We start from the raw sequence: 72,089 nt of genomic DNA, 5'->3' as shown, positions 1-72,089 counted from the left end.
GAGCGATGGAGAAGTCAAATAACGTGTCTAAATATCATCTAGTTCTATCCCAGGGAAGAGGGCTGTTGCCTTCACAGACGACAAGACAAGATGACTTAGACATTAAGAGGAAGGACACATTCACCCTTGGTAGAGATTCAGTTGTTCTATGAGATGTCAAGGTGAGAATTAACCACTTCAGGCATAATTCAATTCACATGACTGAAAAAGGGGCAATGAACAGGATATGGGGATTTTTCTAGTTATAAACTACAATAATCATCATTAAATGATCTAAGACTACTGAAGTATAAGCTGTGTCCCTGACTGATTAATTAGCAAATTCATCTTTGTAGAGTGCAGCTACTATCTATTCAGTGGCATTTCCTTAAAACAACTGTATTCCCACATTCTGAATATGGAGTGAGATCATGTAGAGAATGTTGGACTTGTAATAACTAATTGAAGGATAATAATAATCAACGAAAGTGCTTAAAAGTATCAACAAATGCCTTCAAAGTACTTGACACGTACTTTGCTTTCAAAAGTGAAACATAATTAATGCTTATGTAAGATTTCTCTTGACTTCTCAGGAGTATACTCCAAGGACAAGTAACATCACAAACCATTATTTAAGTGCTGATGTTGGAGCTGCAATACTATTACCAAGACAAAAAATGATACAGGTAACACTGCTTTCAGATTTCTAAGAATTGCTAAAATAGTATATTTACAGAGCATTCAGAGTCTCATAGAGAAAATAAGTTGAGAAAACGACAAGTTCCTACCATCTCAAACACTGCCAATCTAGAACAAAAAGAAAGCACTTGAACGCCTGCAGTAATCGAACACAAACCAGAACATATCAGTGCATGACAATGAAATGTAGTCACAAAATGATTCTACCCTTTCAAGTCCCAAAAAGGACCGAGGAACTTACCGGAGGCGAAACCTGGATTTCAAACAGAGTACAGTAGCCACTGTAGGGGAGAAGATCACAGCGAGCTCTTCTCAGATTGCTCAGAGTCAGCCCCAGCACCCTGTCCTGACTGAAGCAGACAAAGTGGTCAAACAGGTAGGTAGAAATGAGTAAGGAACAGAGAGTATGGTTATTCTTGCATTGTTTTGTTCGTCTGTCAAAGAAAAGAGTGCTTCTGACTTTTGTCAATGTTCATCTTTAATTTAGGAGAAGAACAAACGGTGGTATCACACTTTGCTCAAGTGTATGATACCATGTGTGTACAGTAGACATCACCAAAGGAACAGGAGACACCTGAGTAGAGAACAAGAATATGAAAAGATCATGATCTCGTACAGTATTTCAATGAAAAGTTTCATTGTTGTTTTTAGTGTCATCGTATTGCATACATTTAAAACAATGTGTCTTGTTTAATGAACAATTTCATTTACTTTAGTAAAACGTGTTGTTTACTGTAGTCCTAGCATGGATGCAATTGTTAGAAAAAACTTGAATGAAAAACTGAATGTTTCATACAATATGGGTTTGTGTTAACCCACACACCTAAGTGAAATGTTTGATTACGTTTACAAGACATAACACATAGTTCAGTTGAGTGTGAAAGGGAACAACAGAGAAAGTCACAAACAAAACATTTGTGAAGGACTTGATGAATGTTTTTTCTTTAGAAATTACAAAAAATAAAGAATTTTTCAACAAGATGTCTTTCTATACCGAGTTTCATTTGAGATAGTCTTTTCTTAGAAGTGCAAGAGTGGTATTCCCTACACCTTATTCCCCAATTTGATCATTCTCAGAAATTAGGAGACGGAAACCACATCTACTGTAATATTAGACCTTGTAACAAGGCAACTAGGTTTCAATGGCTTAAAAAGTGCAGAAAGAGGCTCATGTATAATGACCTCCAGTGTCCCACAGGTTTCCCAAATCATTTCTTAGAGTATGGAAAAAGAGGAAATAAAGTGTCTACAGAAAGCGTATACCCCCTTGAACTTTGTTCAGTTTGTTGCGCCAGTGCCAGAGTTTCATGCAATTAAATGAGGACCTCTTTCTCACACCACATATGTTATACTTTCAATGGGAAAAAAGGAAATATTACAATTGTATACATTTTCACCCACATGTTAATATTTGGTAGAAGCCCTTTTCACAGCAATTTCAGCTGTGAGTCTGTTGGTATAGGGCTCCACCACCTCTGCACCAACAAGATTTGATAATATTTGAGAATTTGAGAAGTCTGTCTGGTTTAGCCTAAGAATCAGCTAAGGTAAGTTTCAGGAAGAGCACTTGTTAATATTTGGTAGAAGCCCTAACAACACCTAAAAAACACCTAACAACGGGTGCAGGACTGAATTAGGCCACTACCCACTATTGATAAACATACATAAAACAATATTAAAGTACTGGCTTTAATATTAGCCAGACACAGCTGGATGAGCTCTACCAGCCATGACAGGAGGCTCTACTGTACACAGAGAGGGGTGGGAGGGGAGAACAAGCTGCCCAGCCCTGTGGAATGCTACAGAACCCTAAACACAGTACACACTAGCTGAATATTTAACCAAGATATCCAGACACAGCTGGATGAGCTCCACCAGTCAGGACAGGCTAATAAGATACACTCCACAGACATTCACAACAGTGACATATCATAAACACTTGAATAACTTATCTAGTCTCTCGAAACAAAATTTCGAGAAAAAACACATTGCCCAATGTTAGAAAGTATTTTACATTATATTGCTTGAAAAATAATTTTATTTCGAAGGGATTATAGATCGTGAATTCTTCGAGGAAGTCGTGGTCACACAGCATGCCGCCCCATATATCAGGGAGCACATTGGATCAATGCACCGACTCTTTCAAGACAACGATCCGAAACACAAAGCAGCAAGGGTGAGGCTTATAGAAGAACGAGTGAACTGGATGAAAACTCCAGCCGAATCTCCAGATTTAAATCCAATAGAGATGGTATGGCATTCGCTGAAAGACAATGTTTGGAAAACTGCTAAACCCAGCACAAAGTAAGAACTGATACTGATACAATCTCTGTTCATACTGACACTGTATGTGTAGGGCTGTTTCACCACTCCTCCTTTTTTGTTGCATACAGCAGTACTTCTTATGGTAGTACTTAAGTACAGTACAGTAGGTACTTACATTAGTACTTCTCGCGTTAAGAAAGTTAGGTTTTAGCATAAACTATTAGTAATAAATAATATTAAACTTAGCACTGTAATAAATTATGCTAATATTAAATTCGATTCTGTTCTGAGAATGTAGGGGGAAGGAAAAATGCCAGTGGTCTTTTCACTGATGAACTTGTGCCTGATGAACACCACTGCGTCACACCACACAGCTGGCAGCGCACCTAACCGTTCCAGGCCACCAATGCGTCACCCAGCTACCGGCGAAACTCACCCTGCCCGGCCATAACTGCATCACACCACACAGCTACCAGCGCACCTCACCGTGCTAGGCCACCACTGCGTCACACAGATGCCAGCACACCTCACCGTGCCAGGCCACCACTGCGTCACACAACTCCCAGCGCACCTCACCGTGCCAGGCCACCACTGCGTCACACAGCTGCCATCGCACCTCACCGTGCCAGACAACCACTGCGTCACACAGCTGCCAGCGCTCCTCACCGTGCCCGGCCACAGCTGCGTCACACCACACAGCTGCCAGCGCACCTCACCGTGCCGGGCCACCACTGCGTCACACCACACAGCTGCCAGCGCACCTCACCGTGCTGGGCCACCACTGCGTCACACAGCTCCCAGCGCACCTCACCGTGTCAGGCCACCACTGCGTCACACAACTCCCAGCGCACCTCAACGTGCCAGGCCACCACTGCGTCATACCACACACCTGCCAGCTCACCTCACTGTGCCAGGCCACCACTGCGTCACACAGCTGCCAGTGCACCTCACTGCGCCAAGCCACCACTGCGTCACACAGCTGAAAACGCACCTCACTGTGCCCGGCCACAGCAGCGTCACACACCTGCCGGCGCACCTCACCGTGCCCGGCCACCACTGCGTCAAACAGCTGCCAGCGCACCTCACCGTGCAAGGACAACACTGCGTCACACCACACAGCTTCCAGCACACCTCACCGTACCAGGCCACCACTGCGTCACTCCACACAGCTGCCAGTGCACCTCACCGTGCTAGGCCACCACAGAGTCACACCAGCGCACCTCACCGTGCCACGCAACCACTGCGTCACACAGCTGCCAGCGCACCTCACTGTGCCAGGCCTACACTCCATCACACAGCTGCCAGCGCACCTCACAGTGCCGGGCCACCACTGCGATATACCACACACCTGCCATCCAACCTCACTGTGACAGGCCACCACTGCGTCACACATCTGCCAACGCACCTCACCATGCCAGGCCACCACTGCATCACACAACTCCCAGCGCACCTCACCGTGCCCAGCCACAGCTGCGTCACACAGCTACCAGCGCACCTCACTGTGCTAGACCAACACTGCATCACACAGCTGCCAGTGCACCTCAGCATGCCAGGCCACCACTATGTCATACCACAGCTGCCAGCTCACCTCACTGTGCCAGGCCACCACTGCGTCACACAACTCCCAGCGCATCTCACTGTGCCAGGCCTCCACTACGTCATACCACACACCTGCCAGCGCACCTCACTGTGCCAGGCCACCACTGCATCATACAGCTGCCAGCGCACCTAACCGTGTCAGGCCACCACTGCGTCACACAACTCCCAGCGCACCTCACCGTGCCCGGCCACCACTGCGTCACACCACACAGTTCCCAGCGCACCTCACCGTGCTAGGCCACCACTGCGTCACACAGCTGCCATCGCACCTCACCGTGCCAGACAACCACTGCGTCACACAGCTGCCAGCGCACCTCACCGTGTCAGGCCACCACTGCGTCACACAACTCCCAGCGCACCTCAACGTGCCAGGCCACCACTGCGTCATACCACACACCTGCCAGCTCACCTCACTGTGCCAGGCCACCACTGCGTCACACAGCTGCCAGTGCACCTCACTGCGCCAAGCCACCACTGCGTCACACAGCTGAAAGCGCACCTCACTGTGCCCGGCCACAGCAGCGTCACACACCTGCCGGCGCACCTCACCGTGCCCGGCCACCACTGCGTCACACCACACAGATCCCAGCGCACCTCACCATGCTAGGCCACCACTGCGTCAAACAGCTGCCAGCGCACCTCACCGTGCAAGGACAACACTGCGTCACACCACACAGCTTCCAGCACACCTCACCGTACCAGGCCACCACTGCGTCATACCACACACCTGCCAGCTCACCTCACTGTGCCAGGCCACCACTGCGTCACACAGCTGCCAGCACACCTCACCGTGCCCGGCCACAACTACGTCACACAGCTGCCAGCGCACCTCACCGTGCTGGGCCACCACTGCGTCACACAGCTGCCAGTGCACCTCAATGCGCCAAGCCACCACTGCGTCACACAGCTGAAAGCGCACCTCACTGTGCCCGGCCACAGCAGCGTCACACACCTGCCAGCGCACCTCACCATGCTAGGCCACCACTGCGTCAAACAGCTGCCAGCGCACCTCACCGTGCCAGACCACCACTGCATCACACCACACAGCTGCCAGCGTACTTCACCTTGCCAGACCACCACTGCATCATACAGCTGCCAGCGCACCTTACCGTGCAAGGACAACACTGCGTCACACCACACAGCTTCCAGCACACCTCACCGTACCAGGCCACCACTGCGTCACTTCACACAGCTGCCGGCGCACCTCACCGTGCTAGGTCACCACAGAGTCACACCACACAGCTACCAGCGCACCTCACCGTGCTAGGCAACCACTGCGTCACACAGCTGCCAGCGCACCTCACTGTGCCAGGCCTACACTCCATCACACAGCTGCCAGCGCACCTCACAGTGCCAGGCCACCACTGCGATATACCACACCCCTGCCATCCAACCTCACTGTGACAGGCCACCACTGCGTCACACAACTCCCAGCGCACCTCACCATGCCAGGCCACCACTGCATCACATAGATACCAGCACACCTCACCGTACCAGGCCACCACTACATCACACAGCTGCCAGCGCACCTCACCGTGCCCAGCCACAGCTGCGTCACACAGCTACCAGCGCACCTCACTGTGCTAGACCAACACTACATCACACAGCTGCCAGTGCACCTCAGCATGCCAGGCCACCACTATGTCATACCACAGCTGCCAGCTCACCTCACTGTGCCAGGCCACCACTGCGTCACACAACTCCCAGCGCATCTCACTGTGCCAGGCCACCACTACGTCATACCACACACCTGCCAGCGCACCTCACTGTGCCAGGCCACCAGTGCGTCACACAGATACCAGCACACCTCACCGTGCCAGGCCACCACTGCGTCACACAACTCCCAGCGCACCTCGCCGTGCCCGGCCACCACTGCATCACACCGCACAGTTCCCAGCGCACCTCACCGTGCTAGGCCACCACTGCGTCACACAGCTGCCATCGCACCTCACCGTGCCAGACAACCACTGCGTCACACAGCTGCCAGCGCTCCTCACCGTGCCCGGCCACAGCTGCGTCACACCACACAGCTGCCAGCACACCTCACCGTGCCAGCCCACCACTGAGTCACACAGCTGCCAGCGTACCTCAACGTGCCAGGCCAGCACTATCTCACACCACACAGTTGCCAGTGCACCTCACTGTGATCGTTCTACCACTGAATCACACAGCTGCCAGCGCATCTCACCGTGCCAGGCCACCACTGCGTCACACCACACAATTGCCAGTGCACCTCACTGTGCCAAGCCACCAATCCATTACACAACTGCCAGTGCACCACGCAGTGCCAGGCCACCACTGCATCACATATCACACATCTACGAGTGCACCTCACCATACCAGGCCACCACTGGGTCACACCGCACAGCTGCCAGCGCACCTCACCATGCCAGCCCACACTGCGTCAAACCACACAGCTGCAAGCGCACCTTACCGTACCAAGCCACCAATGCATCACACAGCTGCAAGCGCACCTCACTCTGTCAGGCCACCACTGCGTCGCACTACACAACTGCCAGCACACCTCACCGTGCCAGGCCACCACTGCGTTACACTTCACAACTGCCAGCGCACCTCACCTTGCCAGCCCACCACTGCGTCACACTACACAACTGCCAATGCACCTCACCATGAAAGGCCACCACTGCGTCACACACACAATTGCCAGTGCACCTCACTGTGCCCAGCCACCAATGCATCACACAGCTGCAAGCGCACCTCACTGTGTCAGGCCACCACTGAGTTACACTACACAACTGCCAGCGCACCTTACCGTGCCAGGCTACCAATGCGTCACACTACACAACTGCCAACACACCCACCGTGCCAGGCCACCACTACGTCACACACACAATTGCCAGTGCACCTCACTGTGCCCAGCCACCACCGCGTCACACAGCTGCCAGCGCACCTCAACGTGCCAGGCCACCACTGCATCACACAGCTGCCAGCGCATCTCACCATACCAGGCCACCACTGCATCACACCACACAATTGCCAGTGCAACTCACAGTGCCAGGCCACCACTGCATCACACAACACAGCTGCCAGTGCACCTCACTGTACCCGGCCACCACTGCATCACACCACACAGCTGCCAGCGCACCTCAACGTGCCAGGCCACCACTGCATCACATATCACACATCTGCCAGTGCATCTCACCATACCAGGCCACCACTGCGTCTCACAAGTGCCAGCGCACCTTACCTTGCCAGCACTACGTCACACCACACAGCTGCCAGCGCACCTCACAGTGCCAGGCCACCACTGCATAACATATCACACAGCTGCCAGTGCACCTTACCGTACCCGGCCACAACTGCATCACACACCCGCCATCGCACCTCACCGTACCAGACCACCACTGCGTCACACCACACAGCCGCCAGAGCACCTCACCGTGCCAGGCCACCACTGCGTCCCACAGCTGCCAGCACACATCACCGTACCAGACCACCACTGCGTTATACAGTTCCCAGCGCACCTCACCATGCCAGCCCACCACTGTGACACACTACACAGCTGCCCAGCCAACACTGAATCACACAGCTGCCAGCGCACCTCACCGTGTCAGGCCACCACTGCGTCACAGAGCTGCAAGCGCTCCTCACCGTGCCAGGCCACCTCTGCTTCACAGCACACAGCTGCCAGTGCACCTCACTGTGCCAGGCCACCACTGAATCACACTACACAACTGCCAGCGCACCTCACCGTGCCCGGCCACCACTGCGTCACACCACACAGCTGGCAGTGCAGCTCACCGTGCCCGGCCACCACTGCGTCATACAGTTCCCAGCGCAGCTCACCATGCCAGCCCACCACTGCGTCACACTACACAACTGCCAACGCACCTCACCGTGCAAAGCCACCACAGCGTCATACCACACAGCTGCCAGCACACCACACTGTGCCAGGCCACCACTGCGTCACACAGCTGCCAGCATACCTCACCGTACCAGGCACCACAGCGTCACACACCTGCCAGCGTACCTCACCATGCCAGCCCACCACTGTGACACACTACACAGCTGCCAGTGCACTTCACCGTGCCAGGCCACCACTGCGTCACACTACACAACTGCCAACGCACCTGACCATGAAAGGCCACCAGTGTGTCATACCACACATCTGCCAGCACACCACACTGTGCCAGGCCACCACTGCGTCACACAGCTGCCAGCGTACCTCACCGTGCCAGCCCACCACTGCGTCACACAGCTGCCAGCGCACCTCAACGTGCCAGGCCAGCACTACGTCACACCACACAGCTACCAGTGCACCTCACTGTGCCCTGCTACCACTGCATCACACAGCTGCCAGCGCACCTCACTGTGCCAGGCCACCACTGCGTCACAGAGGTGCAAGCGCACCTCACCGTGCCAGGCCACCACTGTGTCACACCACACAGCTGCCAGCACACCTCACCGTGCCAGGCCACCACTCCATCACAAAGCTGCCAGCGCACCTCACCGTACCAGGCCACCACTGCGTCACACTAAACCACTGCCAGAGCACCTCACCGTGCCAGCCCACCACTGCGTCAAACCACACAGCTGCCAGCGCACCTCACCGTGCCAGGCCACCACTGCGTCACACTACACAACTGCCAGCGCACCTCACTGTGCCAGGCCACCACTGCGTCACGCATCTGCCAGTGCACCTCACCGTACCAGGCCACCACTGCGTCACACCACACAGCTGCCAGCGCACCTCACCATGCCAGCCCACCACTGCGTCACACAGCTGCCAGCGCACCTTACCGTGCCAGGACACCACTGCATCACACCACACAGCTGCCAGTGCACCTCACCGTGCCAGGCCACCACTGCATCACACAGCTGCCAGCGCACCTCACTGTGCCAGGCCACCACTGCATCACACCACACAGCTGCCAGTGCACCTCACTGTGCCAGGCCACCACTGCATCACACCACACAGCTGCCAGTGCACCTCACTGTGCCAGGCCACCACTGCATCATACCACACAGCTGCCAGTGCACCTCACTGTGCCAGGCCAGAACTGCGTCACACCACACAGCTACCAGTGCACCTCACTGTGCCCTGCTACCACTGCATCACACAGCTGCCAGCGCACCTCACCGTGCCCGGCCACCACTGCGTCACACAGCTGCCAGCGCACCATACCGTGCCAGGCCACCACTGCGTCACAACACACAGCTGCCAGCACACTGCACCGTGTTGTGCACACTAGTCAGGCCTATTGACCTTTCACAGTCTTGCCTTGTTGTGTGAAACTTTTGTGGCACATTGTGTGACACATTTTTAGATATTCAGATCCTAATTAATATCATTATTCATGTCTTTAGATACGTGATTCCATACTATATTCCCTATTACAAAACCAATAATTCCGGTCCTAAAATCTGATTGGCTGAAACACATTCGAAGGAGTGCTATATTCTCTAATATACGCACACACCGGAATTTTGACTTCACTGTTTGATAAAGAAATCTTTAAGACTACGTCTTAGCGTAGATAAAAAACCTTGGATTCTCATGTATCTTTTGCTGCTGTCTGTTGCATTCTTGAGGATACTTGTGATATTTTGAGCTCTCGTTGAATGATAAGTGTCGCAGTGTAAATCATTTGCGTTGTTAGAAATTATGAAATGCTCTGTTAAAAGCAAGGAAGTTTTTATGTCTGTTATGGTAAAAGAAAATTCCTCACGAACTAGGGATTGGACAGTTTTTCAGTGCTTGTAGAATTGATGGAAATGTTCAAATAAATGTGCTGAAGAAATAAAAAAAGTAGTTTATTCCTTTATCATATTGGCTAGCTAGTGTCCTCTCTTTGCTAGTTACTCGTGGCTGTGTTTCTGCGTTGCGCAGCAACAAGGGACTATATTCTCAGGCGGAGGAACGTAAAAAGCTTAATTTTCGAGTTAAATAATTTTTTTAAATTAAAATTCATTCTATACAGCAATCGCATATTTGGGGACCGTTTTTGAAAATTTTGATGCTTAAAATGTTTAGGGAGAAATGGAAGACTGCTGTGTATTTTTTCTTTAATGTACCGAGACCAGCCATATACAGTGTAATAATATAATAATATATTATTACATAATATGTTTATGTTCCAAAATTAATATTGTTTATGGCCTTCACATGCGTTATGCTCCTATTCTTTTTATGCTCAGCTACTAAAATTTCCCTACAGTGGTACAATTCCATATAAATACTCAATACTAAGCGGATAAAAAAATTAACAGTAAAGACATTATATGATTAGATCCTTCCACGACCGACCAACGCACCACAAGTGCCCGTCGGTCATTTTGGCCAGCCAATCACGTACCGCGGTAGGGCGTAGATGCCAGCGGTACGGGTTTGTACCGCAAACTCTGAATGGCTGCATCTGTATAAACAAACTCTACATGCATCTGACATTTCTACGTTTAATCTACTGGAGTATATATTTTCTGGCAAGATGAATGGTATTATACCTTAAAATGTTTTGAAACAGTTAAAATTGTAAAAAAGTTTTTAAATTCCCCACCAAAAATTCAGACTTCAGGAAGAGCATCTGATTTCTTTCAATAAAGCAGAACAGTGCAAAAGCACACAATACAAAATCTCCATACTTACAAACATGGAGAATGAAGACATGTAGACACATATACCTCTGACCAGCCTACCATCGAAGAGGTGAAAGATGAAACTTTTCCTTTATCGTCAACTCAGTGAATGTCTTTAAACTTTCGAAAACTGTAACAAAGAATAAGTTAAAAAACTTATTTTCATTGGACCCACAGAAAAGTCAAAGTTGTCCATAGAAATGCCCGTCTAAATCAGAAATCTACAGCACAAAGGCAGTGGCCTTTCGGGACATAAAAATGAAATCAGACTTTACTCAGACGAATTGCCCTTGGTCACGGACATCTTGCTATCAGTCACTACAAAGATGTTTTCTCTAGTGCCATGGCTTGCCTGACTTGCTTCTCCAGCTGGATGGCTTCTGGTCGCTGGTCAGGATCGACAGCCAGCATGTCCTGGAGCAGTGTCCTTAGCTCCGTGCTTATGGCTCTATTTACTTTCAGGGGGATGTGGAACTGCAGCCAGGGGTTCTCACGCAGGGCCTCTCCAACAGGCCCTGACAGACATATGCTCCTGTATCGGAAACACACTTTAGTTCAATTCTAAAATATTTCTCATAGGACTGAAGGAACCTTTGCCTGTTAAGAGTTAACAATTAGGTCCTCAAGTACTGTTTTACGGTTTTCTACACTCCTGGCTGGCCAAGGTCTCTTTAAGGTCTCTTAAGTGGAGGTGTAACTCATGTATCCTACATGTGATTTAGCAACATGAAAGGGAATAGCTTCTTATCGGATTATGGTCTTGGTTAACTGCCTAAGGCTGACCTAAGTGCCTAACTTTCTGACTTTGTTTATACCTTATATGTTAAGAAGCTTCTTCTGACCAATCAGAAATGTATGCTTTATGTATGAACATTTTGCTCATCAAAGTGAGTGAGAGACAAGGTTAACAGAAATTAGCCACGGCAGTAAATGACAGCATATTTTTTGGTTCTTAAATGGTCTCTACTTGGCACACCTGCAGTGCAAACTGACACACACTGTTTAGAGAAACATCTACTCTATTACTAATATTAATGAAACATTTCTTATTCTATGGAACAAAAACAAACAGTAAAACTAAAACACAGATCTCTTTGCTTCCTATTTCATGAACCAGATGACTGAATGACCAAGCCTAACTAGTAGCCAGAACCCCAGTTAACCCTCCGTAACACAAAGTTTAACCACACGACAGGAACTCTTTCAAACTGAGTGAAAATCATGAATGGATCCATAACTTTACATCAATTTACTATGTTGTGCCAATACCTGCATTTACATTTAGAACGAATGATGTCATAGAACCAGCATCACACCAGTTCCAGGTGTCTCCAAGGAGACAACAGAACTTCAGTTGTGTTTGCTAAAATACACACTTTGAAACATACTGTAACACTTAGTTAACATGTCTGGTTTAGTTGAAGAATCGGCTAAGGTAAGTTTCAGGGTTTAATGGTGGGATGGCACCTGTGCTTTTTTCCCCCAACCGCTAGAATATGATTCGCACCAAACCCAAAAGAAATACTGCACAGTTCAGGAACTTCATCAACCTAGCAACTGTAAAATAAGCTTACAAACAACTGAATTGAAATGCCAAAAAGTTCAGAGAAAGGCACAAACTATGTTTACTTGGGGTTTACAAAATTAAAGCTAACTAAAACTGTAATGATAAACAATCATGCTGCCAATGGACAGAGAAATATCATGTTTTTTGAATAATGTATTATTTGTTATATAGGAACCCAGTATAAGGGAATCCCTTGCAATCCTGTCTGCAGAGATAAAGGTAAGTATTTTTTTCTCTTTAGCTCTGTCACTCCAAGAAATATAATGAACATAAATATATTTGCCAATCTTTTCATAGTAATCCAAACAACTCTGCGTGTATCTGACATTTGTAATATTTATCTACCGCAGTATAACTCTTCTGGCAAGGCGATTGCTATTGTACCTTGAAAGAAAACTGATTGGAAATGTCATGTACTCTATGGTTTCTATTGATGTCAAGTGGCAAATGTTGACTGGTGATGTTATGTGAATCTTAGGAAATGGTCATTTTTCAATCGAGTCTATGTTTCTCAGAATTTGAGACAGAGAGGTCAATCTCTGCAATCCGAGCTGAGGGCATTTCTTGGAATGGAAAGGTAAGAGCAACGTGTTCTTTGATATTCTCTTAAGACTCTTCGCCAGATTTTACTATGAAAAATGTAAATAATAATAACAAACATTATTTTATATAGTGCCTTGAAAGGTGGCTTCTTTACAGAATGACAAAACCATCAACAATAAATAATACACAAGATATGCATGATGACAATACACAGTTAGAGGAGACAGTAGATGGTCATTGTCAGTGTATTCTGAAGGTAGTTTTCCAATTTTTTGGAACGGGGTAAAAGAGGCCACCTCTACTAGAATCTTTGTCCTAACCAAAAATGTAACAAAGTATAATAATAATATTAAAAATAATAATAATAAACTTTATTTATAGAGCACCTATCATACAAATAGTGCTTTGGTGCTTTATAAACCAAGCGTAAAATAAAATATTAAAATTGAGAGATATACTTTCAGTTGTAAAGGAAAATACAGCAATACAGTAAAGCAACATACATGTCAATTAAATAAATAAAAATTAGGAAAGTCGTAATAAAATAAGAACAATTAAAGAGAACTAAAAAAAGAAACAGAAATAGAAAGAACAAAGAACCACTTTAACTAAAAGCAACATTTTCAAATGTTTTTTAAAACAATGTACCGAGCTTGACTGCCTAATAAAAAGTGGAAGTGAGTTTCATAATTTAGAAGCATAAAAACAAAAAGCAGCCTCTCCACTCTTTCTGCATTTCACATGTGGTATTTGCAGTAGGCCAGTATGTGCAGATCTCAGGTCACGTATAGGAACATATGAAGACAGACATTCAGTAAGGTACAGACGTGCTAGGTCGCTTAAAGCTTTAAAAACAAGTAAAAAAAACTTTCAAATGTATCCTAGATAATACAGGTGACCAGTGAAGTTTTTTCAAAACAGGAATGATATTCTCTTTCTTGTATTTGTTAGGATCTGTGCTACTGCATTTCGAACAAGTAGTAAGGGATTTATTGTTTTCTTGGGAAGCCCACAAAACAGAGCATTATAATCATATCCACATCAATGTGAGCAATGGAGAAGTCAAATTAACGTGTCTAAATATCATCTAGTTCTATCCCAGGGAAGAGGGCTGTTGCCTACACAGACGACAAGACACAAAACGCTCAACTGTGCAAAACACGCATAAGGACATCAGTCAGGAGGAACAAGGTAAAGTGTTTTTACTTCTTCACCATGGTCATGTAGTTTCACTCCAAGCACTGTCATATGAAATAACTGTGGAAACGACCTCCCCAACATTTTGGGTTGTTGCATTTTGCTTCAATGAATTTTAACCTTTTCTTTTAGACATTAAGAGGAAGGACACATTCACCCTTGGTAGAGATTCAGTTGTTCTACGAGATGTCAAGGTGAGAATTAACCACTTCAGGCATAAGTCAATCCACATGACTGAAAAAGGGGCAATGAACAGGATATGGGGATTTTTCTAGTTATAAAGTACAATAATCATCATTACATGATCTAAGACTACTGAAGTATAAGCTGTGTCCCTGACTGATTAATTAGCAAATTCATCTTTGTAGAGTGCAGCTACTATCTATTCAGTGGCATTTCCTTAAAACAACTGTATTCCCACATTCTGAATATGGAGTGAGATCATGTAGAGAATGTTGGACTTGTATTAACTAATTGAAGGATAATAATAATCAACGAAAGTGCTTACAAGTATCAACAAATGCCTTCAAAGTACTTGACACGTACTTTGCTTTCAAAAGTGAAACATAATTAATGCTTATGTAAGATTTCTCTTGACTTCTCAGGAGTATACTAACTCCAAGGACAAGTAACATCAAAAACCATTATTTAAGTGCTGATGTTGGAGCTGCAATACTACTACCAAGACAAAAAATGATACAGGTAATACTGCTTTCAGAATTCTAAGAATTGCTAAAATAGTATGTTTACAGAGCATTCAGAGTCTCATAGAGAAAATAAGTTGAGAATATGACAAGTTCCTACCATCTCAAACACTGCCAATCTAGAACAAAAAGAAAATACTTGAACGCCTACAGTAATCGAACACAAACCAGAACATATCAGTGCATGACAATGAAATGTAGTCACAAAATGATTCTACCCTTTCAAGTCCCAAAAAGGACCGAGGAACTTACCGGAGGCGATACCTGGATTTCAAACAGAGTACAATGTAGCCACTGTAGGGGAGAAGATCACAGAGAGCTCTTCTCAGATTGCTCAGAGTCAGCCCCAGCACCCTGTCCTGACTGAAGCAGACAAAGTGGTCAAACAGGTAGGTAGAAATGAGTAAGGAACAGAGAGTATGGTTATTCTTGCATTGTTTTGTTCGTCTGTCAAAGAAAAGAGTGCTTCTGACTTTTGTCAATGTTCATCTTTATTTTAGGAGAAAAACAAACGGTGGTATCACACTTTGCTCAAGTGTATGATGCCATGTGTGTACAGCAGACATCACCAAAGGAACAGGAGACACCTGAGTAGAGAACAAGAATATGAAAAGGCTGATGAAAAAAAGCACCAGGAGAAATCCATTGAATATGCACAATCTCGTCCAGTATTTCAATGAAAAGTTTCAGTGTTGTTTTTAGTGTCGTCGTATTGCATACATTTAAAACAATGTGTCTTGTTTAATGAACAATTTCATTTACTTTAGTAAAAAGTGTTGTTTACTGTAGTCCTAGCACGGATGCAATTTTTAGAAAAAACGTGAATGAAAAACTGAATGTTTCATACAATATGGGTTTGTGTTAACCCACACACCTAAGTGAAATGTTTGATTACGTTTACAAGACATAACACATAGTTCAGTTGAGTGTGAAAGGGAACGACAGAGAAAGTCACAAACAAAACATTTGTGAAGGACTTGATGAATGTTTTTTCTTTAGCAATTACAAAAAATAAAGAATTTTTCAACAAGATGTCTTTCTATAGCGAGTTTCATTTGAGATAGTCTTTTCTTAGAAGTGCAAGAGTGGTATTCCCTACAACGTATTCCCCAATTTGATCATTCTCAGAAATTAGGAGACAGAAACCACACCTACTGTAATATTAGACCTTTTAACAAGGCAACTAGGTTTCAATGGCTTAAAAGGTGCATAAAGAGGCTCATGTATAATGACCTCCAGTGTCCCACAGGTTTCCCAAATCATTTCTTAAAGTATGGAAAAAGAGGAAATAAAGTGTCTACAGAAAGCGTATACCCCCTTGAACTTTGTTCAGTTTGTTGCGCCAGTGCCTGAGTTTTATGCACTTAAATGAGGACCTCTTTCTCACACCACATATGTTATACTTTCAATGGGAAAAAAGGAAATATTAGAATTGTATACATTTTAAAGCCATGTGTTCATATTTGGTAGAAGCCCTAACAACACCTAAAAAACACCTAACAACGGGTGCAGGACCGAATTAGGGCAGTACCCACTATTGATAAACATATATAAAACAATATTAAAGTACTGGCTTTAATATTAGCCAGACACAGCCGGATGAGCTCTACCAGCCAGGACAGGAGGCTCTACTGTACACAGAGAGGGGAGGGAGGGGGGAACAAGCTGCCCAGCCGTGTGGAATGCTACAGAACCCTAAACAGACAAAACATACTACCCGAATATTTGACCAAGATATCCAGACACAGCTGGATGAGCTCCACCAGTCAGGACAGGCTAATAAGATACACTCCACAGACATTCACAACAGCGACATATCATAAACACTTGAATTACTTATCTAGTCTCTCGAAACAAAATTTCGAGAAAAAACACATTGCCCAACGTTAGAAAGCACCTTGCATTACATTGCTTGAAAAACAATTTTATTTCGAAGGAATTATGGATCGGGAATTCTTCGAGGAAGTCGTGGTCACACAGCATGCCGCCCCATATATCAGGGAGCACATTGGATCAAGGCACCGTCTCTTTCAAGACAACGATCTGAAACACAAAGCAGCAAGGGCGAGGCTTACAGAAGAACGAGTGAACTGGGTGAAAACTCCAGCCGAATCTCCAGATTTAAATCCAATAGAGATGGTATGGCATTCGCTGAAAGACTATGTTTGGAAAACTGCTAAACCCAGCACAAAGCAAGAACTGATACTGATACAATGTCTTTTGATACTGATACTGTATGAGTAGGGCTGTTTCACCACTCCTTTTTTTTTGTTGCATGCAGCAGTACTTCTTATGGTAGTACTTAAGTACAGTACAGTAGGTACTTACATTAGTACTTCTCGCGTTAAAAAAGTTAGGTGTTAGCATAAACTATTAGTAATAAATAATATTAAACTTAGCACTGTAATAAATTATGCTAATATTAAATTCGATTCTGCTCTGAGAATGTAGGGGGAAGAAAAATGCCAGTGGTCTTTTCACTGATGAACTTGTGCCTGATGAACACCACTGCGTCACACCACACAGCTGCGAGTGCACCTCACTATGCCCGGCCACCACTGCATCACACAACTGCCAGCGCACCTCACCGTACCAGGCCACCACTGCGTCACACAGCTGCAAGCACACCTCACCGTGCCAGGCCACCACTGCGTCACACCACACAGCTGGCAGCGCACCTCACCGTTCCAGGCCACCAATGCGTCACCCAGCTACCAGCGAAACTCACCCTGCCCGGCCACAACTGCATCACACAACACAGCTGCAAGCGTACTTCACCGTGCCAGGCCACCACTGCGTCACACAGCTGCCAGCGCACCTCACCATACCAGGCCACCACTGCGTCACACCACACAGCTGCCAGCGCACCTCAAAGTACCCGGCCACCAATGCGTCACACCACACAGCTGCCAGCGCACCTCACTGTGCCAGGCCAGCACTGAGTCACACCACACAGCCGCCAGTGCACCTCAGCGTGTCAGGCCACCACTGCGTCACACAGCTGCCAGCACACCTCACCGTACCAGACCACAGCTGCGTCACACATCTACCAGCGCACCTCACCATGCCCAGCCACCACTGCATCACACAGCTGCCACCACTGCGTCAGACCACACACGAAGTAGGTCATCGGGCCAACAGTATACAAACATTACAGCTCAAGTGCTTTTGTATCTGAACGCTTTTAGGTAAGTAATTTAGCAGCTGCGGTATTAATAATGATTTTAATGGCAAATTCAATTGCAGGTAAAATAAAAATGGCGGATAACTTTCTTTCTAGCTTCGTGAAGCGGTCGTGCCATATTATACATATATACCATAATAAGAAACATAATATGTACAGTAGAATTTTTCACTTTAAGCTGGCATTATCCAGAACCGGGTCAGGGCCCGGACCCGGACCGTGCAGTGTGGTCCGTCGGCCTTCTAAAGATGTTTAGGAGATCGAGGCGCCCTTGGATTTGATTAGAAACTTGCATAATTTCTTAACTTGACCCCATTATCTTAAAAAAAACGGCCAGGCCCAGACCAATGCATGAAGGCTGAGAGGATCGGGGGACTCTCATTTTTGGTCACAGCGTACAGTAGTAGATCAGTAACCTCTGTTTATCGTGATAACCTTTAATTATTTTCCAGTACTTTTTCAATGATAAAACACATTGTTTCGCCAGTTTTGCTAAAGATACGGTTTTAGTGTTTACGCGTAAATTTGTAAGCCGTAGGTTTAAATCTCGTGGTCTTATTTTCTGCATTTTCATCGTAAGGGAAGGCGCTAGTTTGCGATTTACGCGCTGAACATTGTAAGCAGAGGAGCCTTAAGGCACAGCCTCGCCTTAACACCATTGTTTGCATTGTCATTGTCATCCAGAAAAGCAGTCGTAAGAAAATGAATCTGTGGCGGCTCCGAACATTAAAAAAACTATATCTAGACTGCAAATACATCCCAATCTTACTATCAACACGTTTTAAGAGCCCTCTCCTTTCCACCGGTATACAAGCTAAGAGAGAAATATTGGAAATCCCATCTGAAGTAGCCCTCGTCTCACCTTCGGAGCTGTGAGCGATGGGGATCATAATTAAAAGGGGTACAGTTACTTTGAAAATGTGTATGTGATACTTAAATTTAAATAAAATAAAAAGATAAATTATATAACACATACTGTGCTATCTACGTCCATGTGTTTAAGACGTATGAATCGGTTTTAAAACAGGCACACCCCTTCTCACAAATCCGACTGGAGTCTCAGTCCGTCATCGCGATGAAATAGGAGCTCAGATGTAGGCTAAGTGATTGCAATTTACTTATTTAAAAGAACCACTTCAAATCAAAAGGGAGACATTTTGTAATGGTAGTTATCGTATTATACAGTATACGTAATTGTAGATATACAGTACATAAAGGGTATGAATAGGTGTGAGCTTTTACTGTATATTTAATATTTTATCTGACCCATTTGTAGAAACCGCCTACTCAGATTTAGTTAAGTGGTCTGCCACCATAAAGACAGAAAAATATAATGACACCCTGTTACATTAACTGTAAAATAAACGCCGTAACTGCGGCCACATGAAAATTTGGATAAAGATTATACAAACATCCTAAGGAGCTCTATGACATATGAGCGTCGAAATAATGGTTGGTGACCTGACGTAACATTGCTCCCTGAATTACGTGATCTGTATATACCCAAATTCAGATATATCACATAGGGAGATGCAGTCAAACATTGCATTGCTATCGTCGTGGTGAACTATTTCTCCGCTGTTTAAAACTTGTTTGGTAAGTGTCATCAAATATGCTTGTCAATTTGTAGCGAAATCGATATACTGTATCATAATCCTTCAGCTATCTATAATGTAGTGAAACGGCTAATTAATATTGATAAATTCCCTTATTCACAGTGACTTTTGCTCAAACCCCTGTTGCATAATGGGTTAATTTTATATAAAAAACATTTATATCATAGATATAATACAAGCTTTGAAATGAAATAGTACATTTCCAGGTTTCAGTTAAACATTTTTAAAAAAGCTCATGACTTTAAGCATTCTGAACATTGAGAATGTTATTTGGGAAACAAATGTTTATTATAATGTTTATTTTTAGGTTCTGTCTCCTACTGAGTCAGCATGCAGCATTCAACACCATTAGGTTTAATATTAAAACGTTGTGTATTTCCTGAATTGTTTTTTTTATTCTTTTCTATTAGACCATACTAGACTGTGCAGGATATCATTTATTTGCCATTTTTGCCTTTTCCAGATACCTGGGAAACAAAGCTCATATCTCATTTGCCAATGGAGCCCAGTCCTAAGCCTGGTGCTCTGTCCCCCTCCCCGAAGGACACAGACTCGAATCGACCCGCGCCCTTAAGGCGACAGGATCTGATCTCCACGTACTGCCCGCCTCCCAAGATACAGCTTCTGAAGGACACCTTCCAAGAGAAACTGATGCAGGAAAAGGAGAAAAAAATGATCGCCATATACAATCGACGGCAGGAGGCGGCTCTACAGAAGATGAGAAAATCTTTCCAATATGTCAAATACGCTGCGGAGAAGAAGACGGGGAACAGCTATCGCTTCCAAACCCAACAGGGCCCCGAGAAGAACATTGTGGGGTATGATCGGTCTTACCCCCTGAAGCCTATGGGTAACAGGAAAGTCTCCGGCCCTGGTGAGGTTCCGGCTGTGGACCGCCCTGAAGCACAGAGTGATTCCTTGTTTGCCCCCACCCCGCCTCAGGATGGTCATGAGAGGCCCTGCGAGAGGCCGGGCAGGAGGGACTCAAGAGTATGCAAACCTAAGGACAGGACTGTCCTCCCCATGGTGGCGACCCCTCCAGGGCAATGCCCTTCTCATGCCAATGGGAAGGAGCACTTTCAGTTGCAAGAGGAGCTACGAAAAGTGGCCGAGGCAGAGGCCGCGCTGAAGGAGGAGCTTTGCCGGATGGAGGCCAGTCTGCAGGATGTGTTGCGCCGGAAGGAGGCCATGATGAAGGACGAGATTCGCCAGAAGGAGGCCATGATGCAGGCGAAGCTCTTTAGAGCTCAGGAGGAGCTGAGGATGGTTCAGAGAGAGATGGAAGACTCCAGAGAGGTGGCCGGAAGGGAAAATAGAGGACTCCTGACCCGAAGGAAGACACTCCAGGCGAGGCAGAGCGAGCTTCGCCCCAGAGGACCATGGGCCAACCACTGCTCTAAGGCCGTGCCTCTTCTGACCTGCAGAATGGAGAAGCAAAAAGCCTTCACTCCAAGGAAAGCCCTTCCTTTCAAAGGAGACAACCTTGATTATGGTTCTCCAATGGAAGACGGCGGATGCACAGAATCGCACTTTCCCTCTGCGCTTTCCCATCAGGAGAGACGTCAAGTGAGCCCTTGCAGCCGTGGGCTAGAAGACGTCCCCTGTGGAAGGAGAAAGTACCTCATGAAAGCAAGGCTCCCTGAAAGTGACGTGTCAGCGGCACAGGCCGCGCAGGCCCACTTCAGAAATAACACCGCATGTCTGGATGAACAAACTCTGTCAGTGGAAAACAGATATTTGTCCCCTACAAGTCTGATGTGCCCTACCGCTGAGCAATTTCCATATGAGAATAGCCAGAGTGGAAACCCTCAGCTGGTGCCCTGTGAACTGTGTCACAGGAAGTTTGCTGTAGAGAGGTTGGAGAAACACAGCAAGATCTGCAAGAAGCTTCAGAATTCAAAGAGGAAGGTTTTTGACTCTTTCAAGCACAGGGCCAAGGGAACAGAACTGGAGACATACATCCATAAGAAGAAGGTTAGACCGCCAATCGTGGTAAGGGCTATCCTTAAACTCTTTCCAAGCTTCCCTTGTTTTCTCCTAGAGTCAGACTCAGCTTATAAATCAATGTAAACAATAAATAAGTGTTTTATGGAGTACTCTTCTGAAAAACTGCCGCAAAGGCACATTTGCCAGACAGAATAAATGGGTCTTAGTGACTTCTGAATTCTGTTGTAAAAATCTACATGAGATATCAAGCAAATAGCACTCACGGGAAACAAAACCATAACTAAATTGTACTCTCTACCCAATGACATGAAAGGTAGGCCCAGAAAGCTACGTTATTACTGTATTGATATTTTCTTGCCTTGTGAATGGTTTGCGACCAGACTGTGTACGCAGTGCTAGTCTGGACTTTTTCTGGAAGCTGTTTCATTGGTTTCATTTCCTGTTCCCAGCTGAGAAAGAACAACTGGAGGCAGAAGCACGAGGATTTCATTCGGAGCATCAAATAGGCCAGGGAGGTGCAGCAGGTGATCACGCAAGGAGGGAAGGTTGTGAACCTGCCCCAGCCCCCCGCGAATCCAAACCCCGACTACGGGCCCTGCCCTCACTGCGGCCGGCGCTTTGCCCCCAGGCCGGCACAGAGGCACATCCCCAAGTGTCAGCACATCAGGAGCCGCCCTCCTCCTCCTCCTCACAGATGAAAACTGATGTGAAGAAGAGTAAAAGAGTCATGATCTTGGCTCACGACTCACGTCCTGCTTTTTCTTTTTAGAAATATATTTAGCACAGTTCATCCGTATGATGATAAAAAAATGTTACCTTGTTTTAATAAAATGATTTTTTTTTGGTGGACTGGTGTTTGCGTAACTGTGGTTATTTCAGTTTTTTTCCCTTGCGAAAATGTGTGTCGACCGTGAAAATAAATTTCAAGCTGTTCTTATCATTCATACACCTTGACCTCCTAAAAATAATTGTTCAACCTGGAACGTACAATTAGCAGGCAATAGAACAGGTCACATTGGCCTTGGAACCATCAAAAAGTAGTATTCACACATTCTCTGCATCAATTTTCCTTTAAAACAACTGAAAAAGCAAGGTAAAGTGTGATTGATTTTTTTAATTAAAGTTATTTGATTTAATTTATTTAATTTTCATAATATTTGAAATATGTTGGGATTAATGTGACTCAATATTATCTGCAGCTCTTACACTCCAGGCACCTGATAAAGTGGAACGCAGTGTCTTTGCCTTACATGGCGCTCAGCTCTTCCTCAATCCCAGCAGAAGCAGCAGCCTCCAGGTCCTGCCTCATGCACAGCTTAAAATGCAACACCGAGTAATACAACAAACAACAGGGAAAACCATTCACGATCAGACACATCCGTTGATTGCTGGCTCTCAGTAAAGGGACATTGCTGTGGTCCACGCATGAATCTGTTTTCTAAGTGCCTTATCCAATACAGTGTTGAGGCCAGTTTTCCCAGAAGCCATCTAAAGGGGAACACACAATAACTTGTAAAACCTCCAATTTACATCACAAAATAGACTACATTTCAAGGTTAAAGAATTACCATGTTCTGCGATTCAGAACGAGGCAGCAAAACTTCCTGTAATCTGATGTGGCCCTGTGACATTGTAAAGGAGCAGGCTTGTGAATACATCTCGTTTAATCCAATGGAAATATTGCTCTCAAGTTTTTAACGTTTTTGCCAATAAATAATATTACATTGTTAACTCTGCATAAAGAACCTTGGAATGGAACGTTTTTTGCAGTGAAATGTTTGCTGCATAACCTATACCTTTTCTCTCCTACATCACATTGCATTAGTCATTACAGTGATTAGTGAGCAGGAAGGGCTGCATCACATCGCAATTTGTGTGGAACTTGAATGCGAATTTGTTACAACATGGCGTAACTTACAGTACTTTCACTAATTCATGATTTTGTGCTCAATTTTGAGTTTGTAAAGTTTTTCTATAATGTCAATGATTTTATTTTGTGACTGAAATTAAATACTTTTGTGTCTGCAAAATTGGGACTGTAGTTCCACCTTAACCTACTAGTACTGTATGTCTTTGGACTGTGGGAAGAAACTGGAGCACCTGGAAGAAATCCACACAAATGAAGGGAGAACATACAATTCCATCCAGACTGCACCCCAGGAATTGAACCCAGGACCCCAGCTCTGTGAACCACAGTGCCACCTCATTGCTATAGTCACTATAATTAATGTCAAAACTCATTTGCAAATGAGCAGCCTGGGATCCAAAAGGATCAAGACAAGGATCCAAACAAAGCACTATCCCAAAGCTTGGCTTTGTACAGTATATCATAAAGGGCTTGATGCAGAAGGCAGATAATCTAAGTCCATGCAATAATTGCTAAGGGAAAGTGACTTTGTGTTTTTGGAGGGAAGTCACTCATGGAGCTGTGTTAGTGAAATGATTGTTCTGATGTACGGCTGATGTCCAAACACTGAAAACATGATTGTGTATGCAATCGCACTCCTGAGCTCCATTGGGTATGGTTAAAATAACTTTTTATAGTTCATCACATTCAAAGTGTGTGTACCTGATGAAAGTGTAACACGCATTTGGAGGAGTAATTCAGGATTTTCTTTCATTCAACTATTTCAAGACCCATTATTTTCAGATGTTGTAGTATACGTGAATAATGAAAGGCCTTCATATTACACAATGAAGGAATGACTTCGCAGGTGTGAAGAATAAAAGATTAATTCAGCTCACTTTGGGGAGTTTCACAATGGCCCTCCTTAAAGAAATGTGGGTTTGATTAAAGGAGTGAAGAAAAAGCACTGAATAATATTTGCTTCTGTAAACGTAATCATCTCAAACTATGGTTGAAGAAATTGAAGAAGGTTAAACATAATCCAAAACGTATAAGGTCAATTTAAGTACAACCAGAATTCTAGTGTTTATGCAATGCATCTGTGGGTTGATATGAAATACGGCCGTTCTTAAACTAAACGAGGTTATCGAGAGCATATTCCGAGTACGGCTGTGGCCAGTTGTACTGTGAACTGCGAGGACCGTATCTTATCCTGAACTGGCTGTGCGAATACCGTCCTCTGCTGGCAGAAGGAATAGATTACAACGGCACTGTATTGGCGATTAGTCCTATTGCTAGAATATTGAAACAACAAGGAGTCCGCGGAGTCAAGCAATGCTGAATAAACAAGTACCTGAAATTCAATAGGATTTTGTGTATTGATTACAAATAGGTGTGAAATTCTCATGTACAGTGGTATTCATGGATTCCTTACACAAGCAGCCGTTGTTATGATACTTTCGTAATCTGAATATAAATCTGTTATCTACTTGAAACTGTAATTACTGAATAGATTAATGTCTTTGAAATGCTTCATTAACTGGGCAGTTTCCATGTTTGGAAATGTTTTTATTTTGATTGCTGATTGCTAGATACTGTATGTTTAATAGGCATGCTGTTAATATTTTCTACAAATAAGACAGTTATGCTGTAGTAAGTTCTATATAAGTTATATAACATAAGTTATATTTTGTTCTGAGGTCAATTTGAATCTCATACTAAATTACTGGTGTCCTTTTATCTGAGAAACACTACCTGATTGATCACCTGATGCCTAGAAATTAGCATGCACAGTAGCCCAGCGTTTAGCATTGCTAGCTCACAGTGCTGAGGCCCTGGGTACACTTCTGGACCTGGGGTGCTATCTGTATGGAGCTTGTATGTTCTCCCCATGTTTGCATGAGTTTGCTTTGGGTGCTCCGGCTTCCTCCCACAGTTCAAAGAACTACTGGTAGGTTAATTGGCTTCTGGGATAATTGGTGAGTGTCTGTGTCTTCCCTGCATTGGACTACCATCCAGTCCCAGGTATCTCCTGCTTATTACTTTCTGAGGCTCTGGCTCCCCCGTGCCCCGCGACCCCCTGACCCCCTGACCCTGAATTGGATGAAGCGGTTAGAAAATGGGTGGTTTCTGTTATGCTCTGGTCATGCTCTGCCATAGCAACAACTTGTAAAAAATGCAGATGCTAGGATTTAACTCAAAGAAGGAGCTCAGATCACTGTGTTGGCATCACTGTACAGGTGTCCGGTGTGTTTTAGAACATGTGCTAAAATCTTATTTACTAACTTCTAGACTTTTTACCCCCCATATCAGTCTGCAGGTGCACAGTGGTCTGTGGACACCCTCCTTGCTCTGTCGTAAAAGAGGAAATAAAAAGCAACTGGTTTTGACTTTAATGCACTGAGACTGTGGAACTCACAGAACTCTCTTGTCAGAAAGGCAGCTTCTAACAGCTTTTAAGTGAAGACTAAGAACACTTTTCTATTTTATTAAAATAGATTATATATGTTTTGTTTAAATATATGTTATAAATGTTAAAACGACAGCTCGTATAAGCTTGTATTTTTACCTTTCGATCATTTTTATAATTGCTTTGAGTTGCTTTTACCATGATAAACAGTACAAAATATGAGGTGTTGAACTTGTCAAAAGTTTTAAAGCGCTTTATGACGTAAAGTGTGATGACAGTCCTTGGCGGTCTATGTAACAATTCTTCTTGAAGTAGGTCATCGGGCCAACAGTATACAAACATTACAGCTCAAGTGCTTTTGTATCTGAACGCTTTTAGGTAAGTTATTTAGCAGCTGCGGTATTAATAATGATTTTAATGGCAAATTCAATTGCAGGTAAAATAAAAATGGCGGATAACTTTCTTTCTAGCTTCGTGAAGCGGTCGCGCTATATTATACATATATACCATAATAAGAAACATAATATGTACAGTAGAATTTTTCACTTTAAGCTGGCATTATCCAGAACCGGGTCAGGGCCCGGACCCGGACCGTGCAGTGTGGTCCGTCGGCCTTCTAAAGATGTTTAGGAGATCGAGGCGCCCTTGGATTTGATTAGAAACTTGCATAATTTCTTAACTTGACCCCATTATCTTAAAAAAAACGGCCAGGCCAAGACCAAAGCATGAAGGCTGCGAGGATCGGGGGACTCTCATTTTTGGTCACAGCGTACAGTAGTAGATCAGTAATCTCTGTTTATCGTGATAACCTTTAATTAATTTCCAGTACTTTTTTAAATGATAAAACACATTGTCTCGCCAGTTTTGCTAAAGATACGGTTTTAGTGTTTACGCATAAATTTGTAAGCCGTAGGTTTAAATCTCGTGGTCTTATTTTCTGCATTTTCATCGTAAGGGAAGGCGCTCGTTTGCGATTTACGCGCTGAATATTGTAAGCAGAGGAGCCTTAAGGCACAGCCTCGCCTTAACACCATCGTTTGCATTGTCATTGTCATCCAGAAAAGCAGTCGTAAGAAAATGAATCTGTGGCGGCTCCGAACATTAAAAAAAACTATATCTAGACTGCAAATACATCCCAATCTTACTATCAACACGTTTTAAGACCCCTCTCCTTTCCACCGGTATACAAGCTAAGAGAGAAATATTGGAAATCCCATCTGAAGTAGCCCTCGTCTCACCTTCGGAGCTATGAGCGATGGGGATCATAATTAAAAGGGGTACAGTTACTTTGAAAATGTGTATGTGATACTTAAATTTAAATAAAATAAAAAGATAAATTATATAACACAGACTGCTATCTATGTCCATGTGTTTAAGACGTATGAATCGGTTTTAAAACAGGCACACCCCTTCTCACAAATCCGACTGGAGTCTCAGTCCGTCGTCGCGATGAATTAGGAGCTCAGATGTAGGCTAAGTGATTGCAATTTACTTATTTAAAAGAACCACTTCAAATCAAAAGGGAGACATTTTGTAATGGTAGTTATCGTATTATAGTATACGATAACTGTATACGTAGTATACGTAATTGTAGATATACAGTACATAAAGGGTATGAATAGGTGTGAGCTTTTACTGTATATTTAATATTTTATCTGACCCACTTGTAGAAACCGCCTACTCAGATTTATTTAAGTGGTCTGCCACCATAAAGACAGAAAAATATAATGACACCCTGTTACATTAACTGTAAAATAAACGCCGTAACTGCGGCCATATGAAAATTTGGATAAAGATTATACAAACATCCTAAGGAGCTCTATGACATATGAGCGTCGTAATAATGGTTGGTGACCTGACGTAACAGTGCTCCCTGAATTACGTGATCTGTATATACCCAAATACAGATATATCACATAGGGAGATGCAGTCAAACATTGCATTGCTATCGTCGTGGTGAACTATTTCTCCGCTGTTTAAAACTTGTTTGGTAAGTGTCATCAAATATGCTTGTCAATTTGTAGCGAAATCGATATACTGTATCATAATCCTTCAGCTATCTATAATGTAGTGAAACGGCTAATTAATATTGATAAATTCCCTTATTCACAGTGACTTTTGCTCAAACCCCTGTTGCATAATGGGTTAATTTTATATAAAAAAACATTTATATCATAGATATAATACAAGCTTTGAAATGAAATAGCACATTTCCAGGTTTCAGTTAAACATTTTTAAAAAAGCTCATGACTTTAAGCATTCTGAACATTGAGAATGTTATTTGGGAAACAAATGTTTATTATAATGTTTATGTTTAGGATCTGTCTCCTACTGAGTCAGCATGCAACATTCAACACCATTAGGTTTAATATTAAAAAGTTGTGTATTTCCTGAATTGTTTTTTTTTATTCTTTTCTATTAGACCATACTAGACTGTGCAGGATATCATTTATTTGCCATTTTTGCCTTTTCCAGATACCTGGGAAACAAAGCTCATATCTCATTTGCCAATGGAGCCCAGTCCTAAGCCTGGTGCTCTGTCCCCCTCCCCGAAGGACACAGACTCGAATCGACCCGCGCCCTTAAGGCAACAGGATCTGATCTCCACGTACTGCCCGCCTCCCAAGATACAGCTTCTGAAGGACACCTTCCAAGAGAAACTGATGCAGGAAAAGGAGAAAAAAATGATCGCCATGTACAATCGGCGGCAGGAGGCAGCTCTACAGAAGATGAGAAAATGTTTCCAATATGTCAAATACGCTGCGGAGAAGAAGATGGGGAACAGCTATCGCTTCCAAGCCCAACAGGGCCCCGAGAAGAACATTGTGGGGTATGATCGGTCTTACCCCCTGAAGCCTATGGGTAACAGGAAAGTCTCCAGCCCTGGTGAGGTTCGGGCTGTGGACCGCCCGGACGCACAGAGTGATTCCTTGTTTGCCCCCACCCCGCCTCAGGATGGTCATGAGAGGCCCTGCGAGAGGCCGGGCAGGAGGGGCTCAAGAGTACGCAAACCTAAGGACAGGACTGTCCTCCCCATGGTGGCGACCCCTCCAGGGCAATGCCCTTCTCATGCCAATGGGAAGGAGCACTTTCAGTTGCAAGAGGAGCTACGAAAAGTGGCCGAGGCAGAGGCCGCGCTGAAGGAGGAGCATCGCCGGAGGGAGGCCAGCCTGCAGGATGAGATGCGCCGGAAGGAGGCCATGATGAAGGACGAGATTCGCCAGAAGGAGGCCATGATGCAGGCGAAGCTCTTCAGAGCTCAGGAGGAGCTGAGGATGGTTCCGAGAGAGATGGAAGACTCCAGAGAGGTGGCCGGAAGGGAAAATAGAGGCGAGGCAGAGCGAGCTTTGCCCCAGAGGACCATGGGCCAACCACCGCTCTAAGGCCGTGCCTCTTCTGACCTGCAGAATGGAGAAGCAAAAAGCCTTCACTCCAAGGAAAGCCCTTCCTATCAGAGGAGACAACCTTGATTATGGTTCTCCAATGGAAGATGGCGGATGCGCAGAATCGCACTTTCCCTCTGCGCTTTCCCATCAGGAGAGACGTCAAGTGAGCCCTTGCAGCCGTGGGCTAGAAGACGTCCCCTGTGGAAGGAGAAAGTATCTCAAGAAAGCAAGGCTCCCTGAAAGCGACGTGTCAGCGGCACAGGCCGCGTAGGGCCACTTCAGAAATAACACCACATGTCTGGATGAACAAACTCTGTCAGTGGAAAACAGATATTTGTCCCCTACAAGTCTGATGTGCCCTACCGCTGAGCAATTTCCATATGAGAATAGCCAGAGTGGAAACCCTCAGCTGGTGCCCTGTGAACAGTGTCACGGGAAGTTTGCTGTAGAGAGGCTGGAGAAACACAGCAAGATCTGTAAGAAGCTTCAGAATTCAAAGAGGAAGGTTTTTGACTCTTTCAAGCACAGGGCCAAGGGAACAGAACTGGAGACATACATCCATAAGAAGAAGGTTAAACCACCAATCGTGGTAAGGGCTATCCTTAAACTCTTTCCAAGCTTCCCTTTTTTTCTCCTAGAGTCAGACTCAGCTTATAACTCAATGTAGACAATAAATAAGTGTTTTATGGAGTACTCTTCTGAAAAACTGCCGCAAAGGCACATTTGCCAGACAGAATAAATGTGTTTTAGTGACTTCTGAATTCTGTTGTAAAAATCTACATATCAAGCAAATAGCACTCACAGGAAACAAAACCATAACTACGTAAATTGTACTCTCTACCCAATGACCTGAAAGGTGGCCCCAGAAAGCTACGTTATTACTGTATTGATATTTTCTTGCCTTGTGAATGGTTTGCGACCAGACTGTGTACGCAGTGCTAGTCTGGACTTTTTCTGGAAGCTGTTTTATTGGTTTCATTTCCTGTTCCCAGCTGAGAAAGAACAACTGGAGGCAGAAGCACGAGGATTTCATTCGGAGCATCAAACAGGCCAGGGAGGTGCAGCAGGTGATCACGCAAGGAGGGAAAGTTGTGAACCTGCCCCAGCCCCCCGCGAATCCAAACCCCGACTACGTGCCCTGCCCTCACTGCGGCCGGCGCTTTGCCCCCAGGCCGGCACAGAGGCACTTCCCCAAGTGTCAGCACATCAGGAGCCGCCCACCTCCTCCTCCTCGCAGATGAAAACTGATGTGAAGAAGAGCAAAAGAGTCATGATCTTGGCTCACGACTCACGTCCTGCTTTTTCTTTTTAGAAACACATTTAGCACAGTTCATCCGTATGATGATGAAAAAAAAATGTTACCTTATTTTAATTAAATGATTTTTTTTTGGTGGACTGGTGTTTGCGTAGCTGTGGTTATTTCAGTTTTTCTCTTATCATTCATACACCTTGACCTCCTAAAAATAATTTTTCAACCTGGAACGTACAATTAGCAGGCAATAGAACAGGTCACATTGGTCTTGGAACCATCAAAAAGCAGTATTCACACATTCTCGGCATCAATTTTCCTTAAAAACAACTGAAAAAGCAAGGTAAAGAGTGATTGTTTTTTTTAATGAAAGTTATTTGATTTAATTTATTTAATTTTCATAATATTTGAAATATGTTGGGATTAATGTGACTCAATATTATCTGCAGCTCTTACACTCCAGGCACCTGATAAAGTGGAACGCAGTGTCTTTGCCTTACATGGCGCTCAGCTCTTCCTCAATCCCAGCAGAAGCACCAGCAGAAGCAGCAGCCTCCGGGTCCTGCCTCATGCACAGCTTAAAATGCAACACCAAGTAATACAACAAACAACAGGGAAAACCATTCACGATCAGACACATCCGTTGATTGCTGGCTCTCAGTAAAGGGACATTGCATCATTACATCACAAAATAGACTACATTTCAAGGTTAAAGAATTACCATGTTCTGCGATTCAGAACGAGGCAGCAAAACTTCCAATAATCTGTTGTGGCCCTGTGACATTGTAAAGGAGCAGGCTTGTGAATACATCTCGTTTAATCCAATGGAAATATAACTCTCAACTTTTTTACGTTTTTGCCAATAAATAATACTACATTGTTAACTCTGCATAAAGAACCTTGGAATGGAACGTTTTTTGCAGTGAAATGTTTGCTGCATAACCTATACCCTTTCTCTCCTACATCACATTGCATTAGTCATTACAGTGATTAGTGAGCAGGAAGGGCTGCATCACATCGCAATTTGTGTGGAACTTGAATGCGAATTTGTTACAACATGGCGTAACTTACAGTCCTTTCACAAAATTCATGATTTTGTGCTCAATTTAGAGTTTGTAAAGTTTTTCTATAATGTCAATGATTTTATTTTGTGACTGAAATTAAATAATTTTGTGTCTGCAAAATTGGGACTGTAGTTCCACCTTAACCTACTAGTACTGTATGTCTTTGGACTGTGGGAAGAAACTGGAGCACCTGGAAGAAATCCACACAAATGAAGGGAGAACATACAATTCCATCCAGACTGCACCCCAGGAATTGAACCCAGGACCCCAGCTCTGTGAACCACAGTGCCACCTCATTGGTATAGTCACTATAATTAATGTCAAAACTCATTTGCAAATGAGCAGCCTGGGATCCAAAAGGATCAAGACAAGGATCCAAACAAAGCACTATCCCAAAGCTTGGCTTTGTACCGTATATAATACAGGGCTTGATGCAGAAGGCAGATAATCAAAGTCCATGCAATAATTGCTAAGGGAAAGTGACTTTGTGTTCTTGGAGGGAAGTCCCTCAACACGGAGCTGTGTTAGTGAAATGATTGTTCTGATGTACGGCTGATGTCCAAACACTGAAAACATGATTGTGTATGCAATCGCACTCCTGAGCTCCATTGGGTATGGTTAAAATAACTTTTTATAGTTCATCACATTCAAAGTGTGTGTACTTGATGAAAGTGTAACACGCATTTGGAGGAGTTATTCAGGATTTTCTTTCATTCAACTATTTCAAGACCCATTATTTTCAGATGTTGTAGTATACGTGAATAATGAAAGGCCTTCATATTACACAATGAAGGAATGACTTCGCAGGTGTGAAGAATAAAAGATTAATTCAGCTCACTTTGGGGAGTTTCACAATGGCCCTCCTTATAGAAATGTGGGTTTGATTAAAGGAGTGAAGAAAAAGCACTGAATAATATTTGCTTCTGTAAACGTAATCATCTCAAAATATGGTTGAAGAAATTGAAGAAGGTTAAACATAATCCAAAACGTATAAGGTCAATTTAAGTACAACCAGAATTCTAGTGTTTATGCAATGCATCTGTGGGTTGATATGAAATATGGCCGTACTTAAACTAAACGAGGTTATCGAGAGCATATTCCGAATACGGCTTTGGCCAGTTGTACTGTGAACTGCGAGGACCGTATCTTATCCTGAACTGGCTGTGCGAATACCGTCCTCTGCTGGCAGAAGGAATAGATTACAACGGCACTGTATTGGCGATTAGTCCTATTGCTAGAATATTGAAACAACAAGGAGTCCGCGGAGTCAAGCAATGCTGAATAAACAAGTACCTGAAATTCAATAGGATTTTGTGTATTGATTACAAATAGGTGTGGAATTCTCATGTACAGTGGTATTCATGGATTCCTTACACAAGCAGCAGTTGTTATGATGCTTTCGTAATCTGAATATAAATCTGTTATCTACTTAAAACTGTAATTATTGAATAGATTAATGTCTTTGAAATGCTTCATTAACTGGGCAGTTTCCATGTTTGGAAATGTTTTTATTTTGATTGCTGATTGCTAGATACTGTATGTTTAATAGGCATGCTGTTAATATTTTCTACAAGAGCCAAATAAGACAGTTATGCTGTAGTAAGTTCTATATAAGTTATATAACATAAGTTATATTTTGTTCTGAGGTCAATTTGAATCTCATACTAAATAACTAAATAACTCCTTTTATCTGAGAAACACTACCTGATTGATCACCTGATGCCTAGAAATTAGCATGCACAGTAGCCCAGCGTTTAGCATTGCTAGCTCACAGTGCTGAGGCCCTGGGTACACTTCTGGACCTGGGGTGCTATCTGTATGGAGCTTGTATGTTCTCCCCATGTTTGCATGAGTTTGCTTTGGGTGCTCCGGCTTCCTCCCACAGTTCAAAGAACTACTGGTAGGTTAATTGGCTTCTGGGATAATTGGTGAGTGTCTGTGTCTTCCCTGCATTGGACTACCATCCAGTCCCAGGTATCTCCTGCTTATTACTTTCTGAGGCTCTGGCTCCCCCGTGCCCCGCGACCCCCTGACCCCCTGACCCTGAATTGGATGAAGCGGTTAGAAAATGGGTGGTTTCTGTTATGCTCTGGTCATGCTCTGCCATAGCAACAACTTGTAAAAAATGCAGATGCTAGGATTTAACTCAAAGAAGGAGCTCAGATCACTGTGTTGGCATCACTGTACAGGTGTCCGGTTTGTTTTAGAACATGTGCTAAAATCTTATTTACTAACTTCTAGACTTTTTACCCCCCATATCAGTCTGCAGGTGCACAGTGGTCTGTGGACACCCTCCTTGCTCTGTCGTAAAACAGGAAATAAAAAGCAACTGGTTTTGACTTTAATGCACTGAGACTGTGGAACTCACAGAACTCTCTTGTCAGAAAGGCAGCTTCTAACAGCTTTTAAGTGAAGACTAAGAACACTTTTCTATTTTATTAAAATAGATTATATATGTTTTGTTTAAATATATGTTATAAATGTTAAAACGACAGCTCGTATAAGCTTGTATTTTTACCTTTCGATCATTTTTATAATTGCTTTGAGTTGCTTTTACCATGATAAACAGTACAAAATATGAGGTGTTGAACTTGTCTAAAGTTTTAAAGCGCTTTATGACGTAAAGTGTGATGACAGTCCTTGGCGGTCTATGTAACAATTCTTCTTGAAGTAGGTCATCGGGCCAACAGTATACAAACATTACAGCTCAAGTGCTTTTGTATCTGAACGCTTTTAGGTAAGTTATTTAGCAGCTGCGGTATTAATAATGATTTTAATGGCAAATTCAATTGCAGGTAAAATAAAAATGGCGGATAACTTTCTTTCTAGCTTCGTGAAGCGGTCGCGCCACATTATACATATATACCATAATAAGAAACATAATATGTACAGTAGAATTTTTCACTTTAAGCTGGCATTATCCAGAACCGGGTCAGGGCCCGGACCCGGACCGTGCAGTGTGGTCCGTCGGCCTTCTAAAGATGTTTAGGAGATCGAGGCGCCCTTGGATTTGATTAGAAACTTGCATAATTTCTTAACTTGACCCCATTATCTTAAAAAAAACGGCCAGGCCAAGACCAAAGCATGAAGGCTGCGAGGATCGGGGGACTCTCATTTTTGGTCACAGCGTACAGTAGTAGATCAGTAACCTCTGTTTATCGTGATAACCTTTAATTATTTTCCAGTACTTTTTTAAATGATAAAACACATTGTCTCGCCAGTTTTGCTAAAGATACGGTTTTAGTGTTTACGCATAAATTTGTAAGCCGTAGGTTTAAATCTCGTGGTCTTATTTTCTGCATTTTCATCGTAAGGGAAGGCGCTCGTTTGCGATTTACGCGCTGAATATTGTAAGCAGAGGAGCCTTAAGGCACAGCCTCGCCTTAACACCATCGTTTGCATTGTCATTGTCATCCAGAAAAGCAGTCGTAAGAAAATGAATCTGTGGCGGCTCCGAACATTAAAAAAACTATATCTAGACTGCAAATACATCCCAATCTTACTATCAACACGTTTTAAGACCCCTCTCCTTTCCACCGGTATACAAGCTAAGAGAGAAATATTGGAAATCCCATCTGAAGTAGCCCTCGTCTCACCTTCGGAGCTGTGAGCGATGGGGATCATAATTAAAAGGGGTACAGTTACTTTGAAAATGTGTATGTGATACTTAAATTTAAATAAAATAAAAAGATAAATTATATAACACAGACTGCTATCTATGTCCATGTGTTTAAGACGTATGAATCGGTTTTAAAACAGGCACACCCCTTTACTTCTCACAAATCCAACTGGAGTCTCAGTCCGTCGTCGCGATGAATTAGGAGCTCAGATGTAGGCTAAGTGATTGCAATTTACTTATTTAAAAGAACCACTTCAAATCAAAAGGGAGACATTTTGTAATGGTAGTTATCGTATTATACAGTATACGTAATTGTAGATATACAGTACATAAAGGGTATGAATAGGTGTGAGCTTTTACTGTATATTTAATATTTTATCTGACCCACTTGTAGAAACCGCCTACTCAGATTTAGTTAAGTGGTCTGCCACCATAAAGACAGAAAAATATAATGACACCCTGTTACATTAACTGTAAAATAAACGCCGTAACTGCGGCCATATGAAAATTTGGATAAAGATTATACAAACATCCTAAGGAGCTCTATGACATATGAGCGTCGTAATAATGGTTGGTGACCTGACGTAACAGTGCTCCCTGAATTACATGATCTGTATATACCCAAATACAGATATATCACTCAACACGGAGCTGTGTTAGTGAAATGATTGTTCTGATGTACGGCTGATGTCCAAACACTGAAAACATGATTGTGTATGCAATCGCACTCCCGAGCTCCATTGGGTATGGTTAAAATAACTTTTTATAGTTCATCACATTCAAAGTGTGTGTACTTGATGAAAGTGTAACACGCATTTGGAGGAGTTATTCAGGATTTTCTTTCATTCAACTATTTCAAGACCCATTATTTTCAGATGTTGTAGTATACGTGAATAATGAAAGGCCTTCATATTACACAATGAAGGAATGACTTCGCAGGTGTGAAGAATAAAAGATTAATTCAGCTCACTTTGGGGAGTTTCACAATGGCCCTCCTTATAGAAATGTGGGTTTGATTAAAGGAGTGAAGAAAAAGCACTGAATAATATTTGCTTCTGTAAACGTAATCATCTCAAAATATGGTTGAAGAAATTGAAGAAGGTTAAACATAATCCAAAACGTATAAGGTCAATTTAAGTACAACCAGAATTCTAGTGTTTATGCAATGCATCTGTGGGTTGATATGAAATACGGCCGTACTTAAACTAAACGAGGTTATCGAGAGCATATTCCGAGTACGGCTGTGGCCAGTTGTACTGTGAACTGCGAGGACCGTATCTTATCCTGAACGGGCTGTGCGAATACCGTCCTCTGCTGGCAGAAGGAATAGATTACAACGGCACTGTATTGGCGATTAGTCCTATTGCTAGAATATTGAAACAACAAGGAGTCCGCGGAGTCAAGCAATGCTGAATAAACAAGTACCTGAAATTCAATAGGATTTTGTGTATTGATTACAAATAGGTGTGGAATTCTCATGTACAGTGGTATTCATGGATTCCTTACACAAGCAGACGTTGTTATGATACTTTCGTAATCTGAATATAAATCTGTTATCTACTTAAAACTGTAATTATTGAATAGATTAATGTCTTTGAAATGCTTCATTAACTGGGCAGTTTCCATGTTTGGAAATGTTTTTATTTTGATTGCTGATTGCTAGATACTGTATGTTTAATAGGCATGCTGTTAATATTTTCTACAAGAGCCAAATAAGACAGTTATGCTGTAGTAAGTTATACATAAGTTATATAACATAAGTTATACAGTTTTTTGTTCTGAGGTCAATTTGAATCTCATACTAAATTACTGGTGTCCTTTTATCTGAGAAACACTACCTGATTGATCACCTGATGCCTAGAAATTAGCATGCACAGTAGCCCAGCGTTTAGCATTGCTAGCTCACAGTGCTGAGGCCCTGGGTACACTTCTGGACCTGGGGTGCTATCTGTATGGAGCTTGTATGTTCTCCCCATGTTTGCATGAGTTTGCTTTGGGTGCTCCGGCTTCCTCCCACACTTCAAAGAACTACTGGTAGGTTAATTGGCTTCTGGGATAATTGGTGAGTGTCTGTGTCTTCCCTGCATTGGACTACCATCCAGTCCCAGGTATCTCCTGCTTATTACTTTCTGAGGCTCTGGCTCCCCCGTGCCCCGCGACCCCCTGACCCCCTGACCCTGAATTGGATGAAGCGGTTAGAAAATGGGTGGTTTCTGTTATGCTCTGGTCATGCTCTGCCATAGCAACAACTTGTAAAAAATGCAGATGCTAGGATTTAACTCAAAGAAGGAGCTCAGATCACTGTGTTGGCATCGCTGTACAGGTGTCCGGTTTGTTTTAGAACATGTGCTAAAATCTTATTTACTCACTTCTAGACTTTTTACCCCCCATATCAGCCTGCAGGTGCACAGTGGTCTGTGGACACCCTCCTTGCTCTGTCGTAAAACAGGAAATAAAAAGCAACTGGTTTTGACTTTAATGCACTGAGACTGTGGAACTCACAGAACTCTCTTGTCAGAAAGGCAGCTTCTAACAGCTTTTAAGTGAAGACTAAGAACACTTTTCTATTTTATTCAAATAGATTATATATATTTTGTTTAAATATATGTTATAAATGTTAAAATGACAGCTCGTATAAGCTTGTATTTTTACCTTTCCATCATTTTTATAATTGCTTTGAGTTGCTTTTACCACGATAAACAGTACAAAATATGAGGTGTTGAACTTGTCAAAAGTTTTAAAGCGCTTTATGACGTAAAGTGTGATGACAGTCCTTGGCGGTCTATGTAACAATTCTTCTTGAAGTAGGTCATCGGGCCAACAGTATATAAACATTACAGCTCAAGTGCTTTTGTATCTGAACGCTTTTAGGTAAGTAATTTAGCAGCTGCGGTATTAATCGTGATTTTAATGGCAAATTCAATTGCAGGTAAAATAAAAATGGCGGATAACTTTCTTTCTAGCTTCGTGAAGCGGTCGCGCCACATTATACATATATACCATAATAAGAAACATAATATGTACAGTAGAATTTTTCACTTTAAGCTGGCATTATCCAGAACCGGGTCAGGGCCCGGACCCGGACCGTGCAGTGTGGTCCGTCGGCCTTCTAAAGATGTTTAGGAGATGGAGGCGCCCTTGGATTTGATTAGAAACTTGCATAATTTCTTAACTTGACCCCATTATCCTAAAAAAAAAAAACGGCCAGGCCAAGACCAAAGCATGAAGGCTGCGAGGATCGGGGGACTCTCATTTTTGGTCACAGCGTACAGTAGTAGATCAGTAACCTCTGTTTATCGTGATAACCTTTAATTATTTTCCAGTACTTTTTTAAATGATAAAACACATTGTCTCGCCAGTTTTGCTAAAGATACGGTTTTAGTGTTTACGCATAAATTTGTAAGCCGTAGGTTTAAATCTCGTGTTCTTATTTGCCGCATTTTCATCGTAAGAGAGGCGCTCGTTTGCGATTTACGCGCTGAATATTGTAAGCAGAGGAGCCTTAAGGCACAGCCTCGCCTTAACACCATCGTTTGCATTGTTATTGTCATCCAGAAAAGCAGTCGTAAGAAAATGAATCTGTGCCGGCTCCGAACATTAAAAAAACTATATCTAGACTGTAAATACATCCCAATCTTACTATCAACACGTTTTAAGAGCCCTCTCCTTTCCACCGGTATACAAGCTAAGAGAGAAATGTTGGAAATCCCATCTGAAGTAGCCCTCGTCTCAGCTTCGGAGCTGTGAGCGATGGGGATCATAATTTAAAGGGGTACAGTTACTTTGAAAATGTGTATGTGATACTTAAATTTAAATAAAATAAAAAGATAAATTATATAACACAGACTGCTATCTATGTCCATGTGTTTAAGACGTATGAATCGGTTTTAAAACAGGCACACCCCTTTACTTCTCACAAATCCAACTGGAGTCTCAGTCCGTCGTCGCGATGAATTAGGAGCTCAGATGTAGGCTAAGTGATTGCAATTTACTTATTTAAAAGAACCACTTCAAATCAAAAGGGAGCCATTTTGTAATGGTAGTTATCGTATTATACAGTATACGTAATTGTAGATATACAGTACATAAAGGGTATGAATAGGTGTGAGCTTTTACTGTATATTTAATATTTTATCTGACCCACTTGTAGAAACCGCCTACTCAGATTTAGTTAAGTGGTCTGCCACCATAAAGACAGAAAAATATAATGACACCCTGTTACATTAACTGTAAAATAAACGCCGTAACTGCGGCCATATGAAAATTTGGATACAAATTATACAAACATCCTAAGGAGCTCTATGACATATGAGCGTCGTAATAATGGTTGGTGACCTGACGTAACAGTGCTCCCTGAATTACATGATCTGTATATACCCAAATACAGATATATCACTCAACATGGAGCTGTGTTAGTGAAATGATTGTTCTGATGTACGGCTGATGTCCAAACACTGAAAACATGATTGTGTATGCAATCGCACTCCCGAGCTCCATTGGGTATGGTTAAAATAACTTTTTATAGTTCATCACATTCAAAGTGTGTGTACTTGATGAAAGTGTAACACGCATTTGGAGGAGTTATTCAGGATTTTCTTTCATTCAACTATTTCAAGACCCATTATTTTCAGATGTTGTAGTATACGTGAATAATGAAAGGCCTTCATATTACACAATGAAGGAATGACTTCGCAGGTGTGAAGAATAAAAGATTAATTCAGCTCACTTTGGGGAGTTTCACAATGGCCCTCCTTATAGAAATGTGGGTTTGATTAAAGGAGTGAAGAAAAAGCACTGAATAATATTTGCTTCTGTAAACGTAATCATCTCAAAATATGGTTGAAGAAATTGAAGAAGGTTAAACATAATCCAAAACGTATAAGGTCAATTTAAGTACAACCAGAATTCTAGTGTTTATGCAATGCATCTGTGGGTTGATATGAAATACGGCCGTACTTAAACTAAACGAGGTTATCGAGAGCATATTCCGAGTACGGCTGTGGCCAGTTGTACTGTGAACTGCGAGGACCGTATCTTATCCTGAACGGGCTGTGCGAATACCGTCCTCTGCTGGCAGAAGGAATAGATTACAACGGCACTGTATTGGCGATTAGTCCTATTGCTAGAATATTGAAACAACAAGGAGTCCGCGGAGTCAAGCAATGCTGAATAAACAAGTACCTGAAATTCAATAGGATTTTGTGTATTGATTACAAATAGGTGTGGAATTCTCATGTACAGTGGTATTCATGGATTCCTTACACAAGCAGCCGTTGTTATGATACTTTCGTAATCTGAATATAAATCTGTTATCTACTTAAAACTGTAATTATTGAATAGATTAATGTCTTTGAAATGCTTCATTAACTGGGCAGTTTCCATGTTTGGAAATGTTTTTATTTTGATTGCTGATTGCTAGATACTGTATGTTTAATAGGCATGCTGTTAATATTTTCTACAAGAGCCAAATAAGACAGTTATGCTGTAGTAAGTTATACATAAGTTATATAACATAAGTTGTACAGTTTTTTGTTCTGAGGTCAATTTGAATCTCATACTAAATTACTGGTGTCCTTTTATCTGAGAAACACTACCTGATTGATCACCTGATGCCTAGAAATTAGCATGCACAGTAGCCCAGCGTTTAGCATTGCTAGCTCACAGTGCTGAGGCCCTGGGTACACTTCTGGACCTGGGGTGCTATCTGTATGGAGCTTGTATGTTCTCCCCATGTTTGCATGAGTTTGCTTTGGGTGCTCCGGCTTCCTCCCACAGTTCAAAGAACTACTGGTAGGTTAATTGGCTTCTGGGATAATTGGTGAGTGTCTGTGTCTTCCCTGCATTGGACTACCATCCTGTCCCAGGTATCTCCTGCTTATTACTTTCTGAGGCTCTGGCTCCCCCGTGACCCCCCGACCCCCTGACCACCTGACCCTGAATTGGATGAAGTGGTTAGAAAATGGGTGGTTTCTGTTATGCTCTGGTCATGCTCTGCCATAGCAACAACTTGTAAAAAATGCAGATGCTAGGATTTAACTCAAAGAAGGAGCTCAGATCACTGTGTTGGCATCGCTGTACAGGTGTCCGGTTTGTTTTAGAACATGTGCTAAAATCTTATTTACTCACTTCTAGACTTTTTACCCCCCATATCAGCCTGCAGGTGCACAGTGGTCTGTGGACACCCTCCTTGCTCTGTCGTAAAACAGGAAATAAAAAGCAACTGGTTTTGACTTTAATGCACTGAGACTGTGGAACTCACAGAACTCTCTTGTCAGAAAGGCAGCTTCTAACAGCTTTTAAGTGAAGACTAAGAACACTTTTCTATTTTATTCAAATAGATTATATATATTTTGTTTAAATATATGTTATAAATGTTAAAATGACAGCTCGTATAAGCTTGTATTTTTACCTTTCCATCATTTTTATAATTGCTTTGAGTTGCTTTTACCACGATAAACAGTACAAAATATGAGGTGTTGAACTTGTCAAAAGTTTTAAAGCGCTTTATGACGTAAAGTGTGATGACAGTCCTTGGCGGTCTATGTAACAATTCTTCTTGAAGTAGGTCATCGGGCCAACAGTATATAAACATTACAGCTCAAGTGCTTTTGTATCTGAACGCTTTTAGGTAAGTAATTTAGCAGCTGCGGTATTAATAATGATTTTAATGGCAAATTCAATTGCAGGTAAAATAAAAATGGCGGATAACTTTCTTTCTAGCTTCGTGAAGCGGTCGCGCTTTATTATACATATATACCATAATAAGAAACATAATATGTACAGTAGAATTTTTCACTTTAAGCTGGCATTATCCAGAACCGGGTCAGGGCCCGGACCCGGACCGTGCAGTGTGGTCCGTCGGCCTTCTAAAGATGTTTAGGAGATGGAGGCGCCCTTGGATTTGATTAGAAACTTGCATAATTTCTTAACTTGACCCCATTATCTTAAAAAAAAAACGGCCAGGCCAAGACCAAAGCATGAAGGCTGCGAGGATCGGGGGACTCTCATTTTTGGTCACAGCGTACAGTAGTAGATCAGTAACCTCTGTTTATCGTGATAACCTTTAATTATTTTCCAGTACTTTTTTAAATGATAAAACACATTGTCTCGCCAGTTTTGCTAAAGATACGGTTTAAGTGTTTACGCATAAATTTGTAAGCCGTAGGTTTAAATCTCGTGGTCTTATTTTCTGCATTTTCATCGTAAGGGAAGGCGCTCGTTTGCGATTTACGCGCTGAATATTGTAAGCAGAGGAGCCTTAAGGCACAGCCTCGCCTTAACACCATCGTTTGCATTGTCATTGTCATCCAGAAAAGCAGTCGTAAGAAAATGAATCTGTGGCGGCTCCGAACATTAAAAAAACTATATCTAGACTGCAAATACATCCCAATCTTACTATCAACACGTTTTAAGAGCCCTCTCCTTTCCACCGGTATACAAGCTAAGAGAGAAATATTGGAAATCCCATCTGAAGTAGCCCTCGTCTCACCTTCGGAGCTGTGAGCGATGGGGATCATAATTAAAAGGGGTACAGTTACTTTGAAAATGTGTATGTGATACTTAAATTTAAATAAAATAAAAAGATAAATTATATAACACAGACTGCTATCAATGTCCATGTGTTTAAGACGTATGAATCGGTTTTAAAACAGGCACACCCCTTTACTTCTCACAAATCCAACTGGAGTCTCAGTCCGTCGTCGCGATGAATTAGGAGCTCAGATGTAGGCTAAGTGATTGCAATTTACTTATTTAAAAGAACCACTTCAAATCAAAAGGGAGACATTTTGTAATGGTAGTTATCGTATTATACAGTATACGTAATTGTAGATATACAGTACATAAAGGGTATGAATAGGTGTGAGCTTTTACTGTATATTTAATATTTTATCTGACCCACTTGTAGAAACCGCCTACTCAGATTTAGTTAAGTGGTCTGCCACCATAAAGACAGAAAATATATAATGACACCCTGTTACATTAACTAAAATAAACGCCGTAACTGCGGCCATATGAAAATTTGGATACAAATTATACAAACATCCTAAGGAGCTCTATGACATATGAGCGTCGTAATAATGGTTGGTGACCTGACGTAACAGTGCTCCCTGAATTACATGATCTGTATATACCCAAATACAGATATATCACTCAACACGGAGCTGTGTTAGTGAAATGATTGTTCTGATGTACGGCTGATGTCCAAACACTGAAAACATGATTGTGTATGCAATCGCACTCCCGAGCTCCATTGGGTATGGTTAAAATAACTTTTTATAGTTCATCACATTCAAAGTGTGTGTACCTGATGAAAGTGTAACACGCATTTGGAGGAGTTATTCAGGATTTTCTTTCATTCAACTATTTCAAGACCCATTATTTCAGATGTTGTAGTATACGTGAATAATGAAAGACCTTCATATTACACAATGAAGGAATGACTTCGCAGGTGTGAAGAATAAAATATTAATTCAGCTCACTTTGGGGAGTTTCACAATGGCCCTCCTTAAAGAAATGTGGGTTTGATTAAAGTGAAGAAAAAGCACTGAATAATATTTGCTTCTGTAAACGTAATCATCTCAAAATATGGTTGAAGAAATTGAAGAAGGTTAAACATAATCCAAAACGTATAAGGTCAATTTAAGTACAACCAGAATTCTAGTGTTTATGCAATGCATCTGTGGGTTGATATGAAATACGGCTGTTCTTAAACTAAACGAGGTTATCGAGAGCATATTCCGAGTACGGCTGTGGCCAGTTGTACTGTGAACTGCGAGGACCGTATCTTATCCTGAACTGGCTGTGCGAATACCGTCCTCTGCTGGCAGAAGGAATAGATTACAACGGCACTGTATTGGCGATTAGTCCTATTGCTAGAATATTGAAACAACAAGGAGTCCGCGGAGTCAAGCAATGCTGAATGAACAAGTACCTGAAATTCAATAGGATTTTGTGTATTGATTACAAATAGGTGTGAAATTCTCATGTACAGTGGTATTCATGGATTCCTTACAAAAGCAGCCGTTGTTATGATACTTCGTAATCTGAATATAAATCTGTTATCTACTTGAAACTGTAATTATCGAATAGATTAATGTCTTTGAAATGCTTCATTAACTGGGCAGTTTCCATGTTTGGAAATGTTTTTATTTTGATTGCTGATTGCTAGATACTGTATGTTTAATAGGCATGCTGTTAATATTTTCTACAAGAGCCATATAAGACAGTTATGCTGTAGTAAGTTCTATATAAGTTATATAACATAAGTTATATTTTGTTCTGAGGTCAATTTGAATCTCATACTAAATTACTGGTGTCCTTTTATCTGAGAAACACTACCTGATTGATCACCTGATGCCTAGAAATTAGCATGCACAGTAGCCCAGCGTTTAGCATTGCTAGCTCACAGTGCTGAGGCCCTGGGTACACTTCTGGACCTGGGGTGCTATCTGTATGGTGCTTGTATGTTCTCCCCATGTTTGCATGAGTTTGCTTTGGGTGCTCCGGCTTCCTCCCACGGTTCAAAGAACTACTGGTAGGTTAATTGGCTTCTGGGATAATTGGTGAGTGTCTGTGTCTTCCCTGCATTGGACTACCATCCAGTCCCAGGTATCTCCTGCTTATTACTTTCTGAGGCTCTGGCTCCCCCGTGCCCCGCGACCCCCTGACCCCCTGACCCTGAATTGGATGAAGCGGTTAGAAAATGGGTGGTTTCTGTTATGCTCTGGTCATGCTCTGCCATAGCAACAACTTGTAAAAAATGCAGATGCTAGGATTTAACTCAAAGAAGGAGCTCAGAGCACTGTGTTGGCATCGCTGTACAGGTGTCCGGTGTGTTTTAGAACATATGTTAAAATCTTATTTACTAACTTCTAGACTTTTTACCCCCCATATCAGTCTGCAGGTGCACAGTGGTCTGTGGACACCCTCCTTGCTCTGTCGTAAAACAGGAAATAAAAAGCAACTGGTTTTGACTTTAATGCACTGAGACTGTGGAACTCACAGAACTCTCTTGTCAGAAAGGCAGCTTCTAACAGCTTTTAAGTGAAGACTAAGAACACTTTTCTATTTTATTAAAATAGATTATATATGTTTTGTTTAAATATATGTTATAAATGTTAAAACGACAGCTCGTATAAGTTTGTATTTTTACCTTTCGATCATTTTTATAATTGCTTTGAGTTGCTTTTACCATGATAAACAGTACAAAATATGAGGTGTTGAACTTGTCAAAAGTTTTAAAGCGCTTTATGACGTAAAGTGTGATGACAGTCCTTGGCGGTCTATGTAACAATTCTTCTTGAAGTAGGTCATCGGGCCAACAGTATATAAACATTACAGCTCAAGTGCTTTTGTATCTGAACGCTTTTAGGTAAGTAATTTAGCAGCTGCGGTATTAATCGTGATTTTAATGGCAAATTCAATTGCAGGTAAAATAAAAATGGCGGATAACTTTCTTTCTAGCTTCGTGAAGCGGTCGCGCCACATTATACATATATACCATAATAAGAAACATAATATGTACAGTAGAATTTTTCACTTTAAGCTGGCATTATCCAGAACCGGGTCAGGGCCCGGACCCGGACCGTGCAGTGTGGTCCGTCGGCCTTCTAAAGATGTTTAGGAGATGGAGGCGCCCTTGGATTTGATTAGAAACTTGCATAATTTCTTAACTTGACCCCATTATCCTAAAAAAAAAAAACGGCCAGGCCAAGACCAAAGCATGAAGGCAGCGAGGATCGGGGGACTCTCATTTTTGGTCACAGCGTACAGTAGTAGATCAGTAACCTCTGTTTATCGTGATAACCTTTAATTATTTTCCAGTACTTTTTTAAATGATAAAACACATTGTCTCGCCAGTTTTGCTAAAGATACGGTTTTAGTGTTTACGCATAAATTTGTAAGCCGTAGGTTTAAATCTCGTGTTCTTATTTGCCGCATTTTCATCGTAAGAGAGGCGCTCGTTTGCGATTTATGCGCTGAATATTGTAAGCAGAGGAGCCTTAAGGCACAGCCTCGCCTTAACACCATCGTTTGCATTGTTATTGTCATCCAGAAAAGCAGTCGTAAGAAAATGAATCTGTGCCGGCTCCGAACATTAAAAAAAACTATATCTAGACTGCAAATACATCCCAATCTTACTATCAACACGTTTTAAGAGCCCTCTCCTTTCCACCGGTATACAAGCTAAGAGAGAAATGTTGGAAATCCCATCTGAAGTAGCCCTCGTCTCAGCTTCGGAGCTGTGAGCGATGGGGATCATAATTAAAAGGGGTACAGTTACTTTGAAAATGTGTATGTGATACTTAAATTTAAATAAAATAAAAAGATAAATTATATAACACAGACTGCTATCAATGTCCATGTGTTTAAGACGTATGAATCGGTTTTAAAACAGGCACACCCCTTTACTTCTCACAAATCCAACTGGAGTCTCAGTCCGTCGTCGCGATGAATTAGGAGCTCAGATGTAGGCTAAGTGATTGCAATTTACTTATTTAAAAGAACCACTTCAAATCAAAAGGGAGACATTTTGTAATGGTAGTTATCGTATTATACAGTATACGTAATTGTAGATATACAGTACATAAAGGGTATGAATAGGTGTGAGCTTTTACTGTATATTTAATATTTTATCTGACCCATTTGTAGAAACCGCCTACTCAGATTTAGTTAAGTGGTCTGCCACCATAAAGACAGAAAAATATAATGACATCCTGTTACATTAACTGTAAAATAAACGCCGTAACTGCGGCCATATGAAAATTTGGATAAAGATTATACAAACATCCTAAGGAGCTCTATGACATATGAGCATCGTAATAATGGTTGGTGACCTGACGTAACAGTGCTCCCTGAATTACGTGATCTTTATTTACCCAAATACAGATATATCACATAGGGAGATGCAGTCAAACATTGTATTGCTATCGTCGTGGTGAACTATTTCTCCGCTGTTTGAAACTTGTTTGGTAAGTGTCATCAAATATTCTTGTCAATTTGTAGCGAAATCGATATACTGTATCATAATCCTTCAGCTATCTATAATGTAGTGAAACGGCTAATTAATATTGATAAATTCCCTTATTCACAGTGACTTTTGCTCAAACCCCTGTTGCATAATGGGTTAATTTTATGTAAAAAACATTTATATCATAGATATAATACAAGCTTTGAAATGAAATAGTACATTTCCAGGTTTCAGTTAAACATTTTTAAAAAAGCTCATGACTTTAAGCATTCTGAACATTGAGAATGTTATTTGGGAAACAAATGTTTATTATAATGTTTATGTTTAGGATCTGTCTCCTACTGAGTCAGCATGCAGCATTCAACACCATTAGGTTTAATATTAAAAAGTTGTGTATTTCCTGAATTGTTTTTTTTATTCTTTTCTATTAGACCATACTAGACTGTGCAGGATATCATTTATTTGCCATTTTTGCCTTTTCCAGATACCTGGGAAACAAAGCTCATATCTCATTTGCCAATGGAGCCCAGTCCTAAGCCTGGTGCTCTGTCCCCCTCCCCGAAGGACACAGACTCGAATCGACCCGCGCCCTTAAGGCGACAGGATCTGATCTCCACGTACTGCCCGTCTCCCAAGATACAGCTTCTGAAGGACACCTTCCAAGAGAAACTGATGCAGGAAAAGGAGAAAAAAATGATCGCCATATACAATCGACGGCAGGAGGCGGCTCTACAGAAGATGAGAAAATCTTTCCAATATGTCAAATACGCTGCGGAGAAGAAGACGGGGAACAGCTGTCGCTTCCAAACCCAACAGGGCCCCGAGAAGAACATTGTGGGGTATGATCGGTCTTACCCCCTGAAGCCTATGGGTAACAGGAAAGTCTCCGGCCCTGGTGAGGTTCGGGCTGTGGACCGCCCGGAAGCACAGAGTGATTCCTTGTTTGCCCCCACCCCGCCTCAGGATGGTCATGAGAGGCCCTGCGAGAGGCCGGGCAGGAGGGGCTCAAGAGTACGCAAACCTAAGGACAGGACTGTCCTCCCCATGGTGGCGACCCCTCCAGGGCAATGCCCTTCTCATGCCAATGGGAAGGAGCACTTTCAGTTGCAAGAGGAGCTACGAAAAGTGGCCGAGGCAGAGGCCGCGCTGAAGGAGGAGCATCGCCGGAGGGAGGCCAGTCTGCAGGATGTGATGCGCCGGAAGGAGGCCATGATGAAGGACGAGATTCGCCAGAAGGAGGCCATGATGCAGGCGAAGCTCTTAAGAGCTCAGGAGGAGCTGAGGATGGTTCAGAGAGAGATGGAAGACTCCAGAGAGGTGGCCGGAAGGGAAAATAGAGGACTCCTGACCCGAAGGAAGACACTCCAGGCGAGGCAGAGCGAGCTTCGCCCCAGAGGACCGTGGGCCAACCACCGCTCTAAGGCCGTGCCTCTTCTGACCTGCAGAATGGAGAAGCAAAAAGCCTTCACTCCAAGGAAAGCCCTTCCTTTCAAAGGAGACAACCTTGATTATGGTTCTCCAATGGAAGACGGCGGATGCGCAGAATCGCACTTTCCCTCTGCGCTTTCCCATCAGGAGAGACGTCAAGTGAGCCCTTGCAGCCGTGGGCTAGAAGACGTCCCCTGTGGAAGGAGAAAGTACCTCAAGAAAGCAAGGCTCCCTGAAAGTGACGTGTCAGCGGCACAGGCCGCGCAGGCCCACTTCAGAAATAACACCGCATGTCTGGATGAACAAACTCTGTCAGTGGAAAACAGATATTTGTCCCCTACAAGTCTGATGTGCCCTACCGCTGAGCAATTTCCATATGAGAATAGCCAGAGTGGAAACCCTCAGCTGGTGCCCTGTGAACTGTGTCACAGGAAGTTTGCTGTAGAGAGGTTGGAGAAACACAGCAAGATCTGCAAGAAGCTTCAGAATTCAAAGAGGAAGGTTTTTGACTCTTTCAAGCACAGGGCCAAGGGAACAGAACTGGAGACATACATCCATAAGAAGAAGGTTAGACCGCCAATCGTGGTAAGGGCTATCCTTAAACTCTTTCCAAGCTTCCCTTGTTTTTCATGATCTTGGCTCACGACTCACGTCCTGTTTTTTCTTTTTAGAAATATATTTAGCACAGTTCATCCGTATGATGATAAAAAAAATGTTACCTTGTTTTAATAAAATGATTTTTTTTTGGTGCACTGGTGTTTGCGTAACTGTCGTTATTTCAGTTTTTTTCCCTTGCGAAAATGTGTGTCGACCGTGAAAATAAATTTCAAGCTGTTCTTATCATTCATACACCTTGACCTCCTAAAAATAATTGTTCAACCTGGAATGTACAATTAGCAGGCAATAGAACAGGTCACATTGGCCTTGGAACCATCAAAAAGTAGTATTCACACATTCTCTGCATCAATTTTCCTTTAAAACAACTGAAAAAGCAAGGTAAAGTGTGATTGATTTTTTTAATGAAAGTTATTTGATTTAATTTATTTCATTTTCACAATATTTGAAACATGTTGGGATTAATGTGACTCAATATTATCTGCAGCTCTTACACTCCAGGCACCTGATAAAGTGGAACGCAGTGTCTTTGCCTTACATGGCGCTCAGCTCTTCCTCAATCCCAGCAGAAGCAGCAGCCTCCGGGTCCTGCCTCATGCACAGCTTAAAATGCAACACCGAGTAATACAACAAACAACAGGGAAAACCCTTCACGATCAGACACATCCGTTGATTGCTGGCTCTCAGTAAAGGGACATTGCTGTGGTCCACGCATGAATCTGTTTTCTAAGTGCCTTATCCAATACAGTGTTGAGGCCAGTTTTCCCAGAAGCCATCTAAAGGGGAACACACAATAACTTGTAAAACCTCCAATTTACATCACAAAATAGACTACATTTCAAGGTTAAAGAATTAACATGTTCTGTGATTCAGAACGAGGCAGCAAAACTTCCTGTAATCTGATGTGGCCCTGTGACATTGTAAAGGAGCAGGCTTGTGAATACATCTCGTTTAATACAATGGAAATATTGCTCTCAACTTTTTTACGTTTTTGCCAATAAATAATATTACATTGTTAACTCTGCATAAAGAACCTTGGAATGGAACGTTTTTTGCAGTGAAATGTTTGCTGCATAACCTATACCTTTTCTCTCCTACATCACATTGCATTAGTCATTACAGTGATTAGTGAGCAGGAAGGGCTGCATCACATCGCAATTTGTGTGGAACTTGAATGCGAATTTGTTACAACATGGCGTAACTTACAGTACTTTCACAAAATTCATGATTTTGTGCTCAATTTTGAGTTTGTAAAGTTTTTCTATAATGTCAATGATTTTATTTTGTGACTGAAATTAAATACTTTTGTGTCTGCAAAATTGGGACTGTAGTTCCACCTTAACCTACTAGTACTGTATGTCTTTGGACTGTGGGAAGAAACTGGAGCACCTGGAAGAAATCCACACAAATGAAGGGAGAACATACAATTCCATCCAGACTGCACCCCAGGAATTGAACCCAGGACCCCAGCTCTGTGAACCACAGTGCCACCTCATTGCTATAGTCACTATAATTAATGTCAAAACACATTTGCAAATGAGCAGCCTGGGATCCAAAAGGATAAAGACAAGGATCCAAACAAAGCACTTTCCCAAAGCTTGGCTTTGTACAGTATATCATACAGGGCCTGATGCAGAAGGCAGATAATCTAAGTCCATGCAATAATTGCTAAGGGAAAGTGACTTTGTGTTTTTGGAGGGAAGTCACTCAACATGGAGCTGTGTTAGTGAAATGATTGTTCTGATGTACGGCTGATGTCCAAACACTGAAAACATGATTGTGTATGCAATCGCACTCCCGAGCTCCATTGGGTATGGTTAAAATAACTTTTTATAGTTCATCACATTCAAAGTGTGTGTACTTGATGAAAGTGTAACACGCATTTGGAGGAGTTATTCAGGTTTGTCTTTCATTCAACTATTTCAAGACCTATTATTTTCAGATGTTGTAGTATACGTGAATAATGAAAGGCCTTCATATTACACAATGAAGGAATGACTTTGCAGGTGTGAAGAATAAAAGATTAATTCAGCTCACTTTGGGGAGTTTCACAATGGCCCTCCTTATAGAAATGTGGGTTTGATTAAAGGAGTGAAGAAAAAGCACTGAATAATATTTGCTTCTGTAAACGTAATCATCTCAAAATATGGTTGAAGAAATTGAAGAAGGTTAAACATAATCCAAAACGTATAAGGTCAATTTAAGTACAACCAGAATTCTAGTGTTTATGCAATGCATCTGTGGGTTGATATGAAATATGGCCGTACTGCATTTCGAACAAGTTGTAAGGGATTTAGCCAGGAGAGGTATTCTCATTCACTCAGTAAGGTCTTTATTCGTTTTGCAATATGGGAAAAACCCATCACCTGTCTGCGCAGAGAAGTGAAAGCTGATTCAAAAGCAAGCAGGGAGACCCCTTGTTTTATATCTTTTTTAAGCTGATGCAACACTTCAAGGACAGGCAAAGCAGTCATTTTCCATTCCTTATAGGTTTTTGCTTTAAGCAAAGAAGAGCAGTTATTCAAATGGTTTCTCACACTCCCTTCTTCAAGCAGCCGAGATAAACAGTATTAAAACATCCTGTGCCCTTGACAAGTTGGGTGCTATCACACTTTGTTCTAAGTATCCAGCTGCTTCTGCAGCACAGCTCTGTCCGTAAACAACATAGAATAAAACACTTTTTCTCAGTAACTTTTCATTACATTCCCTCCTTTTTATCCTTAAATGTGTTCATACCACAGAGTCCTAATAGGGGTCACCCTAGTCAGACAACAGCACAACAGCAAAAACACTACAACAGGCATGAATAGCTTTAAGAAAAACAGTCCCCAAGACCCAAAAAATGATTTTAACCATGAAAAGAAGGGGAACTCATTGCCAATGCCCTGTTCTTGATTTACCCTGTTCTTAAGTTCTTTCAGCCGGTGTATTGCGAGGGTGAGGTGACCATGGTCATCATCACTAGCAGGGATATACAGATGCAGCCATTCAAAACAAGCGGGCGATACCGCATTATTTTGCGGTGTGCTTATCGCGGTGTAACACAAGTTACCATATTAATACCGTGTATTCTCGCATAGTACCGCATAATACCACATGTTCTAATGAATGACCTTGGACAAGCTGTAAACTCAAAGTATTGCCCTGGTCCACATTCTTTTTTTCATTGACCGTCTTTGTAAAAGTAACACCACAGCATTTCGTTGATCCAATCACGCATTTGTTTCCAATCATGCAAAGTACAGTCATTTTTGAGAATCTCCAATTCACCATGCCTTTTGCATGCTCATAAGAGATATTGATTTAGGAACATAAACATATTACTGTATGCAAACTGTACTGTATACAGTATGTATATGTATATTTAATGTCTTTACTGTGCCCGTTTAAGTATTAAATATTTATATGGAATTTTACCACTGAAGGGAAATCTTAGTAGCTGAGCATAAAAATAATAGGAGCATAACGTGTGTGAAGGCCATAAACGATATTAATTTTGGAACATAAACATACAGTATTACAGTATGTAAACTGTATATGGCTGGTCTCGGTACAAAAATACACACCAGTATTCCATTTCTCCCTAAACAATATTAAGCATCGAAGTCTTTAACTAACATGTGAAATAACGTGTGTATAAAAAGTGGTAGTTTTAAGCTTTTCTGCAAATACGCTCAATACAGGAGCAAACAAGCATACTTTTAGAATTTGATTAATAGGGAATATAATATGGAATCGCATATCTAAAGAAATTAATAATGATATAATTCTATTCATGTGCTGAACTTGTAAGCGAGAGGTTGGCTGTTCAAATCCAGCCTGTGCCATGACTTTTCTTTTAACAAGCATTTCTTTGAAAAAATAAAATAGCAATATTATGGACAATTAATTGACTTTTTATATTTCTAAATATCACAACATGTTCGAATCTAAGTCATTTTTTAATAACAATGAATAGTCACCACGCATGCTTACACAGCTCCCTGGGTAAAGTATCACAAAGTCTTAGAGAACTTAACATTTTTATTATCAACAAATTGTAAATACGCTGTTTACATTGGGGTTATTAATATTTCACTTGAGTGTATGGGGGATTGTCAGCAGACCCCCCCCCCCTCTTAGACTGCGCAAACAATTTTTTTAATTTTTAGAAAGAAATGGCGGCTGTATGCTTTACAATATAAACATTTACTGTCAAACTTTAAATCAACAATTGATTTAAAGATGATCTGTCAAAGTGCAATGGAAAACAATATTGTTTTTGTTTTTGTTGTTTTTATCCCGTAAGGCACTTTGAGAAGCCACCTTTAAAGGCGCTATATAAAGGCACTGATTCCTATGGAATGTGTATTCTTTCTTCTTTTTTTCAGCATGGAATAAACCTATTACGTGATTTTAAGGTTTGTGTGAGAAGCCAGGGTATCAGCTTGTTCCCCCCTCCCGCACCTCTCTCTGTACAGTAGAGGCTCCTGTCCTGACTGGTGGAGCTCATACAACTGTGTCTGGAGAGGATCCATGGTATCAGGGTCAACCCCATGGCTATGCAGCTTGTTTCCACCCCTGCACCTCTCTGTGTACAGTAGAGCCTCCTGTCTTGACTGGTGGAGCTCATTCAGCTGTATCTGGAGAGGATCAAGCGGGGTATCAGCTTCAAACCCACGGCTGGGCAGCTTGTTCCCCCCTCCTGCCCCCCTCTGTGTACAGTAGAGCATTCCTTCATGACTGGTGGAGCTCATACAGCTGTGTCTCGAGAGGATCCAGGGTATCAGCTTCAACCCCATGGCTGGGTAGCTTGTTCCCCCCTCCCACCCCTCTCTGTGTACAGTAGAGCCTCCTTCCTGACTGGTGGAGCTCATACAGCTGTGTCTGGAGAGGATCCAGGGTATCAGCTTCAACCCCACGGCTTGCAACTTGTTCCCCTCTACCACCCCTCTGTGCGTACAGTAGAGCCTCCTGTCCTGACTGGTGGAGCTCATACAGCTGTATCTGGAGAGGGAGGGAGAGAGGGGTGCGGAACCAGGGAACTATTTACATGGAAAACGGGCGATCTCCCCAGCCCGTATGCCCCTTTCACTGTGTGGCAGCTGTAATAGTCAGCGGCCTACCTAAACCCCGCCCTGACCACTCCTGTCCTGCCCCTCACCACGCACCCCAGCCGGGTGTTCTTCAGCCGCCCCCCAGGGCGAATGCGCTACAATGGTAAAAATAAGATACACTCTGCAGACATTCACAACAGCGACTGTCAGAAGATAGGACACAGCAACTCAGACACCCATTGAATGGAAAGGGACACTTTAATGTTCTGTGCGGGTGGTACAGCACCCCACCGCGCCCGCGCGCCAGCAAAGAGAGAGATACACACCAGTTTTCATTGTCAAAAAGTAATTGTTTTTTACTTTTGTACACCAACGCATTAGCAAGTTAAAGCTATCCCATTGAGGAGCTGGGCGCAATAATTGTTTTGTTCCTTGATTTTCTGATCTGCAAGGCCATTAGAATTCTGTCTGGCATTGCCAGATTGTGAAAAAATAAAAGTATTTAAATCATAAGATACAATCTACAGACATTCACAACATATACATATCTTAAAACATTTACATATCTTGTTAAATTATTACTTTAAATATGTACTTTAAGTTACTGAAACAGCCAGTTAATAAAATCGTTGCAATTTTGTTCTTGTTTGGAGGTGGGGATATTCTGACAACAATTGATTTAAAGACAATCGGTCAAAGTGAAATGAAATACAATATTACGCTGGGTAAACGTTCCGAGGTCAAATTCTTCCGTGATGGGGGTACCTTTAAAGGTCTAAGCCGGAAACCATCATTATGTCTCATTTTTGATTCTCTTTTCCAAACGAGAACAAAATTGCGACAATTTTATTAGCGGGCTGTTTCAGTAACTCAAAGTATTCATTTAAAGTAATAATTTAACAATAAATCCCGCACCCAGCAGAAGAATCCTACTCCGTTGGGCTGCTGAGCAAGGCCCTTAACCCCAACTGCTCCAGGGGCGCTGTACAATGGCTGACCCTGTACTCTGACCACAGGCTCTCTCCCTATCTCTTTCATCTGTGTGTCTGTGTATCTCATGGAGAGCAAGCTGGGGTATGCGAAAAGATAATTACTAATGCAAGAAATTGTAAAGGTTTAATAAAATAATGTTGTTGTATATCTAAGCAAGTGTTCCTGCATCCCTCTTCTGCACTATAGGCATGGCTTTTATTCTGTTTGCTCCATTTCTAAAACTTTTTGCTCATGTGCATTTTTGTATTTTTTTACACCTCTAGCACTTTAACGTCCTGAATTTTCATTTGCCTTAATTTGTAGAATGAATTTGAGTTTTAGCCTTAAAAATCTTAAGTTTTCACTATCTTTTGTTTCTTGTCCTACAACTGTTATTATTGATCACCATGACTTCATTCAGCCTTTCCTGAACGTCTATGACAGGCAGAGAGAGTGCTGTTTCTGGGGCGATCTTTTGCAGCTGACATTTCACTGTTTTAAACGAACAAGAAATTAGATTGCTCATAAATCACTTATTCTATATAAATACAGCGTAATTGCCCTCCGAAAATCCTCTTTTTCTTGTTCGTTTTAGAGACCTTGATCGAAACTGATTTTAGATGTCAGAAAGGATTTATTTTCTCTGTATTTCCTACATTGCTTTGTCGAGATTTTAACTTTATATTTAGGCTCAGATTTCAACTATAAATCGTACACTAAGTAATAGCAGTAAATACTGATGTTTTGCTCCCTCTTACCACAAAAATATATATGTTTTGTAGCTGGGATGAACTTTATTTCGTACGCGTAGCTACTGCGATTTGGACACGAAGCGGTTAAAGATGGCGGCAAATCAGGCACCCAGAGAGGGGGGGGGCGTCTTCTCGCCTCCATAACTAAAATGCCAAATAGGAGTGGCTTAAGCGACATACACAGTCGTGTAACTGACAGTTTGAGGTAGCCTATCGTGTAAATTTCGCTTTGTTGCTGATAGGTTAAGCTTTCGAAACTCTGCCCCAAAGTCATGTGACTGATTTTTCGCCCTGTTTCGTTGGTTAAACGCAATGATCACAAGCACCACCATGGTAACTGGGATGTGTAGTTTTTAATTCCGTTTGAATTATAACTGTACGTACTGTCTTCATATTTGGCCAGGGCTTTAAAGAGAAGGCGCGCCAAAAAATTTCGGTGCCGTCGTCTCCGCTTTAAAGGTACAACCGTGCTGAAGAATTTGACCTCGGAAGTTTGCCCAGCGCACTTCAAGTACTGCACCTTCTCACACGTGTAGCCAGCTGCGTTGAGCCGTGGTTATATGATGTCATCTTTTATTTTATTATTTTATTTTGTGAACTTCCCCCAGATGAGTTCCGTTTTTCTGTATGGAGTTGGCTTTGCGACAGCCCCTTGGGGTTTGTGAAGGTGCCCCTGGGGTCACAGGCGGCTCGTTTCTCTGGGGAGCCCTCAGACGCGCTGTGGCCGCCAGTCGGGTGAGACGCCAGCGGCATTTTTAATTTTATTTTCATTACAGATTCGTGTGGCGACATTATATATATATATTATTTCTGTAGTAGTACAGTTGTGTGCCAGATGAATCGCGGTAATGCACGAAGGTGATGTTTAATGCCTCACACGGTGTTGACCCACATGTTGTGTTTTGCTGAGCAGGAGAGAGAGAGACATTCAGCGTGTGACGCCAACGGGTTTTCTGTTCTAGAGGCTCTGTCATCCGTTGTGTTATAATTGTTTTCTTTCTTATTTAGTATTTCAGGTGTGTCGATTTTATGAACCAAATGTGAACGTACAACACGGGAAAAGGTGCATTGTAGAGTAAGATAACGGATATCGGCTTGTATCATGGAGAGGACGTATAATGTGCTGAAAGATGGGAAGAGAAAGGGGCGATTTCTGCGCGCATTCTAATCATTGTGATTGATTTGATATTGATCTGATATGTGTGGTCATGTGAATGTACATAGATGGTGGGTATGGTGTTAATAATATATGATATGATATAATTACTTGTATATATCATATATCATTCTTTCTATTTTTATATATGGTAATCCTTCTAGATATTATGATTCTGTTTCCCGAAAGCGTCGTAGCGCTAAGAACATCGTAAACTCGCTCTTAAGCTCGATCGTTAATTGACGAGTGTTTCCCAAAACCCATCGTAACTGAAGTAGCACGTTAAATCCTTCGTCATCTACGTGCTCCCCGACCCGCTCGTTCATCACTAAGTGCTTCTTAAACTGGCCTCCTCCTGCCCACCCTGAGCGCCAGAGATCGCCAGACAGAGCACAGTCACTTCACGGCAGGGGCATCCTCTGGGAATACAGGACACTAAGAGTTTATATGAAGGACTTTGATATTGTGTTGTACTGTGTCAGAGGAAATTCGAAAAAAGAACATTTATTTATACAGTGATGAATTTATGAGTCATCCTGGGTATATTTCATATTCATGTCAAATGTTTTAATAATACTCCCTCTTTTAGTACTTTTGTTAGAATAGACTTAATTCAAAAGAAAGGTTAAGTTTTATACTTGACTAGATGATATTATTTTCAGTATGAAGTGCAGCAATGCATTATTTTAGTGAAATCATTGGGCCTAACATGTATTTATAATGTAGCGCCACGCAGGGCGCTTTAGTCATGCGCACGCAAGGCGGGCTGAGAACAGCACCTGGGTTCTACCGGACTGTATAGCGGGACGGAGGCTGGGATACAGTCTCTTCCCTTCAGGTGTGTGTGTGTGTTAGTGAAGGTGCAGCGCTGTAACCCCTGTCCCTGTGTGTGTACCTTTCCCGATTCGAGTTAATAAATGTGTTGTTCAGCCCCAGTCCTGAGTCCCACGCCTGCTCCATTCCGTACCCAAACCCGCGGTCGATACCGCGTAGTTCAACACCGTTTGATGTTCTGTCGTGATTGTTGACGGTAAAGCTTAGATCTACTTGTTTTTAAATTTGATTATAGGTCCTGTATTTGTTGAGTGACACATGCCAAGCTTAGTAGTTAATGTTTCCATTGAGTTCCAGTACACCCAATAACTCTAAATAACAGTTTTTTCTCATGAAATATTGATTCTTAACTATGGCAGCGCGCCAAAAAATATTGCTTTAAATCAAGGACGTCGTGCGGGACGCATACACTGTCCACGCAGTTAATCTTGGTTTTCTTTTACGGCATGTCAGTCATTTCTTTTCTTTGCTCTTAGAAACAATAAGGTCCCTTTTTGTGCCTATCTATATGCTTTTGCTTAAACTATGATGTCAAGTTTACTTCATATTCCTTTTCACAACTTTATTTCATCCCACTGAAGGACCAAAACCGACACCATATGATGAAAGAATTGTCAATCGATTGTTTACATACGTACATACGTACATCGTAAAGTTGCTTGAAAGTCTCTAAGATTATTTGTTTTCGGGAAACTCACCCCTGTTCTTTATCCTTCTGCTCTCACTGTGTTTATTACCACTATCTACTGTCTCCTCTAACTGTGTATTGTCATCATGCATATCTTGTGTATTATTTATTGTTGTTGGTTTTGTCATTCTATTAAGAAGCCACCTTTCAAGGCGCTATATAAATTAATGTTTATTTTTATTATTATTATTTATTTTTTTAAAGTTGTACATTCTGACGCCATGAGATTTTTAGATTTTGAGATTCTCATATTTTTGGCTTCTACAACAAACAGTAACAATGCGCTTGAATGGTTCTGCAAAAGTTTAGCTGTATCTTTAAAGCCATCTTCATCCTTATCAGGTACAAAGAAAAGAAGGTAGGTCGGCTTCTGTTTGGAATGTTTTAGTTAGTTTTAATTTTTTAAACCCCAGGTAAACATATTTTGTGCCTTTCTCTGAACTTTTTTGCATTTCAGTTCAGTTGTTTTTAAGCTTATTTTACAGTTGCTAGGTTCCTGAACTGTGCAGTATTTCTTTTGGGTTTTGTGCAAATCATATTCTAACGGTTGGGGGGAAAAAGCACAGGTGCCATCCCACCATTAAACCCTGAAACTTACCTTAGCCGATTCTTCAACTAAACCAGACATGTTAACTAAGTGTTACAGTATGTTCTTCTAATGTGTGTCAGCCAATCAGATTTCAGGACTGGAATTATTGGTTTTGTAATAGGGAATATAGTATGGAATCACGTATCTAAAGAAATGAATAATGATATTAATTTAAGGATCTGAATATCTAAAAATATGTATCTATATAGCAGGTAGTATTACTGTATTCCACTTTCTTTGTAAATACGGAATAACAGATTCACAACGCAAAGCTGTGTCACTCTTCTGGGTAAAAAAAACTTTTTGAACACCCTGTTTTTAATAAGCTGCTGAGTAAAGAACAGCTAAACTGGGAAGAAAAGACTTTCAGAAAAAATGTTTCAGGTTTCAAGAACACAGATCCCCAATGCAATTTCAACCAAACCTGTCCCCACACACCCTCTCCCCACTGCGATTAGAATATACACAAAGCACTAAAATCTTTCGAGTAGATGATCAGGTGTTTCGCAGACGTAGGCATAGTACGTAAATCAGGCCTTATGAACTCACACCTGGGATTCGATTAATTAGGGTTATTTATTATTCATAAAGTTCATAAAGCCTGAATTACGTACTATGCCTATGTCTGCAAAACACCTTTTCTAGTTAATGCTACAGTACTTCTCTTTCTCGGGCGTGATTTTTTTAAGTAAAATCCAGGCTAGCAGGCTTGTTTTGTGATCTTCAAAAAGACCATGTTGAAAAAATCCTACAAAGAGATTTAAAGGCATGAGGTGTGCTGGCAGCTGTGGGACGCAGTGGTGGCCTGGCACGTTGAGGTGCGCTGGCAGCTGTGTGTTGTGACTCAGTGGTGGCCTGGCACGGTGAGGTGCACTGGCAGCTGTGTGTTGTGACTCAGTGGTGGCCTGGCACGGTGAGGTGCACTGGCAGCTGTGTGGTGTGACTCAGTGGTGGCCTGGCATGGTGATGTGCGCTGGCAGCTGTGTGGTGTGACTCAGTGGTGGCCTGGTACGGTGAGGTGCGCTTTCAGCTGTGTGTGGTCTGACGCAGTGGTGGCCTGGCACAGTGAGGTGCACTGGCACCTGTGTGGTTTGACGTAGTGGTGGCCTGGCACGGTGAGATGCCTTGGCATCTGTGTAATGAAATGGTGGCCGGGGAGAGTGATGTGCACTGGCAACTGTGTGGTGTGATGCAGTGGTGGCCTGGCACAGTGAGTTGCGCTGGTAGCTGTGTGGTATGACGCAGTGGCGGCCTGGTACGGTGAGGTGTGCTGGCAGCTTTGGGACGCAGTGGTGGCCTGGCACTGTGAGGTTCGCTGGCAGCTGCGTGACGCAGCTGTGGCCGGGCACGGTGAGGTGCGCTGGCGGCTGTGTGGTGTGACTCAGTGGTGGCCTGGCACGGTGAGGTGTGCTTGCAGCTGTGTGGTGTGACGCAGTGGTGGCCTGGCATGGTGAGGTGCGCTGGCAGCTGTGTGATGTGACGCAGTGGTGTTCATCAGGCACAAGTTCATCAGTGAAAAGACCACTGGCATTTTTCCTTCCCCCTACATTCTCAGAGCAGAATCGAATTTAATATTAGCATAATTTATTACAGTGCTAAGTTTAATATTATTTATTACTAATAGTTTATGCTAACACCTAACTTTCTTAACGCGAGAAGTACTAATGTAAGTACCTACTGTACTGTACTTAAGTACTACCATAAGAAGTACTGCTGTATGCAACAAAAAAGGAGGACTGGTGAAACAGCCCTACTCATACAGTATCAGTATCAACAGACATTTTATCAGTATCAGTTCTTGCTTTGTGCTGGGTTTAGCAGTTTTCCAAACATAGTCTTTCAGCGAATGCCATACCATCTCTATTGGATTTAAATCTGGAGATTCGGCTGGAGTTTTCACCCAGTTCACTCGTTCTGCTATAAGCCTCGCCCTTGCTGCTTTGTGTTTCGGATCGTTGTCTTGAAAGAGTCGGTGCATTGATCCAATGTGCTCCCTGATATATGGGGCGGCATGCTGTGTGACCCCGACTTCCTCGAAGAATTCCCGATCCATAATTCCTTCGAAATAAAATTGTTTTTCAAGCAATGTAATGCAAGGTGCTTTCTAACGTTGGGCAATGTGTTTTTTCTTGAAATTTTGTTTCGAGAGACTAAATAAGTAATTCAAGTGTTTATGATATGTCACTGTTGTGAATGTCTGTGGAGTGTATCTTATTAGCCTGTCCTGACTGGTGGAGCTCATCCAGCTGTGTCTGGATATCTTGGTCAAATATTCGGGGAATATGTTTTGTCTGTTTAGGGTTCTGTAGCATTCCACACGGCTGGGCAGCTTGTTCCCCCCTCCCTCCCCTCTCTGTGTACAGTAGAGCCTCCTGTCCTGGCTGGTAGAGCTCATCCAGCTGTGTCTGGCTAATATTAAAGCCAGTACTTTAATATTGTTTTCTGTATGTTTATCAATAGTGGGTACTGCCCTAATTCGGTCCTGCACCCGTTGTTAGGTGTTTTTTAGGTGTTGTTAGGGCTTCTACCAAATATGAACACATGGCTGAAAATGTATACAATTCTAATATTTCCTTTTTTCCCATTGAAGGTATAACATATGTGGTGTGAGAATGAGGTCCTCATTTAAGTGCATAAAACTCAGGCACTGGCGCAACAAACTGAACAAAGTTCAAGGGGGTATATGCTTTCTGTAGACACTTTATTTCCTCTTTTTCCATACTCTAAGAAATGATTTGGGAAACCTGTGGGACACTGGAGGTCATTACACATGAGCCTCTTTCTGCACCTTTTAAGCCATTGAAACCTAGTTGCCTTGTTACAAGGTCTAATATTACAGTAGGTGTGGTTTCTGTCTCCTAATTTCTGAGAATGATCAAATTGGGGAATAAGTTGTAGGGAATACCACTCTTGCACTTCTAAGAAAAGACTATCACAAATGAAACTCGCTATAGAAAGACATCTTGTTGAAAAATTCTTTATTTTTTGTCATTTCTAAAGAAAAAACATTCATCAAGTCCTTCACAAATGTTTTGTTTGTGACTTTCTCTGTTGTTCCCTTTCACACTCAACTGAACTATGTGTTATGTCTTGTAAACGTAATCAAACATTTCACTTAGGTGTGTGGGTTAACACAAACCCATATTGTATGAAACATTCAGTTTTTCATTCACATTTTTTCTAACAATTGCATCCATGCTAGGACTACAGTAAACAACAGTTTTTACTAAAGTAAATGAAATTGTTGATTAAACAAGACAAATTGTTTTAAATGTATGCAATACGACGACATGAAAAACAACACTGAAACTTTTCATTGAAATACTGGACGAGATTGTGCATATTCAATGGATTTCTCCTGGTGCTTTTTTTCATCAGTCTTTTCATATTCTTGTTCTCTACTCAGGTGTCTCCTGTTCCTTTGGTGATGTCTGCTGTACACACATGGCATCATACACTTGAGCAAAGTGTGATACCACCGTTTGTTTTTCTCCTAAAATAAAGATGAACATTGACAAAAGTCAGAAGCACTCTTTTCTTTGACAGACGAACAAAACAATGCAAGAATAACCATACTCTCTGTTCCTTACTCATTTCTACCTACCTGTTTGACCACTTTGTCTGCTTCAGTCAGGACAGGGTGCTGGGGCTGACTCTGAGCAATCTGAGAAGAGCTCTCTGTGATCTTCTCCCCTGCAGTGGCTACATTGTACTCTGTTTGAAATCCAGGTATCGCCTCCGGTAAGTTCCTCGGTCCTTTTTGGGACTTGAAAGGGTAGAATCATTTTGTGACTACATTTCATTGTCATGCACTGATATGTTCTGGTTTGTGTTCGATTACTGTAGGCGTTCAGTTACTTTCTTTTTGTTCTAGATTGGCAGTGTTTGAGATGGTAGGAACTTGTCATATTCTCAACTTATTTTGTCTATGAGACTCTGAATGCTCTGTAAACATACAATTTTAGCAATTCTTAGAAATCTGAAAGCAGTGTTACCTGTATCATTTTTTGTCTTGGTAGTAGTATTGCAGCTCCAACATCAGCACTTAAATAATGGTTTGTGATGTTACTTGTCCTTGGAGTTAGTATACTCCTGAGAAGTCAAGAGAAATCTTAAGTAAGCATTAATTGTGTTTCACTTTTGAAAGCAAAGTACGTGTCAAGTACTTTGAAGGCATTTGTTGATACTTTTAAGCACTTTCGTTGATTATTATTATCCTTCAATTAGTTATTACAAGTCCAACATTCTCTACATGATCTCACTCCATTTTCAGAATGTGGGAATACAGTTGTTTTAAGGAAATGCCACTGAATAGATAGTAGCTGCACTCTACAAAGATGAATTTGCTAATTAATCAGTCAGGGACACAGCTTATACTTCAGTAGTCTTAGATCATGTAATGATGATTATTGTACTTTATAACTAGCAAAATCCCCATATCCTGTTCATTGCCCCTTTTTCAGTCATGTGGATTGACTTATGCCTGAAGTGGTTAATTCTCACCTTGACATCTCATAGAACAACTGAATCTCTACCAAGGGTGAATGTGTCCTTCCTCTTAATGTCTAAAAGAAAAGGTTAAAATTCATTGAAGCAAAATGCAACAACCCAAAATGTTGGGGAAGTCGTTTCCACAGTTATTTCATATGACAGTGCTTGGAGTGAAACTACATGACCATGGTGAAGAAGAAAAAACACTTTACCTTGTTCCTCCTGACTGATGTCCTTATGCGTGTTTTGCACAGTTGAGCGTTTTGTGTCTTGTCGTCTGTGTAGGCCCTCTTCCCTGGGATAGAACTAGATGATATTTAGACACGTTAATTTGACTTCTCCATTGCTCACATTGATGTGGATATGATTATAATGCTCGGTTTTGTGGGCTTCCCAAGAAAACAATAAATCCCTTACTACTTGTTCGAAATGCAGTAGCACAGATCCTAACAAATACAAGAAAGAGAATATCATTCCTGTTTTGAAAAAAACTTCACTGGTCACCTGTATTATCTAGGATAAATTTGAAAGTTCTTTTACTTGTTTTTAAAGCTTTAAGCGACCTAGCACGTCTGTACCTTACTGAATGTCTGTCTTCATATGTTCCTATACGTGACCTGAGATCTGCACATACTGGCCTACTGCAAATACCACATGTGAAATGCAGAAAGAGTGGAGAGGCTGCTTTTCGTTTTTATGCTTCTAAATTATGAAACTCACTTCCACTTTTTATTAGGCAGTCAAGCTCGGTACATTGTTTTAAAAAACATTTGAAAATGTTGCTTTTAGTTAAAGTGGTTCTTTGTTCTTTCTATTTATGTTTCTTTTTTCAGTTCTCTTTAATTGTTCTTATTTTATTACGACTTTCCTAATTTTTATTTATTTAATTGACATGTATGTTGCTTTACTGTATTGCTGTATTTTCCTTTACAACTGAAAGTATATCTCTCAATTTTAATATTTTATTTTTACGCTTGCTTTTTAAAGCACCAAAGCACTATTTGTATGAAAGGTGCTCTATAAATAAAGTTTATTATTATTATTTTTAATATTATTATTATACTTTGTTACATTTTTGGTTAGGACAAAGATTCTAGTAGAGTTGGCCTCTTTAACCCTGTTCCAAAAAATTGGAAAACTACCTTCAGAATACACTGACAATGACCATCTACTGTCTCCTCTAACTGTGTATTGTCATCATGCATATCTTGTGTATTATTTATTGTAGTTGGTTCTGTCATTCTGTAAAGAAGCCACCTTTCAAGGCACTATATAAAATAATGTTTGTTATTATTATTTACATTTTTCATCGTAAAATCTGGCGAAGAGTCTTAAGAGAATATCAAAGAACACGTTGCTCTTACCTTTCCATTCCAAGAAATGCCCTCAGCTCGGATTGCAGAGATTGACCTCTCTGTCTCAAATTCTGAGAAACATAGACTCGATTGAAAAATGACCATTTCCTAAGATTCACATAACATCACCAGTCAACATTTGCCACTTGACATCAATAGAAACCATAGAGTACATGACATTTCCAATCAGTTTTCTTTCAAGGTACAATACCAATCGCCTTGCCAGAAGAGTTATACTGCGGTAGATAAATATTACAAATGTCAGATGCACGCAGAGTTGTTTGGATTACTATGAAAAGATTGGCAAATATATTTATGTTCATTATATTTCTTGGAGTGACAGAGCTAAAGAGAAAAAAATACTTACCTTTATCTCTGCAGACAGGATCGCAAGGGATTCCCTTATACTGGGTTCCTATATAACAAATAATACATTATTCAAAAAACATGATATTTCTCTGTCCATTGGCAGCATGATTGTTTATCATTACAGTTTTAGTTAGCTTTAATTTTGGAAACCCCAAGTAAACATAGTTTGTGCCTTTCTCTGAACTTTTTGGCATTTCAATTCAGTTGTTTGTAAGCTTATTTTACAGTTGCTAGGTTGATGAAGTTCCTGAACTGTGCAGTATTTCTTTTGGGTTTGGTGCGAATCATATTCTAGCGGTAAGGGGAAAAAAGCACAGGTGCCATCCCACCATTAAACCCTGAAACTTACCTTAGCCGATTCTTCAACTAAACCAGACATGTTAACTAAGTGTTACAGTATGTTTCAAAGTGTGTATTTTAGCAAACACAACTGAAGTTCTGTTGTCTCCTTGGAGACACCTGGAACTGGTGTGATGCTGGTTCTATGACATCATTCGTTCTAAATGTAAATGCAGGTATTGGCACAACATAGTAAATTGATGTAAAGTTATGGATCCATTTATGATTTTCACTCAGTTTGAAAGAGTTCCTGTCGTGTGGTTAAACTTTGTGTTACGGAGGGTTAACTGGGGTTCTGGCTACTAGTTAGGCTTGGTCATTCAGTCATCTGGTTCATGAAATAGGAAGCTAAGAGATCTGTGTTTTAGTTTTACTGTTTGTTTTTGTTCCATAGAATAAGAAATGTTTCATTAATATTAGTAATAGAGTAGCTGTTTCTCTAAACAGTGTGTGTCAGTTTGCACTGCAGGTGTGCCAGGTAGAGACCATTTAAGAACCCAAAAATATGCTGTCATTTACTGCCGTGGCTAATTTCTGTTAACCTTGTCTCTCACTCACTTTGATGAGCAAAATGTTCATACATAAAGCATACATTTCTGATTGGTCAGAAGAAGCTTCTTAACATATAAGGTATAAAGAAAGTCAGAAAGTTAGGCACTTAGGTCAGCCTTAGGCAGTTAACCAAGACCATAATCCGATAAGAAGCTATTCCCTTTCATGTTGCTAAATCACATGTAGGATACATGAGTTACACCTCCACTTAAGAGACCTTAAAGAGACCTTGGCCAGCCAGGAGTGTGGAAAACCGTAAAACAGTTCTTGAGGACCTAATTGTTAACTCTTAACAGGCAAAGGTTCCTTCAGTCCTATGAGAAATATTTTAGAATTGAACTAAAGTGTGTTTCCGATACAGGAGCATATGTCTGTCAGGGCCTGTTGGAGAGGCCCTGCGTGAGAACCCCTGGCTGCAGTTCCACATCCCCCTGAAAGTAAATAGAGCCATAAGCATGGAGCTAAGGACACTGCTCCAGGACATGCTGGCTGTCGATCCTGACCAGCGACCAGAAGCCATCCAGCTGAAGAAGCAAGTCAGGCAAGCCATGGCACGAGAGAAAACATCTTTGTAGTGACTGATAGCAAGATGTCCGTGACCAAGGGCAATTCGTCTGAGTTAAGTCTGATTTCATTTTTATGTCCCGAAAGGCCACTGCCTTTTGTGCTGTAGATTTCTGATTTAGACGGGCATTTCTATGGACAACTTTGACTTTTCTGTGGGTCCAATGAAAATAAGTTTTTTAACTTATTCTTTGTTACAGTTTTCGAAAGTTTAAAGACATTCACTGAGTTGACGATAAAGGAAAAGTTTCATCTTTCACCTCTTCGAAGGTAGGCCGGTCAGAGGTACAATATATGTCTTCATGTCTTCATCCTCCATGTTTGTAACTACAGGTTTCACAGTGTTGAGCTAAGACACAAAAACACCTACAAGTGGCAGTTCCAAATGTATCAAATGTATAAACCTGGGCTGAAAAAGTGTGTACAGTATATACTCTGTGTAGGTCTGATAAAATTATTCGAGTCAAAGTGTCATATGGATACAAATTCTCACGATTTTGTATTGTGTGTTTTTTCTCTGTTCTTCTTTATTGAAAGAAATCAGATGCTCTTCCTGAAACTTACCTTAGCTGATTCTTCAGCTAAACCAGACAGACTTCTGAAATTCTCAAATATTATCAAATCTTGTTGGTGCAGAGGTGGTGGAGCCCATTACCAACAGACTCACAGCTGAAATTGCTGTGAAAAGGGCTTCTACCAAATATTAACATGTGGGTGAAAATGTATACAATTGTAATATTTCCTTTTTTCCCATTGAAAGTATAACATATGTGGTGTGAGAAAGAGGTCCTCATTTAATTGCATGAAACTCTGGCACTGGCGCAACAAACTGATCAAAGTTCAAGGGGGTATACGCTTTCTGTAGACACTTTATTTCCTCTTTTTCCATAGTCTAAGAAATGATTTGGGAAACCTGTGGGACACTGGAGGTCATTATACATGAGCCTCTTTCTACACCTTTTAAGCCATTGAAACCTAGTTGCCTTGTTACAAGGTCTAATATTACAGTAGGTGTGGTTTCCGTCTCCTAATTTCTGAGAATGATCAAATTGGGGAATAAATTGTAGGGAATATCACTCTTGCACTTCTAAGAAAAGACTATCTCAAATGAAACTCCCTATAGAAAGACATCGTGTTGAAAAATTCTTTATTTTTTGTAATTTCTAAAGAAAAAACATTCATCAAGTCCTTCACAAATGTTTTGTTTGTGACTTTCTCTGTTGTTCCCTTTCACACTCAACTGAACTATGTGTTATGTCTTGTAAACGTAATCAAACATTTCACTTAGGTGTGTGGGTTAACACAAACCCATATTGTATGAAACATTCAGTTTTTCATTCCCGTTTTTTCTAACAATTGCATCCATGCTAGGACTACAGTAAACAACACTTTTTACGAAAGTAAATGAAATTGTTCATTAAACAAGACACATTGTTTTAAATGTATGCAATACGACGACACTAAAAACAACACTGATACTTTTTATTGAAATACTGTACGAGATTGTGCATATTCAATGGATTTCTCCTGGTGCTTTTTTTCATCAGTCTTTTCATATTCTTGTTCTCTACTCAGGTGTCTCCTGTTCCTTTGGTGATGTCTGCTGTACACACATGGCATTATACACTTGAGCAAAGTGTGATACCACCGTTTGTTCTTCTCCTAAAATAAAGATGAACATTGACAAAAGTCAGAAGCACTCTTTTCTTTGACAGACGAACAAACAATGCAAGAATAACCATACTCTCTGTTCCTTACTCATTTCTACCTACCTGTTTGACCACTTTGTCTGCTTCAGTCAGGACAGGGTGCTGGGGCTGACTCTGAGCAATCTGAGAAGAGCTCTCTGTGATCTTCTCCCCTACAGTGGCTACATTGTACTCTGTTTGAAATCCAGGTATTGCTTCCGGTAAGTTCCTCGGTCCTTTTTGGGACTTGAAAGGGTAGAATCATTTTGTGACTACATTTCATTGTCATGCACTGATATGTTCTGGTTTGTGTTCGATTACTGCAGGCGTTCAAGTACTTTCTTTTTGTTCTAGATTGGCAGTGTTTGAGATGGTAGGAACTTGTCATATTCTCAACTTATTTTCTCTATGAGACTCTGAATGCTCTGTAAACATACTATTTTAGCAATTCTTAGAAATCTGAAAGCAGTGTTACCTGTATCATTTTTTGTCTTGGTAGTAGTATTGCAGCTCCAACATCAGCACTTAAATAATGGTTTGTGATGTTACTTGTCCTTGGAGTTAGAATACTCCTGAGAAGTCAAGAGAAATCTTACGTAAGCATTAATTATGTTTCACTTTTGAAAGCAAAGTACGTGTCAAGTACTTTGAAGGCATTTGTTGATACTTTCAAGCACTTTCGTTGATTATTATTATCCTTCAATTAGTTATTACAAGTCCAACATTCTTACATGATCTCACTCCATATTCAGAATGTGGGAATAAAGTTGTTTTAAGGAAATGTCACTGAATAGATAGTAGCTGCACTCTACAAAGATGAATTTGTTAATTAATCAGTCAGGGACACAGCTTATACTTCAGTAGTCTTAGATCATGTAATGATGATTATTGTACTTTATAACTAGCAAAATCCCCATATCCTGTTCATTGCCCCTTTTTCAGTCATGTGGATTGACTTATGCCTGAAGTGGTTAATTCTCACCTTGACATCTCATAGAACAACTGAATCTCTACCAAGGGTGAATGTGTCCTTCCTCTTAATGTCTAAAAGAAAAGGTTAAAATTCATTGAAGCAAAATGCAACAACCCAAAATTTTGGGGAAGTCGTTTCCACAGTTATTTCATATGACAGTGCTTGGAGTGAAACTACATGACCATGGTGAAGAAGTAAAAACACTTTACCTTGTTCCTCCTGACTGATGTCCTTATGCGTGTTTTGCACAGTTGAGCGTTTTGTGTCTTGTCGTCTGTGTAGGCAACAGCCCTCTTCCCTGGGATAGAACTAGATGATATTTAGACACGTTAATTTGACTTCTCCATTGCTCACATTGATGTGGATATGATTATAATGCTCGGTTTTGTGGGCTTCCCAAGAAAACAATAAATCCCTTACTACTTGTTCGAAATGCAGAAGCACAGATCCTAACAAATACAAGAAAGAGAATATCATTCCTGTTTTGAAAAAACTTCACTGGTCACCTGTATTATCTAGGATAAATTTGAAAGTTCTTTTACTTGTTTTTAAAGCTTTAAGCGACCTAGCACGTCTGTACCTTACTGAATGTCTGTCTTCATATGTTCCTATACGTGACCTGAGATCTGCACATACTGGCCTACTGCAAATACCACATGTGAAATGCAGAAAGAGTGGAGAGGCTGCTTTTTGTTTTTATGCTTCTAAATTATGAAACTCACTTCCACTTTTTATTAGGCAGTCAAGCTCAGTACATTGTTTTAAAAAACATTTGAAAATGTTGCTTTTAGTTAAAGTGGTTCTTTGTTCTTTCTATTTCTGTTTCTTTTTTTAGTTCTCTTTAATTGTTCTTATTTTATTACGACTTTCCTAATTTGTATTTATTTAATTGACATGTATGTTGCTTTACTGTATTGCTGTATTTTCCTTTACAACTGAAAGTATATCTCTCAATTTTAATATTTTATTTTTACGCTTGCTTTTTAAAGCACCAAAGCACTATTTGTATGAAAGGTGCTCTATAAATAAAGTTTATTATTATTATTTTTAATATTATTATTATACTTTGTTACATTTTTGGTTAGGACAAAGATTCTAGTAGAGGTGGCCTCTTTAACCCTGTTCCAAAAATTTGGAAAACTACCTTCAGAATACACTGACAATGACCATCTACTGTCTCCTCTAACTGTGTATTGTCATCATGCATATCTTGTGTATTATTTATTGTAGTTGGTTCTGTCATTCTGTAAAGAAGCCACCTTTCAAGGCACTATATAAAATAATGTTTGTTATTATTATTAACATTTTTCATCGTAAAATCTGGCGAAGAGTCTTAAGAGAATATCAAAGAACACGTTGCTCTTACCTTTCCATTCCAAGAAATGCCCTCAGCTCGGATTGCAGAGATTGACCTCTCTGTCTCAAATTCTGAGAAACATAGACTCGATTGAAAAATGACCATTTCCTAAGATTCACATAACATCACCAGTCAACATTTGCCACTTGACATCAATAGAAACCATAGAGTACATGACATTTCCAATCAGTTTTCTTTCAAGGTACAATAGCAATCGCCTTGCCAGAAGAGTTATACTGCGGTAGATAAATATTACAAATGTCAGATACACGCAGAGTTGTTTGGATTACTATGAAAAGATTGTCAAATATATTTATGTTCATTATATTTCTTGGAGTGACAGAGCTAAAGAGAAAAAAATACTTACCTTTATCTCTGCAGACAGGATCGCAAGGGATTCCCTTATACTGGGTTCCTATATAACAAATAATACATTATTCAAAAAACATGATATTTCTCTGTCCATTGGCAGCATGATTGTTTATCATTACAGTTTTAGTTAGCTTTAATTTTGGAAACCCCAAGTAAACATAGTTTGTGCCTTTCTCTGAACTTTTTGGCATTTCAATTCAGTTGTTTGTAAGCTTATTTTACAGTTGCTAGGTTGATGAAGTTCCTGAACTGTGCAGTATTTCTTTTGGGTTTGGTGCGAATCATATTCTAGCGGTAAGGGGAAAAAAGCACAGGTGCCATCCCACCATTAAACCCTGAAACTTACCTTAGCCGATTCTTCAACTAAACCAGACATGTTAACTAAGTGTTACAGTATGTTTCAAAGTGTGTATTTTAGCAAACACAACTGAAGTTCTGTTGTCTCCTTGGAGACACCTGGAACTGGTGTGATGCTGGTTCTATGACATCATTCGTTCTAAATGTAAATGCAGGTATT

At 41.7% G+C, this 72,089-nt stretch overlaps 1 protein-coding gene across 1 annotated transcript; it reads left to right on the top strand.

The window, feature by feature from the left end:
* Positions 1-28,614: 28,614 nt before the first annotated feature.
* On the top strand, positions 28,615-30,908 carry LOC148639341 (uncharacterized). The gene is made up of 2 exons (XM_088622080.1): positions 28,615-30,128; positions 30,532-30,908. Exon 1 carries the CDS (start codon positions 28,664-28,666, stop codon positions 29,534-29,536), a length of 873 nt encoding a protein of 290 aa, XP_088478206.1. The 5' UTR covers positions 28,615-28,663; the 3' UTR covers positions 29,537-30,128; positions 30,532-30,908.
* The last annotated feature ends 41,181 nt before the right edge of the window (positions 30,909-72,089 follow it).

Source organism: Lepisosteus platostomus, chromosome 27 (genome assembly GCF_059453375.1).
Source record: "Lepisosteus platostomus isolate fLepPlt1 chromosome 27, fLepPlt1.hap1, whole genome shotgun sequence".
Classification (NCBI taxonomy): Eukaryota; Metazoa; Chordata; class Actinopteri; order Semionotiformes; family Lepisosteidae; genus Lepisosteus; species Lepisosteus platostomus.
The sequence above is the reverse complement of the archived record's forward strand: the minus strand, read 5'-3'. Positions and strand labels throughout refer to the sequence as shown.

Coding starts and splice junctions, on each gene's coding strand:
- LOC148639341 (XM_088622080.1), top strand. CDS start 28,664: ATGGAGCCCAGTCCTAAGCCTGGTGCTCTGTCCCCCTCCCCGAAGGAC.